This window comes from Chamaea fasciata, unplaced genomic scaffold (assembly GCF_029207755.1).
Source record: "Chamaea fasciata isolate MVZ Bird 193981 ecotype frontalis unplaced genomic scaffold, bChaFas1.0.hap1 SCAF_41, whole genome shotgun sequence".
Classification (NCBI taxonomy): domain Eukaryota; kingdom Metazoa; phylum Chordata; class Aves; order Passeriformes; family Sylviidae; genus Chamaea; species Chamaea fasciata.
In genome coordinates this window covers 1,084,882-1,154,628 of record NW_027094126.1, presented here as the reverse complement: position 1 = coordinate 1,154,628, position 69,747 = coordinate 1,084,882, and the positions used below count along the sequence as shown (strand labels likewise).

Here is a 69,747-nt window from a genome sequence, read left to right as displayed (position 1 = left end):
CCTCTGTAGCTGCCCAGGCCCCCGAAGCTCGCACAGTTCCCAAAGCCCACGACGGTGCCAAAGCGGCCCCCGCCGTAGGCGACGCCGCAGCGCCCGACGCCGGCATTGCCATAGACGCCACTGCGGCAGCTCCCACCGAAGGAAATCCTTTGCCCTCTGCCCAGGTCACAGACACTGCGGCTGCTGAAGCCACCGATCCCACACCTCCGTCCCACGGTCTGGCACACGGAGGCTGAGCTGCTGTTGGCCCTGCCTAGGCCGCAGACAGCAGATGCCGAGGAAAAGCCTCGTCTTCCCAGGATGGAGCCAGAGGTGTAGCACTGTCGGCTCATGGTGGCTGGGGTGGGCGGGCGGTGATGGCGACGCGGAGGAGCAAGACAGGAGCAGAAACTGGAAGAAGGAGATCTCCTTTAGCTCCTCTGAGGCAGAGCCCTTCTCCTTATATACATTTCAGGAGGTGCCTCAGATGCAAAAATTTAATTTATCCACTGGGTTTGGCCTGCCTGGCAGCAAGGAATGGCTTCCAACATTTTAAACCCACAGCAAACACTTCTATCTCATATGAAATAATGTGGAAATTAAAATAAACTGCTTTGCTTGCAAGCTTCAGTTTCAGGACTTATATTTTACTTAATTAATCTGCTTCCTTATTGTGTAATTATAGTTTAGCAAAATAATTCAAGGGGTTTTTATTCATGGCTTGTTTACGGTTTGGTTTCACCACAGCGTTTAATTACGTTTCAGGACCTCCTGCAAAATGTCATGGGGATGCCGCCCCTTTCAGGGTCCGTGGCAAGCTCCGGGCGGGCTCTTGAGCAACGACCACTGGTGACAGGGAAAGGGAAGGCGGATCCATCCCAGCTCAGCACTGACGTTATTGGGAGTGTTCTCGTAAGCATTTATTCCTTCCTCCTGTGGGCATGGCTGTGGCTCTTGGAGAGAATTTGGGTGCTGACCAGCAGGATGGGGTTGGTGGCTTCTGTATTCGTGGAGCAGGAACCACGTGAGGTGGTACTGAGGATGAGTTTGGTCATGGGGAGGGGTGCTCTGGGAAACTGGGGATTCACAGAATCTTGGAGTCATGGAATGATGGCTCGGAAGGGACCTTAAGGCTTATCTCATTCCACCCTCTGCTGTGAGCAGGGACACCTGCCTCTATGCCAGGTTGTTGTAAGCCTCATCCAACCTGGCCTTGCTCACTTCCAGGGAAGGGGCAGCCACAGCTTCTCTGGACAACCCAAGGCTTTCACTGGGCCTTAGAATACCTGAAATTGAAGTTAAGGGGCTTCTGGGATATGACAGTGATTTATTACTCAGTTATGTGCCCAGGGAAGAGGCTAAATTTCAAACAAGGGTGTGATGGGACGAGGACACACAGCAGATTCACCTGAATGGGAGAAGTAACAAAGACGAGAAGTGTTACAAGCAGGTTGAGAAATGTCGGCTGGAGTGAAGGTTTTGCCTGGTCATTCCTTGACACACCTTTTTGACATTAAATCCCTCCAGTAGTATCTGGTAATGAGAAGGCATTGTCCCCTCTTAATTGAAATTCTTAAGAAGATTTTTCAATTTTCTTGGAAACAAATGAAGTTCCTTTTTTGCCTTAAAAAGGGGGTCTAATCACAGAAACACAAAGGACTGCAGAACTTGCCCTGAGAAATCTTTACATCTTTGCTGGGGCAAAATTAACGGGTTCTGGGAGGACTCAGTGCCGCTGTCAGTGTGAAATGCAGTTAAAATTAAAAGCCAGGAAAAAGAATCAGGATATTTAGAATATTTCCTGGAAGGGTCTTTCCTTTTAATGGACTGAAATGAAAAAAATACTATATTTAATTATAACCATGTAGTAGTTCCATTATAGTTATGTTGGTCTGAGTATATTGGAATGCACATCTTGCAATGAGATGTACTTTCATAGAATCATGGAACGGTTTGGGTTGGAAGGGACCATAACACTCAGCTCATTCCAACCCTGTGTTGTGGCCAGGAACACTTTTCACTATCCCAGATTACTCTCATTCACAGATAGTTGAAGAAATCAAATGAGCTTTTGGGCATCACATCCTTCGTGTTGCTTCAAGGTAACCCAAGCACTAGGACCTCTTGCATGCAAGTGAAAAAAGAAGAAATATTTTAGAAATTAGTTCTATTTTGAGCCAAAGTGTTGATGCAATCCCTAGAGAAGACACTGGGTGTGTGGTCTGAAGCCAAACATGGAGCACTGCCTGAGGACAGGGCGTTCATGGATAGGACAAAACATCACTGAGCCCTTAGGGAGGTCCAGACATGACCTTCATGAACTTTTTTAGGCTGGCACAACCACGGGCAAGCTGCAAACAGGGAGAAGCCAGGCTCTAGTCCTGCTTTCCATGTGGCTCAGCCCTTCACGGCTGCGGGATTGGGAGCAGCTGCTGCTCCGAGCTCTGCTGCCCAGCAGGACCACAGAGACACTGCATCTCCTCTTCATGGCAAGAAGGACACGGCCCTTTTCCCCTGAGGACGACAACTTTCCAGTTTTTCCAGCTGTGAGAAATCTGCATCTGGCTGGGGTTAGGTCCCAGTTATTCCCTGTATCTCTGCTCAGCCACTGTGGAGTGCCTTGTGCCACATGAGTGACACACGTTTCAGGGCTGTAGACCCTCCAAACCCCTGGTTTTGTTGGAAAACAGGAAAAATGCTGCTCATGGGACAACCACCCTCCACCAGCTGCAAGCCCTGCTATCCCTTCGGGTGTATGAAGAGTTCTCGGGCTGTTCCTCCACAACAAACCTGATATTCAACCTCTGGCTCCTGCTCCTGTCCCTATGAAGTGGCTTTTCCAGGTGCCCAGCCTTGCACATCAGAGGAAGTCAGTCCAGGGCAGTGCCTGTGGTTTGCAGCTGCTGAGCTTTCACAAAGCTGGTTCGGAGTCACATGGTGGAGGTTCCACCAACTTCAAAGCAGGAAGGATTCCGATGGGATTTGGGCTTCCTGGGAGAAGGGCTGCAATGGCTTTCATGCACAGGTCATCTTCCTTGAGACCTTTTCATGTGTCCTCACTTTGTCCTGGCTGGTTGGGGGTGAGATGGTGTTGGCAGAGAGGGATGAACCTTCCTCTTTCCAAGGAGGATATGAAACTGCTTCTCTCAGGGATTCATGTTTGATTTAAACTTGCAGCTTCCACCCAGGTTTACAGGGGAAAACCCTGAGCTGCTTGGCCCTAAACATTCCTTGAGCTGTGGTGGCTTTCATGAGACTTTAAGACCTTTGAGATTTACAGGTACCCAGATAAATTCATTCTGCTTAAGCACCTACTAAACTGGGACCTGCTAAGCCAACCCTGCAGACAGGGAGAGCCTGGGGGTGTTTCCAACCTCTTGTTGGGATTCTGGCTGGGAAAACCACCCAACAGCCTCCCGAGTCTGCTTTGTCCTAGTGAGAAAAGCACTTTTTAAGACCCTCTCCTCAAAAAACAGAGCTGTCAGGGCCTGGTGGTGGTGGTGCGCTCCCTCCCTCCCTGCAGGCTGGGCAGTTTTTGTGGCTCCCTGCGGAAGGGGCACAAAGTCACCATTAAAAGGGTTAATGAGGCCCCCGGGACACCTCCCACTGGTTTTGCTAGTCCTGCTCTCCAAAGGTGGCTGTTCCCAATCTCTTAAATGCAGCTTGATTCGTCTCCCACATCAAAGCAGACAGGGATTAGTGGGGACTGGGGTAGAGATGATGGTCTGAAAATGGGAACCAGTAACCTTGCTCCACAGCCGCTCCTCACCCTCAGCCTGGATCGTCCCAGTCCATTTATGCTGCTTTGGGGCAAAGAGATGGAAAAGATAATTCCTGAGGTTCCTTCCAGGCTGTTCCATTATTCCTGCCCATATGTACTGCTTGCATTTGAGGTGCTTCCAGGTATGACCTTCCCAAAACTACTCCCTTCCTTCTGCTGGACTGTGGGTGAACCATGTGGTCCCATCACCAGTGGGGTGTTGTGACAGTCTGTTCAGAGAGCAAAATGAGCAAATGGGACCCAACTGTGTTCCCTGGAAGCCAGGAGGGACAACACCTCCTCGGGGCACCAGGGCAGGCCAGCCAGCCTGCTTTGCTCTGGGCTGAGGCAGCCTCACCTCCATTTGGGGGACAGATTCGGGTGCCACAACATAAGGAAGACCTAAAGATGTTGGAGAGGGTCCAAAGGAGGGACAAGGGGATGGGGAAAGGTCTGGAGGGGCCACACAAAGTCAGTCTGGAGGAGACTGAGGGAAGACTCATCAGGGGCTGCATCTTCATCTCAAGGAGCAGCTCCAATCTCTGCTCTCTGTGGGACAGGACCCAGGGAACAGCTGTGTCAGGAGGGTTAGGTTGGATATTGGGAAAAGGTTCTGCCTACAGAGGGTGGTCAGGCACTGAACAAGTTCCCTAGGGAATGCTCACAGGCCCAAGAGCTCCAGGAGCCTTTGGACAGTGCTCTCAGGCACATGATTTTTGGGATTTTCGGCATGTCTTGTACAGATGATTTGGGTGTGTCCTTTCCAACTCAGACTATTCCATGTTTCTATAAAATATCCCTCCTCAAGGTGACGTCTTATGTGAGGAACACACGGAGCCATCTTTTGCAAGAGACAAAGTGGTTTTGTGCCAACCACCACAAGTGTCCACCCCTTTTTTTTGTAATGTTCCTCTTTTGCATAGGAATTTGTGAGGCGTTTTGACATCATCCACAGGCAACCTGGTGCCAGTGCTCAGGGCTAAGGGACCCCAAGGGTTCTAAGTAATGGGGTGGGATCAGAGTGGTGGTGTCAGGATGAAAGCAGAGCAGCCGGGAAGGAGCACTGGAGGGAGTCACCCTGTGGAGACAGAGCCCCCCAAGGGCACAAGGTGTCCACTGGAAGAGTTTTTTGTGGAGTGGTTAGCAAAAAATCTCCCATGGGGAGTGCATCAGATTTGGAGGTGGGAAATAGGGCTGTGCTGTTTCACAGGATAGTTGTCTCGTCTCTTCTATGGTACAGATGGTTTTACTGAAAACGTGTTCCTTCATGCACAGAGTGCACTGGGGACTCTGGAGATGCCTTCCAGCAGCTGAGTGAAAGGGGAGAGTGTGGGAGGAGGGAAATTCAGCCTCAGAATTTCAACTAGTTCCCATCGATATGTCTGGAAATCTGTCTGTGTGTCACACCAGTATCTGCAGTACCATAGGGAGGAGCTGCTCAGTGAGCAAGTGCTTGATATAACAGAGTTAATTTTGCAAACTTTTATTTTAGAGTTTTCTTTAAAGCAAAAGTGAAGTGGAGATGATGCACAAAGATTTCATGCTGTTTGCTGGCAGCAGAGCAGAGAACACTGAGATTTTATCAGCCAAACGATCTCTGTGTTGAATTTAAAAGTGAAGAAGGACAAGGAGAGGAGAGACATTGGTTAGACAGCAAAGCCTCCCACAAGCCATGTAAAAACAACTTGGCAGGTGAGATCACCAGTAAATAAAAACACTTTTTGCACAGGAGTCGTTTACCTAAATTCAGCTGCCCAAAAACCAGATATCATGTTGAAGAGACAGACCCTGAATAGCCAATGAGAGAACTTGGAATCATCAAGGAAAAGATTGTTTTCTAAAGCTACCATTGCAGGAGAACCTGGAGACAGGAGTCAGCAGGGCCCGGGGAGGGTGATCCCAGAGCAGAAGTTCTTATCTGTCCACAGCTGCCCCAGCAAAATAAAGGAACAAATTCGAAGCAGGAGAAATACCAATGGTGTGGTGAGCACCTATTCATTAAACTTCCCAGATGGACACTCAGATTAAGGAGATGACAGAAGGCTGAGCTTCTGGAGGCTGTACCTATTACCCTAATGAAAGGCTGAAGTCACTTTTGTGATTCGTTTTGTCACCAGCAGGCAGAAAACCTTGGTGTGTCACCCCAGCGGTGGCAGCTCACTGTTTGTGCTGTGTATGATGGTTTCTCCACTGAAATAGGTGGAGATAAAGGCAGGGTTTGTCCTGGAGGAGTTGGCAAGCACCTCCATTGCAGACCTAATGCTCAGGAACACCTGCTCCAACGTCCCCTAAAGCCCCAGTGCCTCGGAGCAGCCAGATGGAACGTTGGGCTTCACGCTCTTTATTTCCCTGGCTCAGCAAAGCCTGCAGGGTTGGAACCTTCATTTCCAGAGATTAACACCCTGAATTGCCACAAAACCACATGTTCCTGGAGATAGAGCAAAGCAGCAGTCAGGGCACCTGTGGAGTGATGAGAAAGGTCATCATAGAACCACGGGATGGTTTGGGCTGGAAGGAACCTTAAAACTCATCTCATTCTGCTGCGTGCCATGGGCAGGGACACGTTCCACTATCCCAGGTTCCTCTAAGCCTCGTCCAGCTTGGCCTTGGACACTTCCAGGGAAGGGCCAGCCACCCCTTCCTTCGAAGGTGCAACATCATGCTTTGATTTCGTTGTTTGTGATGGTGATTCCTTCACCGCTTGACCTAAATCTCCTGTTGTGGAAACTCTTCTTTCATGGCCAGAGATGTGTCCATAGTATCTTTGAAATCCACCTGGGCCCCTCTCAACATCCATTGGCACCAGGCTTGGGAACTTGGGCTGCAAGAAAACCCAGCACTGAGTGACTGGGGAAGAAAGCCAAGAAACAGCACAGAGCAATGGGAATGGAAAATCCTCCCGTGAATCGTGTCCTGGGCTGAGATCCCAGAGTGGGCAGCAGGTGAGGGGGGGCTCTGCCACTGTGCCCTGCTCAGGTGAGACCCCACCTGCAGAGCTACTCCAGCTCTGGGGCCCAGCACAGACAGGACATGGAGCTGCTGGAGGCAGTCCAGGGGAGGCCATGGAGATGATTAAAGGGTTGGAGCAGCTGCTGTGAGGAAAGGCTGAAAGAATTGGGATTGTTCAGCCTGGGGAAGAGAAGGCTCTAGGGTGACCTAATTGTGGTCATTCAGTGCCTGAAGGATACACCAAGAAACATATGGAGAGACATTCCAAAGGCCTGGAGTGCCAGGACAAGGGGGAATGGCTTCCCACTGGCAGAGGCGAGGGTTTGAGAAGAAATTCCTCCCTGTGAGGGTCCAAGGCCAGGCTGGATGGGGCTTGGAGCAGCCTGGGATAGTGGAAAGTGTCCCTGCCCATGGCAGGGGTGGCATTAGATGATCTTTCAGGTTCCTTCCAACTCACCCCATTCCATGAATCTCTATTTCCTGCCAACAGGACTCTATGGCCATGCTCTGTTGGAGGATCAAAGAAAGCACATTAGGTAAACCTACACTTTTCTGGGCAAACTGTGCTGAGCGGGATCTTAGAAATTCACATTTTCATTTCCAGCTCAGCACCTGGGTGATCCCAAGTGATTCGGGCTCCCTCTTCCCCCTCGGCTTGGCAGGACAGACACACTGAGGACACTCTCTGAGGGAACTCCAGGGCAATTTCTCAGGGCAACAAACACACATCGATGTTTGGCCTTGTTATTCCCTTTGTTCTTGTTATTTTGTGGTTGAATTTTCTCCCTTAATATCCCATGGGGAAATCCACCTGCTGGGCACTGCGTGTGATCCCAGGGAGTGTGAAGCACCTGCGTCTCTTGTTCCCTATGCGGAATGGTTTGCATGTGGAAATCTCAATGATCCAATGCCAGCTTGGTGTTCAAGGCATCCCAATAATTGCACCCCTGGTATTCCAAGCTCCTCCTTGGCTTCACCTGGAGATCATTTCATGTTGTTTTTTTTTTCCCTCCCAGGCATTTTTGCAATGCTGTCACTGCTCAGCTCAGCCTTCCTGATCCTGTCTGCAGCCAGGCTGCTCCCAAAGCATAGACAGGAGGCTTTACTTTCCCTTTAATTACTGAGCATGACAACTGTGCCTTCCTCAGCCTCATTTCATTAAGAGCTGACAAACACCCTGGGCTGTCCCCAAAACGTCACTGCCTCTTTGAGCAACTCCTTTCAAGTCACTCCAAGAGTTCATGATAAAGGGGACTAGTCGCTTCTGAGATTGCCATTGGGTTTGGGAAAAGTGCCTGTCACCCCGCGGGGTTTAGCACCTCCTTCCCACCCAAACCCTCATCACTGTCACACACAGAGCTCTGCAGGGCAGGCTGTTGGCCCCCACTCTGAATCCAGAGGTCTTGGATGCAGAGTTCACTCCTTTGCCCTGAATCCTCATTCTTTGACCCTAAAACTGAACAAGAACCTTAAAATCTGAAAGGTTTTTATCTTTTCCCTTCTTTTCCTTACTTTATTCACATAGTATCTGCCAATTAAAATTTTGTCATACAAAACAGCCCATTTCAAGGCAGCTGACAGAGCTCCTGTTTAATTCCTTATTCCAGGTCAACATCTGGGCTCCTCCAGAGCTGGAAGTGCTCTTGTGCAATAATATTCAGTAGCTGATTCCTCCTTCCTTTATGGTTCAAAGCTTTGTAGCCTGCTCTGGGCTGTGCTCTGGGATTTCTGACAGGGCCTGTATCCCAAAAAAAAGTCCATTTTTACAGCAATGGAGGCGTCACAAACCTTGTTCCTAAAGGTTGTAGAAAAACTGCTGTCCGGAGTTAATCACCCTCATTTGCATCACTTTTGGGGAAATGCAGAGCTAATTATCTAATGGGAGTGTCCATCCTGCAGCTACAGCCCAGACTAGGGTCATTCACCACAGAAGAAAACACCAAAGCTTCCTTTAATCCTGGAAATGAATAAATCCCCCTAATGAGCTGGGCCATGGCCAGGGAGTGCTGGGTGGAGACAGAGGATTCCCCACCTGAACCCCGAAGAATATTGGTGATTTTTTGTTCCCATATAGAACCAGCCCATAAACCTGGGTGCTCAACACAGCCCAGCTCTTTCACCACCGAACTAGGCTGTGCTGAACACAAGGGAGTTTCAAGGAAAAAAGCAAATCCAACCTGCATTTCCCTGTAGACAGAAAAGGAGGGATTTCTGGTCTTCAAACACATCTCAGCAATCCCAGTTCCTGTCTCCCTCAGCCCACCCTGCCCCACGGCGCTCTTGCGGCACCATCCAGCTCCCAGAGATGGTGCAGGACCAGTGACACTGGTTCACACCTGGCTGCTTTGCATAGCTGGTTGGGGCTTGGGTTCCTTTCTTTTCTTCTGAGCAGATTTGTGGAGGGTGTTGTCTGTGGTCAGGAGCTTCCTCAAACCACCTCAATGACACAGACCTGGAAAAAGTGGAGAGGAACAATCACAGAATCACAGAATATTCTCAGTTGGAAGGGATTTGAGGATCACCAAGTCCAGCTTTTACAGAGATAAATCTGCTTGTCTGTCTTCTAGGAAGAGCAAATCTCCTGAGAAGGTTTCATGGTTGTAGTAAAGAAACCTTGAACCCCTTAAAATTAGGTCAGAATTTACCCAGATGTTTGGTTTGGACACCAAAGAAATAGGTCCAGTGTTCCCCATTTTCCAAGGCTGAAGAATCCAAGAAAAATTGGAATTCCCACTAAAACCAGCTTAAAAGGGAAGCTGTGTTAAGAAGAGAAAAAACCCAGCATGATCTCACTTTGCTTTATCCAAGGAGGTGGAGAATCTGCCACACATGCTAAGCCTGGACCACAGACCTGGAACATCTTTGTCCTGCCCTGATCCACCCCTTCACAACTCAGATCTCTAACCAAAGCCTTCCCCCTCCCTCCCGTTAGTAACACTGACCACATCACAGGGAACAACTTACTTTGGAATAAAGCGTGGATTGTGGAGCCATCTGACTGCAAGGAGTGAGTGCTGGCAGGAGGAACTAATTAGGGACTAATTTCTTACCTGTCTTTATCTACAATCTGCTCTGTTGCAGGTTCTTTGGATCTTGTTTGTTCCCACCCTCCTGGGGCTGCAGGGCTGAAAATCCAACCTTGGATTTCCCATCAGCGCAGCTACAAGTCCCCCATGAGGGAGCAATGGATGTAGTAAATGGTGCGTTCGGTAAGTAATAGAAAGCAATGCCTCAGGAGAAGAGACATCTCATTTGGGGTCAGAAAGGGGAAATAAAACCACTGGACTTCCCAGGAGCTGGATACAGACTGACAATTGAATAGCTGAAAACAAAGAAGCCCAGATTCTTCCTGATAATCATTCCCTGGGTAAAAGACGCCATAAATCTGCATCTGCTTCACAGAATCCCGGAATCACTGAGGCTGGAAAAGCCTTCCAGGACCATCGAGTCCAATCTGTGACCAATCCCCACCTGGTCACCCACACCAGGGCTAGGAATGCCATGTCCAGTCATTCCTTGGACACCTCCAGGGATGGGAACTCACCAGTCAGCTTCTGTCCTCCAGGAACTTCTGAGGCATTTAAATCTTTTGGCTAACACTAAAATCAAAAGCTGAAATGGCACAAGTTGTTTTGGTTTAAAGTGGGATATTCCAAGTCAAATCACTGCGATGTGACTGGGGACTTCCCAGTTTTACTCTGTAAGGAATCAACCATGGAGTAAAACAAAAATCCCACTCCTACCTTGTCAGCAAAGGAGGCAGATTTGCTCCTGAGATTTCTATCTCTCTCTCATCGTCCCAGGTGACTCATCCCCAGACCTCTGCTCATGCTCTGGCTATTTCATTGTTCACAGAGTGAGAGCAAATAGGATCACCATGACCAGTATTCATCCTCCAACTCCTTTGCTGCCAGAACCCCAAATCTCTGCACTCCTCAGATTCTGAGATTGTTAAAGCCAAGCCTAAGGCACAAACGTCCTCCCCTCATGTCCCTCTCCCCTCCTCCTGATGTGCTCCACCACTACCATCTCCACAGAGGCCAAAGAGGGTTCTTGTTCCAGTAAATTTGATCCAATTTTTGCTGTTGCTGTTGATTCAAAGGCTGGACAACTTTGGTTTTCCCTTTTCTGCTGCTCCTGAGCTAAAAGGCTTGAAAAACTCCTCATTCAATGCCAAAGTGCAGAGGTTCAGCATCTTTATCTTATTCCAGGTCAGTAGAGAAGGAAGGGACAGAGAGGCCAGGGGAAGAGCCTATCTAGTGGCAGAGTTAAGAAAATATTCCTTGTCTTGGATTCCTTATCCAGGTTGGATGGAAGAAATGTCTCTTGAACCTGCCTGGTTTTGTTTGGCTTGTGGTGGTTGGTGTCAGCTTTTGACATAAAAAAACTTTTTGGTAACTCTTACACACGGGGAATAATGAACAAGTGGAAAAGCTTAAATGACAGCCTTGGCTTGGAGAACATTTCCTTGTTCCATTCATTCTGCCAGGATTAATTACCAGCTCAAATATTTACTGGGATGGGTGTTCTCCCTGCTGTGGCTGCGGTTGTGCTGCTGTTCCTGCCTTGTGCTGCAGGGACACGCTGTGGCCAGGACATCTGAGATGATTTTCTGGGAGATGATTTTGGGAGATGATTTTCTGGGAGATGACTTTCCCTCTGTTACTGTCAGAATCCCACCTCTTCCTGCATTCTGGTCTTGGTGCATTCAGTGCAGAGAGATGGTGTAGGAGAAGAAGAATCCCATTGAAGGATCTTAAAGCCCGTCCCATTCCAGGTTGCTCCAAGCCCTGTCCAACCTGGCCTTGGAACTCCCAGGGATGGGGCAGCCACAGCTTCTCTCAGCAATCTGTGCCAGGCCCAGCCGTCACCTTTCTAATCTATAAATGAAGCTCAGGTTGGGTGGGTTGGTGCCGTAAATCTCTCCTATTTTAAAGCTGAATTTATGGCAGAATTGTCCCACCTTGCTCAGGATGGTTGAACTGGAAGATGCTTGTTAGGAAGGGTGGGGAGGTGTCTGATGCAGGAGCAGAGTCTCCCCTCTCCTCATGCTGCTCTTCTGGCAGCACACATTTGGTTTTTGGAGGGGGAACCTTCTGAGTGGTCTGTGTGTCCCCTGGATGACGGCAGAGACCTGCACAGTGCACTCAGCCTGGATGGCTTTGCTTCTTCCCATTCTCTTCTTCATCTCCTCAACTATGGTAGGCTTTGGTTTGGTGTCCTGGGTTTGGTTGGGATGATGTTAATTTTATTCAATTAGTCAACCAAACCCATGACATTTAATAGAACAAAATTCCTGGAATGGTATTTCTAATTTTTTTTTTCTCCCAGAAGAACTTCATGGAGACATTGCTCCAGTATCAAAATGTTTTCTTTGATTATTTTTAATTGACAGAAATCCCAGTTCCCCAATTTGTAACGATTGTTTGAACTTGTTGCTATTGGAAAGAAGGGGGGAAATAGTCAAAACAATCCTTAAGACTGAAAAGGAAATAAAAATAATAAAGTCAAAACAATCCCCAAGATTAAAACACAAAATAAATACTGGGAAGACAGGTAGCAATCCCTTTCCAGGAGAGGATTTTGAGCTTGTTTTACAGCTTTAATGAATGGTTTAAAAACCATTTCAGATGAACCTTTTCCCTTTGCTCCTGTGATAAAATTTTTAAGAGCTGTAGCCAGAGAGAGAAAAATAAATGCAGCCTTCATTTCCCTCTTTGGTTTGCTAATATTATAGCTCAGAAAATTTTGGGTGTTGGCTCCAGGAGGAGGAGGAGGAAAGGAGCTGCCCTTGTTTTGGGTGAGGCAGGATCATCTCCCTGTCTTCTCTCTATTATTCAGGCCAGTAAAAGTTAATTATTCCTCTGAAATTAGGCAGTCACCTCCCACTTCCTCAGTCAGGAATGGGAGGAGTCACCCTTGGTAATGCTCAGAGTATTTCAGGCTCCTGTCTGAGCTCAGCCTAGGGCCCCGCAGGGGCAGCCCAGGCTCGAGTCCTCTCTCACCTGGGGCTGCTTCAGTGTCTGACTTTTATGGTCGGGGGGGAAAGCTCTGGAAATCCTAGGGCTCGCCAGGCCCCAGCCCCTCTGAGCTGGGAATGCCATGCAAAGCCAGTTCCTGTTTTTCCAGGCCATAACGGCAGAGAAGGTGGGGGAAGAGCAATGGGTCAGGTCAGCCAAGTGAGGACCAAACCGCAGCCCCAAAGCAGGGCTTCCTCACCCTCCTCTTCCTCAAGAAACCATCTTTTTAGCAAAACACAACAGAAAGGGACCTTGGCACATGGCCGAATCATGCCAGGTATGTATTGTGAAGGCATGTTAAATGCCAGACCTCCTCACAGACACAAGATCCAAATTCGGAGCAGCAGAGTTTGCTGTACACTTGGCCAAGGCTGAGTGACATCTGGACACCACACGAGGAATCCATGATGTTCACACAATTAACAGAAGCTGCCTGATGTGAGGGACTCCTATTTCCAAATTCCATTTGCAAGTGGTGAATGAAGCAATCTCAGATGGAGAATTCCCCACTGAGGTGGGCTCCATCCCATCTGCTTGGAGCCAATTAAAAATGAAACTGCTGAACTGGGATTCCTCACTGGAGAGAGGGCACAGGTGGAGGAAAAGTATCCACCTCACCCCACCATGGTCTGACACACAGCTGGTCAGAGCTGGATGAAGCATTTTCCATTCTCAGCATAGAAATGACGTCCCCTGCCCTTCCCCAAAGGTGCTGATCTTCTTCCCTGCCTCACCCTTTAATTGTCCCCTTTTTTCAGGCTGCAATTAGAATTTTGCCCTGTGAGAGTGGGGAGATTACTGGGGCTGTGTGACCTGTAATTCTTCCTGGGCTGGAGACAGGAAGAAATCCTCTGTGATAATAACGTCTGCAAGTCGGTGGGGAGAGGCAGGGAGGATTCCTGGGAACGTGCAGGCGCCTGGCATGGGACACCCATGTTTGGGTTAATCCCCCTGCCTGGGGCTGCCTCCAGAGCTAGGAGAGATCCCATTGGTGCAGATGGCCTCAAGCTCAATGTATTTTATGCTAAATTAGACACCTGTGTTTGGCCAGATGAATCACTCTGTGGAAATGTCATTTTTTCCATAAAATAAAACCCCAGCAAACCTGCTGAGCTCAACATGGGAGACTCCAAAACCGGGGCAAAGTCAATCCCACCCCATTATGGCCAAGAGATCTCAGTGCCTTTTTAAGTCACACAGTTCAAATAACGCTTTGTCATCCCCAAAGCCACTAAAGCCAAATTTTTGTGTCTGAAGCACAACTCTGATCCTGCAGCCCTGATCACCAGAAGGGCAGTGCTGAATTCATCTTTACTCAACTGCTGTGACATGGAAGGATCAAACAAATACTTTGGAGGTTGCATCAGGCTGGAAAACACCAATGTGTGGTGCTCAGGGTTATTTTGGAGGTTTCTGAAAATCTTTGACATCGATTGTTAGTTGGTCTATAAATACATTACGTGATATGCTCTGAGGAGATAAATAAACCAGAGATAAATAAACCTGAGCCCCACCATGTCCCAAACTGCCTGTAGAGAATCCAAAGGTCTTTTTGGTTCTTATTTCTCCCCAGAGTATTTTTTTTTCACCTATTTTGTAGTTTCTTTAAATACCATCTATGGAAAAATTGAGAGACAAAATATGTCCTTTCAAAGCAGTTTATTGAGGACACAGTGAGAAGCTGGGAAGTTTGAGCAGTCAATGGGAACAGCTCCATTTGTGCTGTACAAGGTGTCAGCGTGGACAATTTATGCACCAGTAACTTCCCTTGGCATTTTGGGGGGATGGAAAAGGAAAAGGGATGATGTCTTCTAAAAATCAGCACACCTTGAGCCAGCCACCCCAACATGCAGAAGCAAACAAAAATATTGCGTGTTCATCCATAAGCAAATTCCACACACACACAAAAGAAAAAAAAAAAAAAGCTGATGGCTGTGGAGTAACCAACAGGTGCTTTGAAAATTGCTTTGTTTCAGATTAAAGCATAAATTTGCAGCGCGGGGTTTTCTTGGACCATAAAAAGATAGGATAAAAATAAAGGGAGTCTGCTGTTTGCAGCATGTCCTGGGAAAGTTAAGCAGTTAAATCCTCACTCTCTTTTCTGAAATGCTTTGGGAGGAGCTGGAAGAAAAAAGGGGGATCTTGGAGGGGGGAATTTTGTTAATTAATGTGCTCGTTATGGGAAAAGACAGAGGGGGAAGCAGCGCAACAAACAGACCCTTAAAGCTGTGATAACCTAAAGTAAGGATTCAGAAATCACACTGTGCTGAGCACCTGCAGTAGAAGTTTCTAGCGGGGTCTTTAGGCTTGGGGACGCCGAAAACACAGCTCGGGGGGATACATCTGGGCCTAATAAATGTGGGAATGAGTTTGGTGACAAATGTTGCTACTAAGGGGCAGAGGAATCACCCTGCATCCTCTGGGCACAGGGCTGGTGCGTCCGAGCGCTGCTGTCCCTACGGGACCACACAGGGGTCTCTGACAACCCCGAAATTCCCCACCACGCCGTTGTTGCACCCCACGACCTCAGGGCTGGACACAACCACGGGGGGCCCCGCTAGCTGCCGGATGACGCAGCCCTGGTTGCCAAAGCTGAGCACTCCTCCAGCCTGGCAGGGCCCCATCCTGGCGTTCAGCCCTGCGCTCCCAGCGCTGACCACGGTGCGGGCTGGGTACCCCCCGCTGCGGGAGCTGAACCCCCCGGCTTTGCAGCTGACCCCTCCAGCCTGGCAGAACACCTCTGGGATGCACTGCTTGGCCACGGAGCTGAGGACTCTCTTGGGATGGATCCCGGCGCTCCGGGAGCTGAAGCCGCCGGTCTGGGAGCTGTGTCTCCCGGCCCGTCTGCCCAGGGAGCCGTAGCCGCACGCGGCCCCGTTGGCCATCATCCCGCAGTCATCGGGGATGTTGTAGCCGCTGCTGACCACAGCTGCAACAGAGCCCACGGGAGTCAGCAGTTAGGGAGGAAAACTGGAAGGCTTTCACAAGGCAGGTTGTTTCCTGAGTGACAGAACCAACCAAACCTGATTTCCTCCAGATTTGTCCAACGTGTCTGAGCCCCTGCTCCTTCCTACTCCTTCCCCGTGTCCCAACACATCCCTCATGGATCCTCCCCCTTCCCGTGTCGCTGGTGCCTCCCAGGTTCAGTACATATCCCATGATCCCCAGGACATCTCCCTGTTGCCTCCAAGAGTAGAAACTAAAAAAGGGAGAGCAAAAGGGTCTTGAGTTTGACCTCCGCTCACTCCAAAATATGATTTTTTAAAAATTCAAAGGTATTTGAGATTTATGGGGCTAAACTTTCCAGAACTGGAAAAGGGAGGCAGAGGGACCTGGAACTGACAGATAATGCTGTTCCCAAAGGTGTCTTTCATAAAACAAGAAATCTTAATTGCTGAAAATGTGCAGTTACTTACACACGCTCACAGGGTTCCCCACACATATCCTGTGGGGAGAAAAGAGAAACTCACGTTACTCACAACTTCCAGCCACAATCCAGACCACTTAGTCCCTTGTTGTAACACGCCTCACTATCCCTAGGACAGGAACTGTTTTTGCAGGCACCCATGTGGCCTCCATGGCCTCCAGGCATCTCTCCAGGTCCAGTTTCTGTGAGCCTGGGGAGATCTTGGAGGTGTAGAATTCACTTGGGAGCAGGAACTGCCATGGCCTCAGATACACAGGAGGGAAATGTGTCACCCACCTGCTCTCTTCACCCTCCAGCAGAGTCTTGTAGGTAGCAATCTCGATGTCCAGGGCCAGCTTGATGTTGAGCAGCTCCTGATAGTCCCGCAGCATGCAGGCCAGCTCATCCTTGGCCTTTTGCAGAGCGTTCTGCAGCTCAATGTGCTTTTCCCGGGCATCTTTGAGGGCACAGTCCCCACGCTGCTCAACGTCACAAATGGAGGTTTGCAGGCAGGAGACCTGTCAGGGGAGGACAACAGTGCAGGTGTCTGCAAAGCTTCTTATACCAGTTCTTGGACACACTGAGTTTGGATAAATCTGCTCTTCCATTTGCAAACAGGGAAAACCCACCAGCATCCCATCCCTCTCCACCCACTTTTCACATTCCAGCCAGGACCAAGGGCAGATCTCAAGTCTTCTAAAGATCAATGCATCACCTTGTCCTGTGTCTGAGCTGTCCTACTTCTCTGGAAACATCTCCTACCTGCTTCTTGACACTTTCCAGCTCACACTGCAGCTTCTGGATCATCCGGGTCAGCTCTGAAATCTCACACTTGTTGCTCTGCAGGTCATGGCAGAACTTCCCTCTCTTGTCCTGCAGCTCCTGAAACTGGAACCAAGAAACAGGACAATCATCACCTTTGGCCTGTGACATTGCAAGGCACAGACCCAGCTGGACTCTTACTTACCCTGGTCTGGTAGAAAGCATCGACTTCTTCTTTGCTCTTCTGGGCGATCTCCTGGTACCAGCACTCAACGTTCTTGATGATGCTTTCCATGTCCAGGTCTCGGTTGTTGTCCATCTTGACGATGACCGAGGTGTCACAGAGCTGGCGATCAACCTGGGCCCTTTCCTGTGGGTTGGGAAGGGCTTAGTCAGCTCTTTTCACCTCTCAGGCTCTGCAGAGAGGGAAGGGCTGGCACACACAGTGGTTGAGGGATAGAACAAGTCAAGAAATGTCCCTCGGGATGGCTCAGCAGAAAATCCTGAGGCGGAGTGAGTTGCCATCTGTGACTGCTGACCTACATGCTGACCTGCAGCAATTCTGTCCACATCAAGGGCAAGGAATTGGGGTGACTTAACCCTTGGTATCCTCTCATCTTCTGCTGCCTGAGTGATTTAATGACAGGACTGAGCTGGGAGTTGCTTCAGCTCTAATCAGACAGCTGCAATCCGGAGGAGCAAGACGGACGCATCTTTTCTCCAGGGTAGAGTTAGGACACAGCCAATTTCAACCTGGAGCTGCATGAAGGAAGGGGGAACCACCCTATCTCCAGCATAATCATGTTAATTTTATATCAACCTTGTACTTCCAAGCTTTTAATTATTCAGGGATTTGTATGAGACACATCTCAGAGGAGTTTCAAGCAGTAGTTTGGAGCCCCTGAAGGATGAGATAGGACCACCAAAGTCTCGGGGTGTACCAGAGGAACTCACCTCCTCAAACACACATTTCAGCAGCTCCAGCTGCCTCCTTAACAGATCCACCTTCACCTCCAGTTCTTCCTTGTTCAAGAAGATGCAGTCTGCATCCTGCAAGAGGAGAGACACAAATTCCAGCCCAAACCTGGCTGTGAATGTTGGAGAAACACACAGAGGCAACACCAACAAGACAGAAATGTGTCTCAACAAGATTTCAAGAGAAAAAAGGTGTGAGAGGGTGAGTCAGGATATCCTGGTGCCTCCTGAAGGAAAATGAAACCATTCCAACAACTTACAGGAATTAGTTGATTTATCACTTAGGACGCAGCTACAAAACCACAATTGACTAATGAGTATTTAAACACAATTTTTTAATATTCTTCAAATGATTCCTGCTTTTCTGATGTCCAAGAATAAAGGATATGGAGAGACAGCCAGAAATAACTTGGTGTTCTGGTGTGACCTGTCCTGCTCTGTCCCCCTCCCACACTTCAGGAATGCTTTTGAGGCAACAAAACTGGTGCTGTAGTGCTGATGATGTAAACTTCGAGGAGACATTATTTTTACTTTCTACGTGCCTTTTTTCCCAACCCTGTGCCTCTTTCTAAGTCTCCCTCTAACTCAGCATAACACTTTTGTGAGCTTTGTTAATAATTAACTATTTCAGCCAGGTTTGCTCCGAATAAACCTGCTGCAGGTGTAACGATTCATGTCATTTGAGCTTCTCACCTTTTTGAGTGCCACAAACTCATTCTCCACAGTTGTGCGCCTGTTGATTTCCTCTTCGTACCTGTTGGAAAAGGAGGAGAAAAGGGCTGAGGAAGGAAAAATGCTCAGACACTCAGACTTCAACCATCAGGCATAAATGACAATAACCATCAGGTATAAATGACAACTCTCTCTTGATGGGACTGCCACAGGGCACTGCCAGATCACTGTCTAGAGACATTAAGCCATCCCAAGATCAGAAGCTTCTTCATGAGCAACAACAACATTACCAATGCAAAGAGCTTACCAGTGAAACACAAGAATGTGGCACTCCCAGAGGGGACATGCCACAAATCTGGGAGAAGTTGCCCGAGATGAACCAGAAAAGCAAAACGCCACCAGCTAGAGGAGTCCAGAAGGTTCTTACTTGCACTTGAACTCCTCCACCAGCTGGCTTGTGGCACATTCCTCACTGCCCAGTTTCTGCTTTTCACACAGCAAACAGTCCAGGCGCTTCCGCAGGTCACAGATGTAATTCTCGAAGTACAGTTCCAGGTTTTTCCCTTTTTTTGGCAGCACATATTGCTGCAGGAGGCCCCACTTGGTCTCCAGCACTTTGTTCTGCTGTTCCAGGAATCGGACCTAAAGGCAAAAGATAGCAATTATTCAAGTAAAGAGGTGAAGGCAGGGACTCAACACCTGTTTAAGTCTCTGCTCTTAAACACAGGTACAGGAGTGGGATTTTCAGGAAGTTATCTGAAAGTTGTCCACCCTTATTAAGAAATATTTATGCTGTGAGTCTGAATTATTTCAAAATCTGGAATTCAGACATCTAAATTATTTAGAAATCTAAATGTTGTGTCTGCATTATTTAAAAATCAAAGAGTCCCATGTCTACATTATTTAAAAATGCAGGAGCCTGGTGTCTAAATCTGCATTTCTTAAGAAGTATTACGATCAAAACTCCTCCAGATAGTACCTCTGATGTATTTTAGAATAAAATTGAGTCCCCAGATAGTGAAATTGCTTTGTCTCTGTTTTTTCTACAAAGGGATCCTTGGGTGACAGATCAGATTTGATCTCTAACCTTTACATGTCTGGATCAAGATTAACCACCTTTGCCTTCAGGAAAGTTTTTGGAGCTGTCGCTATATTTAAAGTCAGAGAGAGGAGGGAATTGTTGGAATTATTTAACACAGGACAGAAAAATGAACCTTGTCAGGGCTGTAGCTTCCACCTCAGCTGCAGCAAGAAATCCAATCTGAACTGAGACTGTCCAAGAGAAGACACCTTCAAGAAAGGTGCAACCAGTGCAACCATGGCCATGGTTCAAAGGCCATGGAATGCCAGAACAAGAACAGGATTGAAATGAGCCCCATTAAAAAAGATCTCTTAAATTAGCTCTTAAAATTATTACTAGTTATTAAAAAATATTAGAATTATCTTAAAATTCTCTGTGGAAGGCTGGACCCCTGTGTGGACCCAGCTCAAGGATTCATGTCTGAGCTTGACTGGGGCTTTGGTCGACGGACTCAAGGCACAAGGTGGGTTTGGGAGTGGGTTGGTCAGGTTTAGTTTTCCTCGAGGAATAACAATACTGGAGCAGGTCTGGACTCACCTTGTCGATGAAACAGGCAAACTGCGTGTTGAGGGTCTTGATCTGCTCCTTCTCCTGGCAGCGAATCTCATGTTCCAGCGGGTCCACTCCAACGCAGAGGGGCTTCAGCAGCCGCTCATCGATGCAGATCCCTTGGATGCCGTCGGCCTTGCGCTCGGGGTACCCCCGCACGATGCTGTATCCCCGGGGGCCACACAGGCCAATCCTTCCTCCTCCAACGTTCCCGTAGCCCATGCCTGCGAACCCCATCTCCCCAAGGCAGCCGGTGCCGCAGCCCCCGTTGACGTAGGAGATCCTCCTGCTCCCACCCAGGTTGCAAACGCTCCTGCTGCTGTAGGCGCCGCACCGCACGGGCTGGCTGGCGGACGCGGCGTAGCTGCGACCACAGATCTCCGAGGCTGAACTGAAGCCTCTTCGTCCCAGGACAGATCTCACCGTTGGTGCCTGCCTGCTCATCGTGGCTTATTTGAAGGTGGAATAGCCAAGTTATGGAGCTGCTCTGGTGCAGGATAGGAGCAGGGATCCCACTGAAGCGACGCAGGGATGCTGTCCCTTATATATATTTTGGGAAGCTGGCCTTGATAGGATCAGGACATTAATTTAGGTACTTAAGGGTTTGGTTTGCCTGGCAGCAATAAATGCTCCTCAAAATGCAAACCAGCCCGGCAAATAGTAACTACTGAGGAAATAAAAAGGAATCTAAAAGTGCTCTGTTTGCAAGTTGCCTTCGAATACATTACGGTTTGAAGTGCTCCCCTAACTTAGTGCTAATTATAGTTTAGGAACATTTTTGAAGGAACTCTTTGTGATTTGTTTGCAGTGTGTCGTTTGGGGTTTTGTGTCTCATAGGGCTGTGTGTGATGGGATGTTTTGCGGACTTGCACTTTGTGGGGGTAATTTCGCAATTTTGGGTGCGGAAAAGTAACTCAAAGGAAAAATAAAAGAAGAAATTTAACCATAGAACAAGAAGCACTGTTGCAGTTGTGTTGTAATGGGTCGTTTCTGTATCTGAAACGCCAGTGAAACACTGAGTTTAAGGTCTGGATTTGTATGCAAGGACTCAAAGTATCTCCAAGCTACATGCACAGAATCATAGAATTCTGAGGATTCTGGAAATGCACAGAATCCTGGGAATGTGTGGTATTTCAAGATTACCTTCCCTGAAACACCGGTGAAGCAGATTTCATCTGGGATCTGTGACCTATTTCTGTTTGCTCACAGATGCATGTTCTGTGACATCAGTGACAGTTTTTTTTCCAGAATCATCCTTCAAGTTCTTATTTCTCACAGTTAATTTTCTTGGCTTTCACTATTCTGGAGCTTCTCCCAAGGGCAGGTGTCAGAGCCCTTTCAGATTCACCTCCTGGAAGTCTCCATGGGGAACAAAAAAGGAACAATAATCTGTTCCAGTTTGGTGTGATCCACCCCATTCACCAAGTGATGGCTGAATTTGGATGACTTTGCCAGACATGTCCTTGAGACTCCACAGGGAGACAGCTCCAAGGCAGGGAGTCCCTGGAGCCATGCTCAGGGGAATGGGGGTAATTTGCTCTCCGCAGGGGCTGGGCTTTCTGCACCAACAGAGGAAGTCCTAATGAGTGGATTTGGCTGGACAGCAGGGAAGGCTCTGACTCACACCAGGGAGATGAATCCCTCTCTCTCCTAATCACCAGCCCAAGGAGGTGAGGCAGGAAACCTCTCCAGGCCTTCTCCAAACTGGCAGTTGGAAAGTCAAAACAAAAGGGCTCTTTCAGCTCTTTGTGGATGAAGTGTTTGGGAGAAAAAAAGGACACTGTAGTTCAAGCAACTGAACACCCTTGGTCCTCCCTTTTGAAGGGAGCAATGCTTGGAGGAATCTCCAAATTTTACAGTGGGATGGCAGCTGGAGACACCAGGTTCTATGTTCCCTCATCCTCATTAACCTTCTCCAAAAACATTTTCCAAGTGTCACGATTGTAAAAATTATGCCAAACCTCCTCCAAACACACAACTTTCTAGCATCAAGTGCTTGAAAAGAAGATGCACATGGAAACCGCGGGATGTGACTGCAGCTCCAGGATCCTCAAAACCATTAATTGAACTTGTAATTGCAACTTCTGCAAGTTTGAGGGGCTGGTGGTATAAATTAGTTGTGTAAACTGCTACTTTTGCTGTCTCCAAAAGGGATAATTCCAGATATTTAGAATGTTAAGATTACACCTTTGTTTGTAGTAGTTCAGGCTTACAGTGTAAACTGGGCTGCCAGCACAATTGGGAATATCAGATTAAACAAACATGAGAGTCTTCAGGCTGAAGTTTGGAACTTCCATGGTCCTTGACCTTCTAAACAGATTTATCAGAAGCAAAATGCAGATCTGACTCCAAAGAAGAGCAGTTGTTCCCTGTGGAGGAAATCGGGCTCATCAGTCAGACTGAAGGTGTTCCTGCTCTGCACCCCATTATCCCAGTCAGATGTGTGGGAGACTCTTGGAATGCAGCATAGGCTGCAATTAAACAACTGTGAAACAGCTGTGCTGCAGCAGCCCTGGTTCCCAAACTCACCAGACCTCACTGGGCTCCTGAGAGGAAAGAGATTTTGGGTAAAGTTGCTCAGCATTGGGTAAAATTTGTGTTGGCCAAATTCCTGTTGTTTCTTCTGGATCCCTGTGGGAAGGCAGCTTCATTTAATGTCTTCTAGGTCTTTCCAAGGAATAATAAGTGCTGCATAAGACCTCAAGAATAACCAATTTGTTTTTGTGAATATGGACGTGGGAAAGAGGAGAGCACTCTGAAGAAAATCCTGCAGCTTTTTGACTCGAAGAAAGGGAAAAAGAAAAAAAAAAGAAAAAAGAAAGAAAAAAAAAAAGGGACAGAGTGAGGAAACCAAAAAGGAAAATATTTTGATGAGGGGTTGGATGAGCCATTTTGACAACTTGCAATCGCTTCCTTTGTCAGCATTTCACTCCCTGAATGTGCTGCCGAAAAGGGAATTCATTAGAGGAACAGTGGCATTCTCTAATTTGTTTGTTGCCTCTGGAGATGAATCCGGACGAGCTCTCAGAAGGTGTTTTATGCGATAGTCTCAAAGGGCTCTGTTATTATCCTTAGCCATTGAGAGCTCCTCACAGTCAGGTTGGACCATGGCTGGAACCTGCCAGTGCCACCAACATTTGAAGCATTTCTTGGACTGTGTAGACTCTTGTCCAAGTCATTCATGACATGGATGATGTCCATGATGGAGGATTGATTTGATTAGTGCAGCCTCTTGTATCCTAAAGCCAAAGTTATCCAAGGCAATTCAGTCTGGTCACGTGTTTTTGCCTCTCATTGACATCCCCCTAATCCATGTGAGTAGTCAAAGCTGAGATTTTCAAGGGATAGTCCTCATGAAATTCATCAAACACTGGGCTCGAGCGCACTTTCCTCCTTTCTTCAGCCATCAAACTGGCCATGGATTCTAATTTCCTCTTTGAGACTCCCTCTCTGGCTTATGGAAGGAGATCTGGCATCTCCAGACGGTGATTCATCACCTCCCAAAATAGGCAATGGAGGCAAGTGGGAGGAATACACCTCTACAGCTCTTTCCCTCTGTTCTTCCTGGAGACCAGAGGCCGTCTAGACAACCAGACACCGGCCCCAGCGCCTGCTTGGGAAGGTTGAGGGAGGTGAAATGGGTTCCACCCTTTGGGCACTAAATTTCTTCAGCACCTTTGAAGTCCTAATGAGAGCCCCAACATCCCACGCTCTGGATCCTCTCGGCTCCCGGTGCTGCATCGCCCGATCCTGCGATTGGAGGCATCAGAGCTGAGGCTCCCAACAAAGCAAAGGCTTGGTTTGATCTTCCTCCTGTTGTTTTCTTCCTCCCGCAGTGGAAATGAATGCAGGATGTATGGGAATCCTGGATCAGGATGGTGTCCCACAGCCTGGCACAGCAAAAGTGGTAGAAAAGGTGAGAAAAATGTCTCACTTGTTAAAAGGCTACAGAAATGTCCCTGTAAATCCAAAAGATCACTGATCTCTTCCAGTTGAAGTGGTTTTCCAGTTGAAGAGATTCCCTGAGCTATCCCAAGGAAGGAACTGCCTGTGGAAAGTGGGAAGAGTATTCAGCCAGAAGGAGAAAAGCTCTTCCTTTTGTTATGCCAAAAGTCCAGTGCCTAAGTAAAGGATTGGCTAGGATTGGCTAGGTTTGGATTGGATTGGATTGGATTGGATTGGATTGGATTGGATTGGATTGGATTGGATTGGATTTGGGAGCTTTGGGCGGTGTTGCAGAATGTCTGATGTTCAGGGAGGCCAGGCTGAAGTTCAACACTTGCCAAATTAGCTTATCACATCTTGAAATGGTGATAGGGGAGTTTGGAGGCAAGGAAATAACCCTAATTCCATGTCATTGCCCTGATTTATTCTCCTCTTGCATAAAAAGTGGGAGGATGGTCTGTTTCCAATGGGAAAGCTTTGGAGATCAGAGCCCTCCTAATGAATATTTATACCTATTTGATTGCTCTTTTCTTGTCAAATCTTTCTTGTGGTTTACGTCATTAAAGATTGAGACTGACTTATTTTGTGCTTCTCGTATTTGATTGGGAAATATCTTCTTATCACATGAGAGTGTGGGGGGCAGGAAGCTCTTCCTGTTCTGAATCCTGATAATTTTGCGAGGAAAGACTTTACTCTGAATTTCGCCTTTGGTAAAATGTGTCTGCCCAACCTCAGGTTCATTTCTTTGTTGTGCTCTTTCATCAGTTTAATCACGAAACACTTTAGTTCCTTTTTGATTATTGATTTTATGTTGATTTATGTTACTCACTTCTGGTTTCTTTTTTAATCTGCTCAAATGTACAATGGAAGAAGATCTCCCTTTGATCTTTTTGAAAGCCTGACTCATTTTCATAGAACCTCAAAAATGATGTTGAAAAACCAACCAAGCACATTATGGGGCTTCCCCCCCCACCCCCCAACACCCTCTTCCAGCAGATTTTGAAGAGATATAAAAAAATGTGTTTTGTCATCACATGTCTGTGGCAGACACAATATAAAAATACAAAGACTGAGATGATTTCGTTCTGTATTTTAAAACACCCATTGAATTCAGGTAGGAGTGAAATTTGGAGCAAATCATCTTAAAAGAGCTTAAATTTACACCAACCAAAGACTGGATCGATGTCATTGGATCCACATTGCCCCACCCCTGGAAGTCTCCAAGGCCAGGCTGGAAGGGGCTTGGAGCCACCTGGTCTAGTGGAAGTTGTCCCTCCCCATGGCAGGGTGTGGAACTGGATGGGCTTTAAATTCCTCCCATCCCAAACCATTCCATGATTCAATGACTCTCTCCAGACCGCTCTGCCTCCTCTGTTTAATTAAGACTTCTAATGATTAGATTAGATTAGATTAGATTAGTCGTGTGCAATTAAGGAATGGACATTTCTGTGCTTTTGGTAAACACCTAAAAGCAAATGGTAACATCTTCGTTCTCCATTAATTTTACTGGAAAAGGAGCAAAAGGTTTAAAGCCATTGAGTCATCCCAGGAGAAGTGAGGGTGGTGTAATTTATGTGTGTCTAAGTAGCACAAGTGGAGTAATTAATCTTTGCTGACTCCAGCAGGTGGAATTCTGAATTAAGATTTCCTTTATGGCTTCCTTGCCTGCGCATGGATGACCAACCATTCCCAAGACATCACTAAAATCCTTCCTTCCTCTCCGTGATCTCTTGTGTCCCACCACAAAGCTCCACTAAGTCTCCTAAAGCTACATCAGAGAGACTTTGATGAGCTCCTTTCCAGAAACACTTCCCAGAACACTTTAGGGAAAAGATTCTGGATTAAATCTCACGGTTTGGCACAGAGTCAGCAAAGGTTTAATGAGGAAAAATAAAAGGGAAACAGGAATTGAGTGATAAGAGGATAAGTGCCCCAACACAACCAACAAACCTTTAAAGAAAGAGTGGAAATCAAAAGGATTTGGGTTTTTTTAATGTTCCAAGTGTCCCTTTTTGATGTGATCCCAGTGGTGAAGCTTCTCTGATGTGGTTTCCTGATGCTCCAGTGTTCTCACACCCAATCTGCCTCTCCCTCACGTTGAGGTGGAGTTGAGGTTATTTTTAGCACTAAAAGTGGAGCAGGACTTTCATTTTTCTACTTTATCCCCTAAATCCTGCTTGTCATCACCCTCACAGTGAAGTTCTGATCTGGCTGTTCCTGGGACAAGGAGGTCCAGTTGAAATCCTCACCCCTGGCCCACATATCCCTCATGGCTGAGTGGAGATTCCCATGCTCTTGGCAGACCTGCAGCTCTTCCCACACCTTCCAAGTGCCCCAGTGTCTGGAAAGACTGAGCCTCCAGCTCTAGCCCTAAATTCTTCTCTCATGGGGATGCAGCCAGGAGCACCAGGGATAAATTTCCTCACTATGGGGCCAGCCACGCTTTTGGAGGTGTATCCTTCATGAGAGGCACAAATGTTGCAGGGTCAGGATGCAGCACTGCAGGAGGACTTGAATCTTCTGGGCTGTCCAGACCCACACCCCAGGTCAGTCCCAGAGCCCATGGAAATCACTGTTGTGGGAAAACATAACGGAAGTCACTCATGGGGAGGACGCAGCCTCCCTTCTCCTCCTCTTCCTTCTTCTCCTCCCCCTCTAAGCCACAGTGAGATTTAATTTAACTGGTTCAGTTTTGTAAGGAAAATTAGAAACCTTTATATTACTTGCATACTTCAACAGGGCGGAGAAGGTCACAAAGCTGTCCATGATAGAACAAGCATTTCTAGCACTTTCCTCCTTCCTGGGGCTCTGGAGGAGCCCCAAGGACTGAGCGCTGCCTGCACATGGCTGTGGTGGAACCCACCTGCTCTCGTCACCCTCCAGCAGAGTCTTTGTTGTACTCTCAATATCCAGGGCCATCTTGCCATTTCACAGCTCCTGGGAATCCTGCAGCATCCATGCCAGCTCATCCTTGGCCTTCTGGAGCTCATCTTGCAGCTCATTGTGCCTCCCCCAGGCATCTCTGAGAGCACGACCCCCACCCCACACTCTCAATGTCACCAGGCGATGTTTGCAAAGACAACACCTTCTGGGAGACAGGAGACATCCTGCCTTTTCCTGTCTTCTTTCTCATCATTCCCTCCTCTAAAAGAGAAAACCCTGCCTATTTTGAGAATCCTAAACTGGGGGGTATCGGGGCTTTTTTTAGGAAAGCCAAATGTTTCCAAAATCAGTAATCAATATAAAATACTCCAGGAAGTCTGAATATGTCTCTGCACTGCCAGACTGGGTTTGAGTTTTGTTTGGAGGACACCAATACTCTGCCCTAACTGGAACTAATAATTAAGGTTTCCCATTGCTTCCCGTTATAAACTATATAATGAATTAGATGGTCTGGAAATTATACCAGTTTCTATGGGTGCTGAATTACCGGTGAGTCATAATTCTACCCATTCATTGGATGCTTTAAACCCATGTCAGAAGCCAGAATTCCTGCTGAAGCAATTTCAGCAATTTTCTGAGAGCTGTAACTAGTCCCATGATCTAATTTGGTGCAATTAGTTCATTGCAATAATCAAAAGGATCCAACAGAAAATAGGCTGGGAGATAATCCTTCTCTCGTGCTCAGCTCTGGGAAGAGCTTCCCTAGACTGATGGAGCCAGTGTGAGGTAACTCTCTTTGATAAAGATGAAAGAAATTGTGGGATCATGGAATGGTTTGGGTGGGAAAGGGCAGTAAACTCATCCAGTCCCACCCCTACCATGGGCAGGGACACCTCCCACTGTTCCAGGCTGCTCCAAGCGCCATCCAGCCTGGCCTTGGACACTTCCAGGGGTGGGGCAACCACAGCTGCTCTGGGAAATCCATTCCAGGGCCTCATCACTCTCACAGGGAAGAATTTCTTCCTCAAATCTAATCTAAACCCACCCTCCTCCAGTTTAAAACTATCACCCCTTGTCCTATTGCCACAGGCCCTGCTAAAAAATTTGTCCCCATTTTTTTATAGATGCCACAAAGGTGTAAAAAACACAACTTGGCATGTGGCACGTAGGATCCAGACAGTAAATCCTATCCACCCCACCTGTTCCTTCATGTTTTCCAGGTCACGTTGCCTCCTCTGGATCACAAAACTCAGCTTTTTCATCTCTTGTTGGTGGGACTTCAGTGTCTTGAAGTGCCTGCAGTTTTCTTCCTCAAGCTCTTGGAACTGTTGGTAAGGAAGGAGAGAGCTGGGAGTTGATACTTGTGGTTTACACAGGAGCCTTGAGTCTCTTTCCAGAGTGAATGAAACTCAGTTTAGAAGAAAAGATGTGTGGATCCTGAGACTGTCAGCAGAAAATGGAACTTCCCTCCACTGGTCAACCTACCTACAACTCCCCATTCCCAGCATATCCCACCACCTCTGTTCCAGGGCTGTTCTCCTGGCTTTGAGACTCACAGAATTTATCAGAATGGAAAATTAGATCCAGAAATTACTTATTGAAGACAGGAACCAAATCCCACCACTTTTGCACTGTTATTTCTGACAGTCAGAGGCTTAAGAAGCTGTCACCAGACTTACCCTGGCTCAGCACAATGCTTCCAACTAGGATTTTCTTTTTCAAGGTGTACCCTCATGCCAGTGCTCCATGCCCCTGAAGTTGCCCCCCATGTCCAGGGCTCAGCTGTTGTCCATTTTCACAATGACAGAGGCATCACAGAGACTTCTTTCCAGCTCAAACTTTTCCTAGAAGCAGCCACAAGTCACCAGTGCATCCCTGTTCCTGGCTTTCTCATCTCACATCCCAGTGGAAGTAACACCACCATGGAGAATCTGACCTGAGTGACAGCCCAGGAGTTGAAACTGGGTTTGGTTTACTTTTTTTCAGATCTCAAAATCTTCCTGATCTAGTATTCCCCAAAAGAGCCTGATCGGTTAATCTGGCCCAAATTCAAATAGACAACAAGCAGATGGGAGGAAGAGCTGCCATGAAGAACGGTTGGGAAAGGAGCATCTCTACCTGAGCAGAAATACATTTCAGGAATTGCATCTCCTGCTTTAGGGTTTCCACCTTGGCTTCCAGCTCTGCCTTGGTCAGATAGACACACTCATGTCCTAAAAGAGTTTCCAGACATGTCAGAGTCAAAATTATGCCCACACAAGGATCTAAGGCAATTCCATTCTATTTTTGGAGTAAGAAATTTTGTTTGAGAAACTCAGTTACCTTCTGACCAGCAACAGCTAAGGGGTTCCCAAGAATATATCCAGTAGTGAAGAGCTCTCGCTGAAAAACCATCAGAATTCAAGCACAAGGAGCAGAAAACCACCAGTTTAGAATGAAGTGTTCTCTTGGTGGTCACACCTGTCCAAGGACTTCTGAGATTCTCTAGATCTGCCCCTTGCCTTGCAAGGAATGGATCAGAGGAAACTCCTCAGGTCGCTGCACCCGAACCTTCCATTCATCCTAATTCCTTACCCTCTTCAGCAACATTAAGTCGCTCTCAGCAGTGGTGCATCTGTTCACTTCCTGCTCATATCTGGTGGGGGAAAGAGGAGATCAGTGAAGGGGTCATTCCAAGACTGGAGACCTTGTTTGAGTGGATATTTAGGGCTCAGAGTTCTTTTGATCTCCTCCTTTTGGATCTTAACCTTTTGATCTCAACCTTTTGGATCTCAGCTTTTTGTGTCTCACCTTTTGGATCCCAGCCTTTTGGATCCCAGCCTTTTGGATCCCAGATTTTCACACATCACCCTTTTGGATCTCAGCTCTTTGAGTCTTAGCCCTTTGAATTGCAGCCTTTGTAATCTCAGTTTTTTGGAAGTCTATTGATACGGCCCAAGCCAGGAGTCCCATTTGTGCAGCTGTTGGAGCTCCTGCCCCAAGGGTAAGTTCTCCTCACTCACTGGCACCTGAACTCCTGCACGAACTTCTCAGAGTTGTTCAGCTCGGGCTCCACCTGGTCCTGTTCCCACCGCAGTGAGTCTAGCCACTGCCACCAGCCACAGGCAAAGCTGCCCAGGACATTCCTGATGTCCCTCTGGGCTGGCAGCACCTGCTTCCACGGGACATCTCATTAGGCTGCCAACGCCCTGTTCTGCTGCCCCAGAAGTTGCACCTGCACTCGGAGAGCAAGGCCACCTGTTCAGGTGTGTGTTGGAATGGCTCCTGGGACCACAGTAGTGTAAGGGACACAAGGAATCTGCTCTTCGGGGTCAGCAGTCCCCAGGCTAGATGTACCAGATGAGAGGAAAAAAGGTGGCAATGTGACCTTCCTAAGCCTAGAATCAAGTGGGTGATGTCCCTGCCATGGAAAGGGGTTGGAACTGGATGATCCTTGGGGTCCATCCCAACCCAAGCCATACATGGTGGGATTCTTGGGGTGTCCTGCATGGGACCAGGAGCTGGACTCGATGACCCTGGTGAGTCCCTTGCAACTTAGCACTTACTGTAATTCCATGATTCCATGAATCCGTTAATCCTACAGCAGAGCGAGCTTGCTGCTCATCCCTTCTCCAAGGAAGCCCTGGACAGGACAGCCTTTGTGGCAGCTACAGAAACACCAAATGTTTAAATAAATCTGCATCAATGGGCTGAAAGAGGAAACTCTCATTCCTGGATACGAGACCATGGAAAAAAGTCTGACTACAGAAAGAAGCCAACAGTGCCAAATCCCTGCCAGACACTTTGAGGAACAGATCCCTCCCACTATTAATAATAAAACCAGATGCAGTTCATCGAAGTATTTAAGAGCATAAATCAGTTTAAAAAAACATAACAGGCTTGACCTGTGCTCATGGCATCGTGTCACACACGCCAAAACCAACTCAAGGCTCATGAACTGCAGTGGAGAAGAGAAACCAAAGTCTGGAACACCAAAGTTTTCTCTCAACTCTGACCTTGTCAGTCAAAGAGGCAAATCGGCTGTGGAGGCTCTTCAGCTGCTCCCTCTCCTGCTTTCGGATCCAGGGGCTGGATTCCAGGGTTGACTTTCCTATCCAGGGACTGCAGGAGGTCCCTGTTGACCTTGCACCAGGTGAGCGCCTCCACATTTGTTGACCAACTCAGTGGTGCCCCAGCACCCCCGACCTCCCCAGAGCCTGGAACAAACCCATTTCCATCCCTTTGTGTTTTGGAGTCTCTGGACATGGCTCCAGGCTCCATAGCCTCTCCCAAACAATGCCAGGAGGGGCAAGTGCTGCTTCACCCCAGTGTCAACCCACTGGGAGCAGAGGATGGTGAGAAGAATCTTCTCCCATGGGAAGCTCACCTAGCTGCTGGCTCATGCTGGAAGACACAATGGACGAGAGGACACAACCCAGAAGGACCCCTCTACTGCGACACCTTTGTACTCCTCCTTTATACACATCTCAGAAGTGGGACTTGGTTGATGAAAAGGAATAATTTGGGTTTTTCCTGGGGTTTGCCATACCCAGCAGAAATTGGGAGGTTTAAATATACGATACGAGTGAACATTTGTGAAATCCAATGGAATTTCTCTAGGTGTAAATCATGCAGTCAGCTCAGATTCTTTTATTGGGTTTGTTTGTCCTCCTTCCTTACAGTAAATACAGCTTATTTACTGTAATAAATACAGTATTTATTGTATTTATTATGGAGACTGTTTCTTTCTTCCAAGGACAGTTTCCTCTGCCATGGAGACAAGGTAGGAGAGCTGAGGGTGTTAGCCTGGAGAACAGAAGGCTCCAGGGAGACCTTTCCCTTCCAGTCGTAAAGGGAGCTCCTTCCAGTGCCTAAAGGGGCTCCAGGAGAGCTGGAGAGTGACTTGGGACAAGGGATGGAGGGACAGGACAAGGGGGAATGGTTTCACACTGCCAGAGGGCAGGGACAGATGGGGTATTGGGCAGGAATTCCTCCCAGAGCAGGTGGTCAGGTCCTGGAATGGATTTCCCAGAGCAGCTGTGGCTGCCTCATTCCTGAAAGTGTCCCAGGCCAGGTTGGATGGGGCCTGGAGCACTCTGGAAGTGAAAGGTGTCCCTGCCCATGGCAGAGGTGAAACTGGACAAGTTTAAGTTCCCTTCCAACCCAATCCATGATTCTGTCATTCTTGCTAAGTCTTTGGCTTTGATTGTGTAGAACACCTCAGGAAAAACAAAACAAAACAAAACAACCCAAACAAACCAAACCAAACAAACAAAAAACCCCCAAACAAACAACTCACCTGGAGAAGACAATAAAGAGCTTTGAAACTAGGAGGCTCTGTCCCAAGGTGTTAGTTGGACACTGGTTAATCATTTAATTGAGAGCAGCGGTAAGTTGGCTGTGGAGGGCAGAGCATAAAGGAACCAGCAACCTGTATCCTGCAAAATTCCTTGTTAATCCATCCACTCCTTGACACTATCCTTTATATGGAAACTTGTAATTAAAATCCTCGGGATAGCTCAAGGCAAACAAAAAGGGATTTATTGGAGTGTCTTGACAGATGGAGAAGAAAAGGCTGAGAAGTTTCCCAGAGTTGCTGAGAGCTGGAGAGGTGGAGCCAAGATTCCATCTCTCTTCTCATGGCTTCCTGCCAAAGTCTCTCTCAAAACAAACAATAGTGGTTTAATTTCAGATCAGTCAGAAGAAATAATCTTCCTGTGCTACTCCACCAGATTAATCCTGAACTTTTTCCATAAGCTCAAACCTCAGCCAGTGTTTTTGTGGCCATTAAACATTTAAGCATTTCAAATCACCAAGAAATGGGATAATATTTCCCCTGCTCATTTCTCTCCTTGGTTTTTCAGGGATTTTTAAATTTTTTAATTTTTTTTCAGTTCCTGGGCTCATCAAAGCAGTTTTCACCACCTTCCACAAGAAACCTGAGAAAAACAAATCTAGTTACCAGGAACCTTGCTGGGATTCTGTTTCCAAGAGCAGCTGATGCCGAAGGTTTCCTTGTACCTCATTATTTGCAAATGTTCTGCTCTGGAACACTTTGCCCTCGGCCCAGCAAGGGAGATAATTGATAGGATGAGGCAGCTGGAAAGACAAGCAGCTTAATTAGGGGTTCTTGACAGCGCTATCAATTACACCCACACAGGGCAGCAATTGAAGTCTGGATGTTTCATTTAAACAGAGGCAGCGTCCATGGCATTCCTAGCTGGAAGAGCAGGATTGGAGCCCAGGGGAGGACACTTGGCCTGGAGCTGCTCTGACTCAGCTTCATTCTGTGCCTCCAGTTTGTCTCTCCTTGGGTTCTGCTAAATCCCCCTCCTGGTACTCCTGAGGTACCCCAAGGGCCCTGAGCAGGGTTCTCACAGCATCTGCCTTGAAAATGTGGAGCTATTCAGGCAAAGAAAGAGTTCACATAGAGTTTTTATTTCCTTCCTGTGGCCAGAGCCAAGAGGGTCATGGCTGGGTCCAGGTCATCCTCCCAGAATTAATTGCAAAATATTGTGGATGATTTAATTGAGTTTTCTTCCACTTCTCTAAACCAAACTTCTGAATTTGGGTTTTCACAGCCCTGGATGTCACAAAAGGTTCATCCATCAGATCACCATCTCTTCTGGCTCCCAGCCCACTTCGCCCTTGACAACCCTGAGTCCCCAAAACGTACCTGAGGCCACCTGATGCCACCCTTGGGCAGTAGCTTACAGGGCCACAACATCAGCTCTGCCTCCCTCTCCCAATTCCACCCCATCCCACAAAAATTGCTGTAGGAGACAAAATATTTATGCCTCATTTGACAGCAGAAGGTCCCCAAATTTGAAGCACACCAGGTCTCCACTTCTCCCACCCAGCTGGTGGAACTCGGTGTATCTGTGTCACAGCAGTCACCTTTCTGCAGCTCCCTCGCAGGACAGGGAGGGTTGGATGTCGCCTGTATACCAGGGTAATCACAGCTCACTAACGCTCTTCTAATCACCAGGAAATTTGGAAAGAGGCCCAGCAATGAGCCCCACAATTTTCATGGTGCTACAATACAGCCATGACTAATTTCACGGCTTTTTGCCAAAGTGAATCAGGAGGGAACATCTTGTTCTGGTCACATCTGCACAGCAAATATGCAAAAACTCCACCAGTCAGACTGGGAGAACTGGGGCAAAGACCAGCTCCATGCTAGCACAGCAAAACCTTTTCCTCCCACTAGATGGGGGTATCTAGTGCACTTGGGCCCGTGGTTGGGTTCCTGGGAGTGCCAGGGGCATCCTGGAGAATCCTGGAGCACCCAAAGGAGCGCTGTGACGATGGGGAAGGGTCTGGAGGGAACACATAAGGAGCAGCTGAGGGTTGGTTTGTACAGCTGGAAGAGTCTGAGGGGAGACTCATTGGGGGCTGCAGTTTTGTCCTGAGGGGCAGCTCTGATCTCTGCTCTGGGGACTAGGGACAGGACCCAGGGAGTGGCTGGAGCTGTACCAGGGGAGATTTAGGTTGGATATCAGGAAAAGGTTCTTCCCCCGAGGGTGGTCAGACACTGAACAGGCTCCCTAGGGAATGGTCATGGCCCAGAGGCTACCAGGGCTTCAGGAACATTCAGAAAATGCTCACAGGACGCGGGATTTTGTGATCAGTGGGATTTTTGGGGTATCTGTGCAGGGCCAGGAGTTGGACTCAAAGATCCCTGTGTGTGCCTTCCAGTTCAGGATATTCCATAGTTCTGCGATTCCATGGCATGAGCCAGTTCACACCTGGAAACCCTCAGGAACCTCCCAGGATGCCACAAGCAAGAGGTTGTTACAGCAGTGGGAGATAATATTTAGGACAGCATTTGGACAATGAGGTGCTCAATCCATGGAAGCTGATGCTCCCCATGGACTCATGCTCCGAGGCTGACTCAGCCTGGGATGTTCTGTAAAACACGTGTGAACCTCTGGCATAAAACCAGCAATGAGACAGAGTCAACACCAGCTCCAAAGAGAACTGACCTTCTGCCAGCTCCTCCCTTCTCCCTGTCCACCCCCCATTCCCGAGATCCTGCTCATCCACCAGCACTCCCAGAGGCTCCTGCTCTGCCTGGGCACAGGGTGTCAGCAAACTCCTTCTCTCAGCGTTCACAGCCCAGTGCTAATGGAAGACATCATCCGAGGGCCCCCTCTTTTGATCCTCTTCTTCTCATGGCTCCAGCTCAGCCCCTAAACACCAAATCTCGAAATGTCTGCAGCCTTATGGAGTCAATCTAGTGACATTTTCCATCAAAAAATTTGTGGGTGATCTCAAATTGAGATCAGAGGCTGGACTTGGATGATCCTTGTGGGTCCCACACAGCTCAGGATATTCAATAATTCTGTTGTTCTCTAAACTTGGGGATGAGCCATAAGGAACCAGCAGTGGACACGGCCTTGAAAACATCAACGTTGCATCTTTTTTTTAATGCTTTCCACACATTTTTCAATGTGCTTTGGCGCTGGAAAGAAAATCATCTGCTTGATCACCCCAGGTCAAATCTGAATGGTTCAAAGAACAAAATCCCAGCCTTTGACCTAAATTTCTGTGGTCCAAAGACCTGAATGTTGGTGTTGGTCTTAGATTTCTGTGGTCTGAAAACCTGGAATTTGTGCTTGGTCTTAGATCTCTGTTGTCCAAACCCCTGGAATTTAGCCTTGATCTTTAATTTTTGTGGTCCAAACACCTTAAAATTGACCTTGATCTCAAAGTTGTGTGGTCCAAAGATCTGAATGTTGGTGTTGGTCTTAATTTTTTGTGGTCTCAAGACCTAAAACTTTATCTTGAACTTAAATTTGGTCTTGTTCTTAAATCCATGTGGTCCACAGTCCTAAACTGGGCCAGACCCTCTCCTTGCAAAACCAGCAGGAGCCAGATCAAAAGCTGCTGGAGGAAAGGAACCACTATAAATATTAAAAATATGGTATTTTTAAGCAACTCAAATAAGAGATGAGATTTTCCCCTCCTACCCCAAGAGGGATAATTGGATATGGAAGGAGGTGCTGGAATGCATGTCTCCAGAAACCAGGCAGCCCTTGATGGCTCCGCTGATGAGCAGAACAGGTCGGGATATTCCCTTCCAAGCCTCCCCTGCGGTACCTGGGATCCTCCAAGAGTGTAAACAGCACTGAACGCCCTCGGGGGTTCCCAGCTGCAGCAATCAGTTCCCCTTGGAAACTTAAAAGTCTGGCTTCACCTGGAGCAGATGCTGTGTCTGATCCCCAGCAGGTGACTCATCCCCTCCAAGGGAGAGGAATTAATGGGATGCTGGAACTGCCTCCAGAAGTGCTCATTTCTTACCAATTTTCTTCCTTTTTGTCATTTGTGCTAAAAAAGGATTGGTAAAAAACACTCAGGCCTGACCACAGCATTCATATTTTTTTATTAGTAAAATATTTTTAGTATTAATCATATCATTCTGCCATAAATCCAGTTTCTCTTACTAAACAGATATTATTTGCTAGTAATCCAATATTCTAATTATTACTCTGATAAATGTATTATTAGTTTAATACTAATCAAATATTTAATCCATAAGCTAATATTTTCAATTATAATTTCAATTATAATCAGATAATTATTGATGAAATAATTATATTAGTAAAATATTTTTCTATTAAATACTTATATTATATTATATTATATTATATTATATTATATTATATTATATTATATTATATTATATTATATTATATTATATTATATTATATTATATTATATTATATTATATTATATTATATTATATTATATTATATTATATTATATTATATTATATTACATTATATTTTTGTCATCATACATTTTACTATTAATAGTGCTTTATCAATAATCATTTTATTGTTAATATAATAATTTATTATGAATCAGATTATTAATATTAATTATATACTTGTATTATTAATCATTTTTATTAATAATTCGATATTTTTATTATTTATGACATTTTATTCCTTCTGATTAGAGATTAGAAACATCCTGGCTGCACAATTAATTGATCAGTGAAACCAAAGCCCTGTGACTCTCCATAATGTGCAGAACTACTCCACTTTTTATCGTAAAAGACAAGATTTTGCCTGAAATAAAGCCTAATCCCATTGATAAAAACAGGATTGTGATGATGCAGAGTGGTTTTCATTTGGATCCTGACGTTTCACCTGGATCCTGAAGCCTCTTGAAAGCCATGAAGCTGAGCCCAGGTGAAACCCAGTTTTGACTGCACTATGACGTCTGGAGCTCCCTCCATGCAGAGATTCCAAAGCGCTTCCAGACTTTGCTGTGAGGGTTTGTTTCAGCCCTTTGTGGCTCTTCATGGAGTCATGGAATGCATTGGGATGGGAGGGACCTTAAAGCTCATCCTGTTCCACCCACTGTCCTGGGCAGGGAAATCTTCCACTATCCCAGGCTGCTCCAAGCCCCATCCGGCTTGGCCCTGGACACTTCCAGGGATGGGGAATCCTCTGAGAAATCCATTCCAGGGCCTCACCACCCTCACAGGGAAGAACTTCTTCCCAATGTTTTGCCTAACCCTTCCCTCTTCCATCCCCTAACCCACTCCTTGTCCCATCACTTCTTTCCAAGCCCCTCTCCAGCTCTCTTGGATCCACCAATGAAGGAAAATTACCATTAAAGATCACTTCCAATCAAAATAGTTCCATAATTCCATCGACATTCTGTGGTTGTTTTTGTGGGACTACAGCCCTTTGCAAAAGGGTCTCCACAGTGGATTTCCCAGAAATCTGAGTCCCTCCCCATCACCCTCCTGCCCCTCCCAGGATTCTTCACGATTGGAATTCTTTCCAGAAGAGAGGATCCTCCTTCCCTCCAGCTGGGGAAAGGACATGAAATATTCCCAATGGGATTGGGATACTCCAGTTATCTCAGTGGAGTTTTGCTAAACAAGGGTTACATTATTAAAGTGAGCCTCTTGAACAAACTTTTGATGTAAAATCAGCTGCTCTGTGCTTTGTTAGAGCTTTTAATTGGACTTTAAGGAGGTTCTGGGAGAAATTTAGGGAATGTCTTGCTTCCTGTGATAAAAATCACCACTGAATGAGATCATAGAATTATGGAGTATCCTGAGTTGGAAGTGACAGACAACAATCATTGAGTCCAACTCATGATCCTGCACAAAACAACTCCAAAATCAGATGCTGGCCAAGAAATGTTTCCTCAGGTACACCCCATCTCACCTTAACTTGGGACTCCAGAGGGAAAACTGAACCAAAGGTGGGATGAGACTTTCTTACTCCCAGACTTTCTGCTCCTTTCTTCATCTGCAGCTGCAGCGCCAAACAAAAGCTACACAGAGGATCTGCCCACAGGTTATTTAATGAGTTACTCCTCGAGGGAATGATGGATCTGAGGTCTAACCATGTCCTGCTGACTGGTCAGACCAGACCTAAAGGACTTGGCCCTAAACCCCATTTTTACAGCAGACAATCTGCATTTGTCATTCTTTTCCAGCCACCTTCTTCCGCTTTTTCACTTTTTCCAGGAGCTTTTTCTTGTGGTTGGATCAGATTTCCATGAATTCGTTTATATGGAAAAGTTCTATCAAACATCTCATCAGAGACATCAGAGTCGTGCCCTCCCCCAGACCAAAACAAACACACCAGACAGCGTTTCAAGCTTTTAGTTGCCAAAGATAAAGGTTCCACACAGGCTGAGATTAAAAGCTCTGAGAAAGCCCAGGGAAGGGACACCTTCACAATATCAGCATCCAGCAGAGGAGTGGGATGAGGAGTCCAGGGATGGTTGTGCAGGGAGAGCTCAGAATGATGCACAGTCCATCCAGACCAGTGGTGACAGTAGGAAAGTCCCATTGCCCCCAACAATGAGGGAATGGCTTCATCCCGTTCCACTGGTGAGATTCTGCATCCAAGTTTCACTTGTGGGCAGCATCTCCAAAGGAACCTGAGCCACTTCCATAGGCAGAGGAGTAACTGGGGCTTGGAGAAGACCATTCTCCTCCTGACCTGTATTCCTCAGTCTCCTCTCTGCAGGTGGGTGTTGCATCTCCACAGGTCCCTCCACCGTAACAACCTCCTTCCCCACCACTGCCAGGGCTCCAGGTGCCAGCAGAGCTCGAACCCCAAACTCCTGAGATGGAGTTTCCTCCTCCTCCAGAGATTGAGCCGCTCCTGCCTGAGATTACTTCTCCATAGCCTGAACCTCCCCCATATCCAGAGTTTCCTACATACCCTGAGCCTCCTCCATATCCTGAACCTCCTCCACACCCTGAATCTCCTCCATACCCTGAACCCCCTTCTCCACCACCAATGCAGCCAGAGCTTGATCCTCCATATCCTGAGCTTCCTCCATATCCAGAGCTGATTCCTCCTCCAGAACTGCTCCCACCACTGCCAGAGCCAGATCCATAACCACCAGAGCTGTGACCACCTCCAGACATGGAGCCTCTCCTGCTGGAGCTTCCTCCTCCATATCCTGAGCTCCCTCCGTACCCTGAGCCTCCTTCCCCTCCACCAATGCACCCACCGCTGCCATAACTGGATCCTCCATGACCTGAGCTTCCTCCTCCTCCAGAGATGGAGCCTCTCCTGCTGGAGCTGCTTCCACCTCCAGAGCTTATTCCTCCACTGTGGGGGCTGCAACTGCCAGAGCCTGATCCATAACCACCAGAGCTGTGACCAGCACCAGAGATGGAGCCTCTCCTACCAGAGCTTCCTCCATACCCTGAACCTCCTTCTCCACCACCAATGCAGCCAGAGCTTGATCCTCCATATCCTGAGCTTCCTCCATATCCAGAGCTGATTCCTCCTCCAGAACTGCTCCCACCACTGCCAGAGCCACACCCATACCCACCAGAGCTGTGTCCACCTCCAGAGATGGAGCCTCTCCTGCTGGAGCTTCCTCCTCCATATCCTGAGCTCCCTCCATACCCTGAGCCTCCTTCTCCTCCACAGATGGACCCTCCGCTGCCATAACTGGATCCTCCATGACCCGAGCGTCCTCCACCTCCAGAGATGGAGCCTCTCCTGCCAGAGCCTCCTCCATATCCTGAACCTCCTCCATACGCTGAACCCCCTTCTCCACCACCAATGCAGCCAGAGCTTGATCCTCCATATCCTGAGCTTCCTCCATATCCAGAGCTGATTCCTCCTCCAGAACTGCTCCCACCACTGCCAGAGCCAGATCCGTAACCACCAGAGCTGTGACCACCTCCAGACATGGAGCCTCTCCTATTAGAGCTTCCTCCTCCATATCCTGAGCTCCCTTCATACCCTGAGCCTCCTTCTCCTCCACCAATGCACCCACCGCTGCCATAAGTGGATCCTCCATGACCTGAGATTCCTCCACCTCCAGAGATGGAGCCTCTCCTGCCAGAGCTTCCTCCATACCCTGAACCCCCTTCTCCACCACCAATGCAGCCAGAGCTTGATCCTCCATACCCTGAGCTTCCTCCATATCCAGAGCTGATTCCTCCTCCAGAACTGCTCCCACCACTGCCAGAGCCAGATCCATACCCACCAGAGCTGTGTCCACCTCCAGAAATGGAGCCTCTCCTGCTGGAGCTTCCTCCTCCATATCCTGAGCTCCCTCCATACCCTGAGCCTCCTCCTCCACCAATGCACCCACCGCTGCCATAAGTGGATCCTCCATGACCTGAGCTTCCTCCTCCTCCAGAGATGGAGCCTCTCCTATTAGAGCTTCCTCCTCCATATCCTGAGCTTCCTCCATACCCTGAGCCTCCTTCTCCTCCACCAATGCACCCACCGCTGCCATAACTGGATCCTCCAAGGCCTGAGCTTCCTCCACCTCCAGAGATGGAGCCTCTCCTACCAGAGCTTCCTCCATACCCTGAACCCCCTTCTCCACCACCAATGCAGCCAGAGCTTGATCCTCCATATCCTGAGCTTCCTCCATATCCAGAGCTGATACCTCCTCCAGAACTGCTCCCACCACTGCCAGAGCCAGATCCATACCCACCAGAGCTGTGACCACCTCCAGACATGGAGCCTCTCCTGCTGGAACTTCCTCCTCCATATCCTGAGCTCCCTCCATACCCTGAGCCTCCTTCTCCTCCACCAATGCACCCACCGCTACCATAAGTGGATCCTCCATGACCTGAGCTTCCTCCACCTCCAGAGATGGAGCCTCTCCTACCAGAGCTTCCTCCATACCCTGAACCCCCTTCTCCACCACCAATGCAGCCAGAGCTTGATCCTCCATATCCTGAGCTTCCTCCATATCCAGAGCTGATTCCTCCTCCAGAACTGCTCCCACCACTGCCAGAGCCAGATCCATACCCACCAGAGCTGTGACCACCTCCAGACATGGAGCCTCTCCTGCTGGAGCTTCCTCCTCCATATCCTGAGCTCCCTCCATACCCTGAGCCTCCTTCTCCTCCACCAATGCACCCACCGCTGCCATAACTGGATCCTCCATGACCAGAGCTTCCTCCTCCTCCAGAGATGGAGCCTCTCCTGCTGGAGCTGCTTCCACCTCCAGAACTTATTCCTCCACTATGGGGGCTGCAACTGCCAGAGCCTGATCCATAACCACCAGAGCTGTGACCAGCACCAGAGATGGAGCCTCTCCTACCAGAGCTTCCTCCATACCCTGAACCCCCTTCTCCACCACCAATGCAGCCAGAGCTTGATCCTCCCCCGCCTGAGCTTCCTCCATACCCAGAGCTGATTCCTCCTCCAGAACTGCTCCCACCACTGCCAGAGCCACACCCATATCCACCAGAGCTGTGTCCACCTTCAGAGATGGAGCCTCTCCTGCTGGAGCTTCCTCCTCCATATCCTGAGCTTCCTCCATACCCTGAACCCCCTTCTCCACCACCAATGCAGCCAGAGCTTGATCCTCCATATCCTGAGCTTCCTCCATATCCAGAGCTGATTCCTCCTCCAGAACTGCTCCCACCACTGCCAGAGCCAGATCCATACCCACCAGAGCTGTGACCACCTCCAGACATGGAGCCTCTCCTGCTGGAACTTCCTCCTCCATATCCTGAGCTCCCTCCATACCCTGAGCCTCCTTCTCCTCCACCAATGCACCCACCGCTGCCATAACTGGATCCTCCATGACCTGAGCTTCCTCCACCTCCAGAGATGGAGCCTCTCCTGCCAGAGCCTCCTCCATACCCTGAACCCCCTTCTCCACCGCCAATGCAGCCAGAGCTTGATCCTCCATATCCTGAGCTTCCTCCATATCCAGAGCTGATTCCTCCTCCAGAACTGCTCCCACCACTGCCAGAGCCACACCCATACCCACCAGAGCTGTGTCCACCTCCAGACATGGAGCCTCTCCTGCTGGAGCTTCCTCCTCCATATCCTGAGCTCCCTCCATACCCTGAGCCTCCTTCTCCTCCACCAATGCACCCACCGCTGCCATAACTGGATCCTCCATGACTTGAGCTTCCTCCACCTCCAGAGATGGAGCTTCTCCTGCCAGAGCTACTCCCACCTCCAGAGCTCATCCCCCCACTCTGGGGGCTGCAACTGCCACTTCCAGAGCCAGATCCATACCCACCAGAGCTCTGGCCACCTCCAGACATGGAGCCTCCACTGCCAGAGCTTCCCTGTCCTCCTCCTCCAGAGATGGAGCCTCTTCTGCCAGAGCTGCTTCCACCTCCAGAGCTCATCCCTCCACTGTGGGGGCTGCAACTGCCAGAGCTGGATCCATACCCACCAGAGCTCTGGCCACCTCCAGACATGGAACCTCTTCTGCAAGAGCTGCTTCCACCTCCAGAGCTCATCCCTCCACTGTGGGGGCTGCAACTGCCACTGCCAGAGCCAGTTCCGTAACCACCAGAGCTCTGGCCACCTCCAGACATGGAGCCTCCACTGCCAGAGCTTCCCTGTCCACCTCCAGAGATGGAGCCTCTCCTGCAAGAGCTGCTCCCACTCCCAGAGCTCATCCCTCCACTGTGGGGGCTGCAACTGCCAGAGCTGGATCCATACCCACCAGAGCTCTGGCCACCTCCAGACATGGAGCCTCCACTGCCAGAGCTTCCCTGTCCACCTCCAGATATGGAGCCTCTCCTGCAAGAGCTGCTCCCACCTCCAGAGCTCATCCCTCCACTCTGGGGGCTGCATCTCCCACTGCCAGAGCCAGATCCATACCCACCAGAGCTCTGGCCACCTCCAGACATGGAGCCTCCACTGCCAGAGCTTCCCTGTCCTCCTCCTCCAGAGATGGAGCCTCTTCTGCCAGAGCTGCTTCCACCTCCAGAGCTCATCCCTCCACTGTGGGGGCTGCAACTGCCAGAGCTGGATCCATACCCACCAGAGCTCTGGCCACCTCCAGACATGGAGCTTCCACTGCCAGAGCTTCCCTGTCCACCTCCAGATATGGAGCCTCTCCTGCCAGAGCTGCTTCCACTTCCAGAGGTCATCCCTCCACTTTGGGGGCTGCACCTCCCAGAGCTGGACCCCCATCCTCCAGAGCTCTGGCCACCTCCAGACATGGAACCGCTATGACATGAACTTCCCTGTCCTCCACCTCCAGATATGGACCCCCTCCTTCCGGAACTGCTCCCACTGCTGGAGCTCATGCCCCCACTTTGGGGGCTGCATCTGCCACTTCTGGAGCCAGATCCATAACCACCAGAGCCCTGGCTACCTCCAGACATGGAACCTCCATGACATGAACTTCCTCCACCAGATCCTGATCCTTTCCCTCCTCCGTAACTTGACCCACCACCACCAGAGCTGGATCCTCCATATCTTGAGCCTTTTCCACCTCCATAACTTGACCCACCACCACCAGAGCTGGATCCTCCACCACCAGAGCTGATACTGCTGCCCTTGGATATGGAGCCTCCACTACCTGAACTGGATCCACCCCCACCAGATCCTGAACCTTTTCCTCCTCCTGAAATGGATCCACCTCCACAAGAGCTGGATCCTCCACCTCCAGAGATGCTGCTACCCTTGGATATGGAGCCTCCACTACCTGAACTGGATCCACCCCCTCCAGATCCTGAACCTTTCCCTCCTCCTGAAATGGATCCACCTCCACAAGAGCTGGATCCTCCACCACCAGAGATGCTACTACTGCCCTTGGACATGGAGCCTCCACTGCCAGAGCTGGATCCTCCTCCACAGATGGACCCTCCACTGCCAGAGCTGGATCCTCCTCCATATCCTGAGCCTTTTCCACCTCCATAACTTGACCCACCTCCACCAGAGCTGGATCCTCCACCACCAGAGCTGATACTGCTGCCCTTGGATATGGAGCCTCCACTACCTGAACTGGATCCACCCCCACCAGATCCCAAACCTTTCCCCCCTCCTGAAATGGATCCACCTCCACAAGAGCTGGAACCTCCACCTCCAGAGATGCTGCTGCTGCTGCCCTTGGACATGGAGCCTCCACTGCCAGAGCTGGATCCTCCTCCACAGATGGACCCTCCACTGCCAGAGCTGGATCCTCCTCCATATCCTGAGCCTTTTCCACCTCCATAACTTGACCCACCTCCACAAGAGCTGGAACCTCCACCTCCAGAGATGCTGCTGCTGCCCTTGGACATGGAGCCTCCACTGCCAGAGCTGGATCCTCCTCCACAGATGGACCCTCCACTGCCAGAGCTGGATCCTCCTCCATATCCTGAGCCTTTTCCACCTCCATAACTTGACCCACCTCCACAAGAGCTGGAACCTCCACCTCCAGAGATGCTGCTGCTGCCCTTGGACATGGAGCCTCCACTGCCAGAGCTGGATCCTCCTCCACAGATGGAGCCACCACTGCCAGAGCTGGATCCTCCTCCATATCCTGAGCCTTTTCCACCTCCATAACTTGACCCACCTCCACAAGAGCTGGAACCTCCACCTCCAGAGATGCTGCTGCTGCTGCCCTTGGACATGGAGCCTCCACTGCCAGAGCTGGATCCTCCTCCATATCCTGAGCCTTTTCCACCTCCATAACTTGACCCACCTCCACAAGAGCTGGAACCTCCACCTCCAGAGATGCTGCTGCTGCCCTTGGACATGGAGCCTCCACTGCCAGAGCTGGATCCTCCTCCACAGATGGACCCTCCACTGCCAGAGCTGGATCCTCCTCCATATCCTGAGCCTTTTCCACCTCCATAACTTGACCCACCTCCACAAGAGCTGGAACCTCCACCTCCAGAGATGCTGCTGCTGCCCTTGGACATGGAGCCTCCACTGCCAGAGCTGGATCCTCCTCCATATCCTGAGCCTTTTCCACCTCCATAACTTGACCCACCACCACAAGAGCTGGAACCTCCACCTCCAGAGATGCTGCTGCTGCTGCCCTTGGACATGGAGCCTCCACTGCCAGAGCTGGATCCTCCTCCATATCCTGAGCCTTTTCCACCTCCATAACTTGACCCACCTCCACAAGAGCTGGATCCTCCACCTCCAGAGATGCTGCTGCTGCCCTTGGACATGGAGCCTCCACTGCCAGAGCTGGATCCTCCTCCACAGATGGACCCTCCCCTGCCAGAGCTTCCTCCTCCATATCCTGAACCTTTCCCTCCTCCAGAACTGGATCCACCACCACCAGAGCTGGACCCCCACCCTCCGGAGCTGCCACCCTTTGTCATCGAGCCTCCACCACCTGAACTTCCTCCTCCTCCATATCCTTTTCCACCTCCAGAGATGGACCCACCCCCACCAGAACTGGATCCTCCCCCTCCAGAGCTTCCACCTTTTCCACCTCCAATGATCGGCCCTTTCATTCTGTTCCCACTGGTACCATCAGAGCTCATTCTCCCCTTTACACTTTTTGTGCTTCCAAAGACTCCAGTAACTCTGGCATTGTGGTCAATGACACCTGCAAGAAATGGAAATAACGTTCAATTTATTCTTTTTACCCCAAGAAATTCACTGCAGGGCTGGTTTAAGCATCATCCTTCCTACCCTGGTCATCATGGACTTATCTTTGAAGGCGCCAACAAGAATCTCCCTTAGTGGAGATCAACCTATGAAATACTCTCTCATTTTCTGGGGTTTTTAGCTTTTTTTTAAAACATAATTTATGTCTTATTCCACCCATGAACACTCAGTGCAGCCCATACTTTACAAAGACCGATACCCTATGTTTCCTTCAGCTTCCTCAACTTTTCCACAGATTTTAGGACTAGTTTTTATTTCCTTCCCTTCTGCTGTGCATCAAGCAGACCTATGTGTTAAATGTGGTGTTTCCTATTTCCTCCAAATCTATTAGGAATTAGCAATAATTCTAAAGCCACTTGTCATATTAATGTATGTTTATAAACTCCCCTTCACATCCTTTCCTGAATTAAGATGGGAACTGGAATAGTTTGCTCCAATGATGTCAAGATGATGAAGTAGGAACAGTTTTGTTTTAAAAACCCTGAGCAAATCCTTGGGATACTCACAGATCGTGGCCGGTGATCCTTCCTGGATCCTGTGGAGGAAAAGTGACACTAAAGTAAGGCAGCCAATAAAATCAGAATTAAAATTCAGGTTAGGCTTTATCAATGATCTGGATAAAGGTGACTCCTCCCAGCCCCAGTCCATCCCAGAGATCCCAGTGACAGATCCATGGACACTCTGCTTTGTCTGGGTGTTCCACCCAGGATGGATTTTGCGCCCACCTGTTCTCCTCCTCATCGAGGAGTGATCGATACATAGCGATCTCAATGTCCAGGCCCAGCTTCACGTTCAGGAGCTCCTGGTAATCACGGACAAGCTGAGAAAGGTCATCCTTGGCCTGTTGGAGGGCGTTTTCCAGCTCCTGGAGCTTTTCCTGGCCATCCCTCATGGCCAAGCTCCCACGGTGCTCAGCATCTTTAATGGAGTCCTGGAGGCTGGAATTCTGCAGAGGGAACAAAGGGAGTATGACCATATCCCATCTGTGGAAGGATTTTATCATAGAGTGATGGAATATCCATAGTCAGGAGGAAACCACAGGAATCTTCAAGTCCAGCTCCTAGTCCAGCACAGAAAAACCCCCAAATCCCATAATTTTCATAACCTCCTATCATTCCTTGGAAATCAAAAGGTTTTCCTCAGTGACAGAACACTGAAAATACATTAGACTGGGTAAATTAACACATTTAAACCTCAATATACCTCCCCAAAATCTAAATCTGCTTCATTTGGAAGAAAAAACTTCATCCCTAAGTTTGCCTCCAAATGACTGGAGGCATACTGCACTGACATCCCATGGAAAAGGGGCTTAAACCATTTAGTCCTGCTGGAAAATATCAGCTTTACCCTTTTCCTTGCGATTTCAACTTCTGGTTGGAGTCTTTGGATCTGCCTGGCAAGTTCCTGGATTTCCTGGTGACTGTTCCGTAGCTGCTCTCGTTGATTCACCCACATGTTCTGCAGGTCCTGGTACTGAACGGAAGAGACACAACACATTTTTGGTTTCTTTTCCAATGAGGAGATCTGTGTTCCTGTTTCTGTGGTGTCCACTCACCCTGCCCCGGTACATGGCATCCACTTCAGCTGTGCTCCTGTGAGCAATCCCCTCATATTCCTGTCTGACCTCCTCGATGATTCCATCCATGTTCAGGTCCCTGTGGTTGTCCATGGACAGAATAACATCAGTGTTCCCAACAACCGTTTGCAGCTGGGACAGCTCCTGCATGGAAAATCAGGGAAGAGATTTTAACAGTCCTTGTGGTCAGTTCAGGCCTTTGTGAGGGAAAAATGGGACCTTGTGGTCAATTTCCCACTGAAATTTCTCCACCTGCAGCCCCCCCCCGGACCACTGTACCCCCACCACTTGTAATTTTCAAGGTCACACCAGACCCCTTTTCACTCACAAAAGGTGAAGGATAATTAATTCTCCAAGCCAAAAAATCCCAGCCAAGCAAAATTTCTGGAAATCTCCAGAAGGTATGTCCTTCAAGACCTGAGGGTAAGACTTTAACCACTCACAGCTTCATATAAACACCGGAGGAACTCCAGCTCCTGCCTCAGGATATCCAGTCGGACATCAAACTCCATTTTTCCCATGTAGGCGCTGTCTAGTTCCTGTAAAAAAAAACAAAAACCATTGGAATATTTGCATTTTGTTGATCTAAATGCTCCATTGAAGTGCAATTCTTGGGATATTTTCATGAAGCCTTCATTCTTGGGATCAAATAATGGCCTAGAGATCTCAGATGTCATTTGAAAAGCAATGGGAACAAAGAGAAAGCGTTTAAGATGAAAAATTGGCTGGGAAATGAGTACCAAAAATGCGGCAATAAATCTGTTCCTGGGGAATATGGGAAATGGGAAAACACCATTTTATTCATACTTCTAGTAAAAAGTTGCCTACATTTTCTCTTCTCAGATAGTTTTATTCTTCTAAGCCATCTACAGACATTATTTAAATTAATAACAATATTCCACCTGGATTTGGGTTGAGTGAATAGGGAAAATCCATCACTTTTTAGATATTTGTCCTACAAAGGACCAGCTTACTCTCTAGAGGAAATAATCCCTCCTCGGTCTTGTTGTGGTTTTCAGATATATTGGTATAAATTAGACAAAGCTCAGAAAATATTTCAGCTGTTGAGAACCTTGGAAACCACCCAGATATTGTTTTATTTCCAAGGCTTTGATTTTGCTCAGGGTATTGAGTTAATTCACCTTTTTAAGCTCCACAAACTCCTCCTCCTTGGATGTACGTTTGTTGATCTCATCCTCGAATCTGGGGGACAGAAGGAAGTAGATTATTATCTATTATCTATTATTAATTTATCTATTTAATTAATCTATCCATTATCTTTAATTATTGATCTTAATTTTTAAACCAATGGACCAGTAAACAACAGAATCACTCAAAGACTGAATGTGCTGAGTTTTCATTTTACTTTAATTGCAATTTCTGGCAAGTGCAAATCCTCTGCAAAACAATGGGGTCAATACAGATCAGTCCTAAATTTAATTATTCTGAACTAAACTTTCAATTTTTTTAGAGTTGTGGGTGAACATAAAATTATCTAAGCCAGAAAAGGTGACAATTCTTCTCAACTTGACTGCAAGCTCAGCCCTGTCCCTTCCCAAAGGGCCCCACAAGGGGAAGCCCAGGTCACTCATTTCTAGTGGGGAGAAAGAAGTGGGGGAGTTTGGGAAAGAAAGATGATGGGAGAGATCATCACAAACTTAGATTTTTCTCTCACTTTTGGGAGTTCAACCCTTACCAAACTCTTCCAGCATCAAAGTCAAGCCCCATAATGCACCTGCAGCAGAGCAGAGCTAAGAAACTCCAAACTCCTGCAGATGCAAAGCTGATCTTTGCCATCCAAGGGCACAATGAGCATCACCTGGGAAAATCCCAGCACCTATTTTCCCAGATTTGTGACTATTCACCTGTTTTTATAATCCTCAACAAGCTGGAGCATGTTGTAGGCTTCGGGATCCAGCTGCTCCTTCTGGCTCTGGAGTGTCTCGAGCTGCCGCTGCAGGTTGGTGACGTAGGACTGGAAGAAGTTGTTGATGTTCCTGCTCTCCTCGGGGCCAGAGCTTTGCTGCTGCAGAAGTTCCCACTTGGCCAGGAGTGCCTGATTCTGCCGCTCCAGACATTGAACCTGGAAAGAAAAGCAGATTCAGAGGGGCAGCATGTCTCCAGTCAGCATCTCTGCCAAGGAGCCAGGCTGGGAGAGCTGGGGATGTTCACCTGGAGAGAAGGGAAAGGAGATACTGAAGCCCTTTCCAGGGCCTAAAGGGGCTCCAGGAGAGCTGGAGAGGGGCTTGGGACAAGAGCCCGGAGGGAAAAAGCAAGAGGGAATGGCTTCCAACTTCCAGAGTGTAGGGACAGATGGGATATTGGAAAGGAATTCCTCCAGGAGCAGGTGGTGAGGCCCTGAAATGGATTTCCCAGGGGATGCTTCATTCCTGGAGGTGTCCAAGGCCAGGCTGGATGGGGCTTGGAGCAGAGTGGTCTAGTAGGTGTCCTTGCCCATGGCAGGAAATGGAGGAGCTTTAAGGTCCCTTCCAATCCAAATCACTCCATGATTTCTGTAACACTGACCAGGTGATAACCTGGACACCCAAAAGTTTTGGAGGCAAAGAAGAATCACAGACATGCTAGTTTTTCAGGACTATGGAATCTTAAACCTCCTCAGTGTAACCAACACCTCCTGTCTGGTGAAACAGGAAACACTGAAGTCTCCACATGTAACAGAGAGAAGCAGAGACACCTCCCAGATACCACTGGGGTAGAAGAGCTTTTGTGGCTGGTTTGAGTAGAAGCAGAAAAGAAGACAAAACTGGAGAGACGGAAAGTCATTAAAGAGCTGGAGATGGACCACCTAGTAGAGGGCAGGGCTTCCAAACCAAGAAGGGATTTATTTAACAATTCAGAGAAATTGAATTCACTTGCAATTTCTGTCAAGAGCAACCCCCTGCAAGAAGAGGCACTAAAATAGCCTGTTCTTACAAGGTTTGGCTTTGCTTGAGAAAAAAATACTAAAAATCATCAAGATGTCCAAGTCCATCACCCTAACCCATCACCCATTTTTCTTGCTGGCATCAACAACCTCCAAGCACTGGAATATAGGAATATATATTCCCAGAAACCCCTTTCCTCAAAAGAGGAATGAGTCTACATGCCAGTGACATCCTGGCAGTTTATTGTCTGGCCACAAAAGATGACTCCAAGATCTTTATCCCAAGGCAAAAAGTGATTCACACAGCGGCGTTTACAGTGACCCATTGTGAGCTCCGCAGCAGCCTGTGGGAATTCAGCCAATGCTGGGATTTTTGTGGGAGAAGATGGAACATGAAAGTGTCCCTGTGACTCACCTTACACCTCCCCCTTCCCAGATAACAGCACAGAGACCAGGGCTCACCTTCTCGATGAATGATGCGAATTTGTTGTTGAGAGCTTTGATCTGCTCCCTCTCATCTGAGCGCACTCGCTGGAACTCAGGGTCCACCTGGAGCTGTATTGGCCTCAGCAGGTTGGTGTTGACATGGACCTCCTCAATGCCTCGGAGAACTCCAGCCTGTCCCAATCCCTGTCCAACCCCTTGTTCCCCTACTCCAAGGCCTCCTCTGAGCACCTCCCTGCCTGAGCCTCCTCTGTAGGTGCCACCAAACCCTGTTGCACCACTTTGAAAACCTCCCACGAAATATCCTCTTCCACCAAAGCCCCTCTCAGGTTGTCTCCAGCCACCAAACCCAAGGCATCTCCCATATCTTACTCCTTCTCCTCCATAGCTTCCACCAGTATAGACATTCCTGAACCCTCCAAGGTTGTGGAGGCTCCTGCTGCCATACCCATGCCCAAACCCTCCGAATCTCCCGTCTCCACCACCCAAGGTCCCGCAGTGAGCGGAAGAAGAGCTGAAATTCCTGTCCCCATATCCTGAGAAATATCGTCTCATGGCAGCACTTCCAGGAGGGAGAGCTGGTGTAGGAGGTGGTGAAACAGGAGGAGAAATGAGAATGAAGGATCCTCAGCTACTCCGGAGGAGTATGGTAGTTCTCCTTTATACGTTCTGGAGGAGCTTGTCTCCATTCCGTGTTAATTAGCAGGTCTCTAATGTTATTGGGTTTGGTTCATCAGGCAGCAATTAATGGCTGCTCGGAGAGGTCAGATAAACACCAACACCAGTGGGGCAGTTGTGAAATTCCCCAAATCCTGCCTGACTCATGAGCTTTGCTGACGGATCTCCTTATCTCATTAGCCTCCATCCGTAATTACAGTTACCCCTGCTCATCCCCAGAGCTCATTCTCTCCCGTATTTCTCCACCTCTTTTGATATTTCAAGGGGCACAAGATCTTGATGGTCCTTGGGCGTGTCTGGCCTTCCTTCACCACATCATCAGGAGCCCCTACTGCACCCTTTGCTTCCCATTCCTGTTCTTCTCTCATTCCCAGAATAGCCCAGGAGCAACTTTTGCTTCTTATGGGGAGGATCCATCTCTCTCCCATCTCTGTGCCAGACTCCAGCTTTCCAGCGTTCAGTGGCCATGGACATAAGGAAAAGCATTTGAGAGCCAAACCCTACTGCTGGCAGCACCACTTGGAGGCTCCAGCCTGGATTGATTTCTCGAGAAGTCACCAAGATGTGGTTCCTCCAAAACCACCTCTGGAATCACTTCCCCATGGGAAGAACCTCCTCTTTGTCCCTTACATGACCTTAGGAGGAGCTGGACTTCACCTGGCAGGATCATCTTCCTCCCAAAGGAGCTGGATGAAGCCAGGCTGAGAATCCATCTGTTACATAGAGGTTCTGTGGTCAGGGCTGTGCAATCCTGTCTTCATTTGGAAAATGCCTCATAAATTCCCTAAATTAGGGGTTTGTAGCTAGAGATTAGTAAAACAGCTGGAATATCTCAAGGTGGACAAGACTTTGGATTCTCAGTGAGGCTTTTCTCACTTGGAAACACAGTGTTTTCCAGGAAAACAGTTGAGAAATCGGCTTTTTCCTACCAAAATCCCCTACTTCAGCTTACACCAGGAACAGCCAAACTGGTATCTCCGACCTTCCTTCTGTGCTAACCTTGTAATTAAATTTTACTCATTATCTACCTTTCCTGAAGAAATTCAACCAAATTTCCAGCTGATTTCCCCATTTTTATAAACCTGTATAAAAATCTGACTTGGATTGAGAATTCTGTCTCCTGCAGGAATTTATTATGGTGAGCATTTTAAAATGGTGCAATTACCAAGATTTTAAAAGCCAGGGAGAGGGGAGGGAATTCTTGAAGGAGACTGGAAAGGTTTGAGCCAGGTGGGGTCTGACTCTTCTCCCTGGTTATGAGTGACAGAATGAGAGGAAATGGCCTCAAATTGTGCCAGGTTTAGGTTGGAAACTGGGGGAAATTCCTTCCTGGAAAGGGTTGTCCATCCCTGGCACAGCTCCCCAGGGCAGGGGTGGAGTCCCCATCCCTGGAAGTGTCCAAGAAATGTGTGGATGTGGCACTTGGGGACACGGTCCATGGTGGCCTTGGATAGTGCCAAGGGAATCATTGGACTTGATGATCCCAAACAAAATGATTCTATGATTCTGAAGGGCTGGTAGTGGCTGCAGTGCAATTCCCCTCTCCACGCCTCCTCACTTTGTCAGTGGCTCATTCTGGAGCTGTGCTGGGCAACACTCCAGGTAATCCCCCTGGATCATGGAAGGGGTGTTGTGACCCCAGAGACTGAGCAGCCACAGGTCCCTGTGGAACACTAGTGAGAGAAGTGTCCATCCCAAAATCCTGCCCTGTGCAGCAGCTGAAGTGAACCGAGCATGAATTCTGAGCTTTCCATGGCAGCTGGAGCCCAGAGCTGGAGCGAGGAGAGCAGCCACGCACCCCACGTGCTGTAACCTGGAGCGTAGGCAGCTGTTGTGATCGGAGCTGGCACCAGATCAGCCTTGGCAGCACATCCCAACCACACCTGGACCTGTTGAGCTGGCTCCAGAAACAGGGATGCATCCCTAGGGGTGTCCATGCATCCTGCGGATGAAGGGGGAGCTTCCTGTCATTCTCTCCTCTTTCTGAAACAGCTGGACAAAGGAATCAAAGGTTCATCTGTCATCTTTCCCAGGCAGATGGATTTTCATGGCATCAGGGTGTTCAAACCACAGGGTCAACCTGGCTCTTTGTCTTGGGATTTTAAGAATAAATGTAATTTGCATCCCAAAACTTGATCCATTAAAATTGTCCACCCTGGCCACTTGTTCAGCTGTTGGAGCAGGGACTGAGGGCCCTCATGTTGTTCTGCCCATCCCAAGCAGTCCCTGGGGCAGGCGGTGAAGGTGAGAAAGGTAGGAAAGTTCCTCCCACCTGGAAAAACCTCTGAGAAAGTGACATGAGTGTGACTTTTTGTGGACAATGAGGGAACTAGGAGAGCACTGGGATGGACATTTTGGAAACACCCAGAAATTTAGAGACAGACCCAAACTGGAGCTTTTTAAGCACAACTGGGGCAGGAACCTACTGAACTCCACCACCCTCATTCACCTCTGTCCACCTTCAAATCAAACCCTAAATGGGACTAAGAAATCCCAGTTCTCAGGCTGATACTCAAGGAGACGCCTCAACATTCCCACAGGATCATCTAAATCAGCTCAAAGTAAGGTCATGGAATGGTCTGGGTTGGGAGGGACCTTAAAGCTCATCCGGTTCCTGCCATGGGCAGGAACAACTTCCACCATGCTGGGGTGCTCCAAGCCCTGTCCAACCTGGCCTTGGACTCCTCCAGGAATGGAGCATCTCCTGGGAAATCCATTTCAGGGCCTCACCACCTGCTCCTGGAGGAATTCCTTTCCAATATCCCACCTATCCCTGCCCAGTGGCAGTGGCAAGCCATTCCCCTTTGTTTTTTCCCTCCAGGCTTTTGTCCCCAGCCCCTCTCCAGCTCTCCTGGAGCCCCTTTAGGCACTGGAAGGGGCTCCAAGGTCTCCCTTCCACCAGAGCAGGTGGAAGTTCCATCCAACCTGTCCTTGAGCACCTTCAGAGATGAGGCAGCCATAAACTCTTTAGAAAACAGAAATAAAAAGAGCTAAAAGAAAAGGGGGGAAAAAAAAGAACTACAGAAAACACAAACCCTAAAACTACTAAAATCATGAGGGTGTCTGTCTGTGGTGGTTTAGCACAGATGTGAGGCTGGGAATGGACTCTGGCTGACCAGTAGGAGTGTTGTCCACACCTCTGGACAGCCCAGGCTTAAATCAGAGATCCCAGGTGACTCGGGCCTTTTCCTTTTCTGTTCTGGCTGCCAGCGCTGCTGGCCCAGGTAAGGATGAATCGGATCCTCCTTCCCCCGACCTCGGCAGGGCTTTGAAATCTTTGGGCTGCCGTGGCAGAGAGAACATGACCACTGCAGGCCTGTGCAAGCTTTAACTCTTCCCTGACAAAGATTGAGACTTTCTTGAACTCTAACCCTTCTCAGAGATGAGAGAAAAGGCCAGATTAAAAATATGTAAAGAGACAATATGAAGATATCTGAGTCAGTAAACAAAGAGTGACTTCTTGAGTGGGAGAGATGACATGTTGCCTGAGTCCTAGGCTGAAATTTCCTGGGAGTTTTTAGTAACAGACTGTAACGTGAATATGCCAAAATATTACTTTAAATCGTGGACAATACAAATTGGGGAGATGATCTGTGGATTTGAGCAAAGGTATTTGTGATGGACTGAGTGAATATTGAATTAGTAACTGTGATCCTGTGAACCCATGAGAGGTTTGAACAGAGAGATGAGAAGAAGCCCCATGCCAGTGAAGAAGTGAGAAGACATCTCTGTTCCCTGAATTGAAGAATCCCTTGCCTTTGAAGATGCTCATTTTTAAAAGGTGACATGCCAATATCTGTAAGTCTATGACCCATCTGTGTGGTCATGGGAAAGGCTACGTGAATATGGGAGGTTCCACAATTGCAGAATTTCTTGGGTGGGCTGCTTTTGTGTGAGTTAGAAGCCACAAACAGACTGTTTTCTCTTGTGGAAAGCTACCAAAACAACAGGAGAGACTTCTCTCTCAAAGACTGAATGAATGAATGACTCTTTTATAAGTGGTACTGACCTGGAGTTCTGAGTTTTGCCTCTTTACATTTTTTGTAGAAAATGAACAGTTTGTGGTGGGAGAAAGGGTTGGTTTAGAAATCCATTTGTTTGGGGTTTTTTTGGTTTTTTTTTTCTTTTCCTTTGCTTGTCTTAGTGTGTGTTAATAAAATCTGTTTACCTTTAAGTTGGGGCGTTTTGCCTTTTTCTCCCAAAAATCCTATCTCCCAGCTGGCAAACAAAATTCAGTGAACGTGAAACCACCACGTAAGTGGTGCCGTGACTCAGATAAGCGAACCAAAACCCCTACTGTGTCTCAGAAAACCAGATCCTAAATATAAATGAAGAATATTTACAAGCCCCACTTGTAAAGTGGGCAGAAGAGCGTAAATAAATAAACATATCAATGTATTTCTGACTATTCACGAAGTACTGCCAGAGCCATACAGTAGCACATGAAGAAATCTAGTAGTTAAATTTAATAACTGTCCCAATGAAGGAGATAAATGAGCACTGAAAGAGATCTTGATCTCTAGCTGCCAAAGTTCCTGCATAATTAGGGCCTTCAGTCACTTGGAACTGGGGCTGGGATGACACAGACATAGTCATAAAAATGCCTTTAGCCCACAAACTTTCCTTTTCTCCCCCCCTCCTTCCCTGGAATAACCACAACCTCTCCGTGTGGTCAGTGAAGGCAACAAGGAGACTTGGAGAAGAGGAAAAAAAAAGGAGAGAAATGTCAAAATCCTTGGGGTTTTTTTTCAGAGCAAGAGGTAAAATGTTGGCACTCTGCCAAAGTTTATCCTATTTTAAGCCTGAGGTTTCCCAGTTGCAAGAATATATTGTCCTAATAATCCAGATATTCCAAAGTGGAACCCACATTGATCATTTAGGGGCAGGGAGACCAGATGGAATTTCCCTCACACAGACCTAGAGCTGGGCGAGACTGGAAGTTGCTATTAAACCACAGGAAAAAATCCCTCTATCAGGGAACATTTTGAATTCCATGAATTCTCAACACTTTGTGGTAGATTGTGACATTTCCTGGTGAGAAAGCTGTAACTGGAGGGGGTCTGGGAAGGCCCTAAAGATGAGGGATTTTTCCTGTGCAGACAGACAGAGCTCAGGTGGTTGGGAATGATTTTGGTGGGGAGATATCTTCTTTTGCCTTTGTCAAAGAGGAATTTTTTATGGAGACACTCTGTTGGAATTGATGGTATCCAGGGCAGGGGGCGGAGGGAGGGGAAGGGGCAGTGCTGGACGCTCCAAACAGGGCAGGTAAGGAGAGACAGGACCCATCACTGGGTCACTCCACCAGGAGCTGCTCCCAAACACAAATGGGAGGAAGCAGCCGATGGACCATGGAATTCCAGAGCAGGAGGAACTGCTGAACCGTAGCTCTGCTGCCACAGAGGAATTTTATTTGGAGGGGAAGGAGGACAAGAGTAGATGAAGTGGAGATCAGGATCTCTGGCGCAGCATGGAACAACATGGTTGAGGTTGGAATCAAGTCCAAGCTCCAATGAGAGCAAGGGAAGCAAAAGAGATCAGCGTGGGAAGGGCTGGCAAGCCCTCAAAGAGCAGGAAGAGTTTCCCCAGAGCCAGAAACATCTGTGCACGGAATGGCCCCAGTCTTTCCCTCTGATCAGCAAAGGCAGGAAGATTCTGAAAGGATGAAGGAAGGGAAATGTCAAAAATGTGGTTGTTTGTGCAGAAAAAAAAAAGGTGAAATGCCCTGGTGATGGCTTCAGACTGGAATTTTGAGTTTGAGAAGGCCAGCGGGAACTTCCAAGGTGGATTCCACCCAGAGTGGGGAGGGAGGTCAGCTCCAGGGTCAGACGGTCCTGGTGTTGTGTCCTGAGGGAGGGGGTCTCTGGTGAGGCTCATTTAGGGACCAACAACCCGAAATCTGACTTTGAGATCCCGTTAACAAGGGACTGATGGCTCTTTTAATCTCTTAATAAGTGGTTGGTGATTTGGGGCTGACAGGAAGGTAAACAAGCCAATAACATCCTCAACAACACCCTTGACATTAAATCATCAATTCAGAAAATAACAACATAATTACAATATTGGTTAATCTCCTCTTTCCCTGACAATAATGTGAAAGTTTATTAATTAAATTGAATATGATTTGTGAATACGCTGAAGTCATTTTTCTATTGCTGTTATTATTAAAAGTAGTGGCGAGTGGACGAAGGAGAAGCTCATTAATTTTTCTGCTTAATTGGCTAATGCCAAGTATCAGCCTCTGATCCCTGAGATCTCTGACAGGCTGAGCGTGTCCCAGTGCCTCCACACACAGCTGATGCCCTCGGGCTCAGGCGAGGTGCTCGAACAAGGCAGAGATAAAATCTCCAAAGGGTTTCAGAAGGAGCAGGTGGAGGAGGAAAGGCAAGACCTGCAGAAAAAAAAAATTAAAATAAGGAAAAAAAATCCAAGGAGGATGAGGAGGAAACTGGATTGAACTCCAGGTTAAAAGCACTAGGAGACAGGAGACTTTTTCTTTTTTTGCTGTGTGCATGTTTCGCAGCAGAAAAATGGTCAATAGATGTGGCAGTCATGATATAAATTGATTTTTGTTTCTATTAGGGCAGAATTTTGATCTCCAGTTGGCCCAACAATCAGAGGTCTCAGGAATGACCCCTCCGGGGGTTTGGAACCTCAGGAACCTCTTCACTTGGTCCCCCAAGATAAAGAAGAGACTGAGAGTGTTCAGCAGCTCCAAAAGCTGCTGTGTGAGTTGAGGATGATTTTAATCACATCCTGTCCCACAGGAAGCTGAAGCAGCTGGAGTTAATTCTGGCAGATATTACAAATCCAGTAAACAAGGTGATTACTGACTTCCCAGGAAGTGGGTCCGGTGCTGCCTTCCGGGGGTAGCGTCAGCAACAGGAGGGTGACCCCACCCAGCAGCTCCACCTGGGCTGGACTCCGAGCTCATAATTAGCCCAATCAAGGTCAGACTTTGCGATCAATTGAGTAAATCACTCTATTGATGGATCCGAAATGCTGTGGTTGCCTCTGCAACAACAGAAGGAACAGCCACAGGACAAGGAGGCTGGCACAGAAAAGGTAAAGCTGCACAAAAAGCCCCAAAACCGTGATGGTTCCAGTGTAAATCTCCTGCCTGGGGAGGGAGAGATCTGAGAATGGGGTGGGGAAGGCCAGTTTAAGGGCTTTGATGGGTATAGAATCCTGGAATATCTGGAGTTCTGGAAGGGACAGACAGGGATCATCAAGTCCGACTCCTGGCCTTGATCAGAAGAATCCCAACAATTCCAGGCCTGAGAGCATTGTTCAACATAGGGAGGATTTGGAGCTGCTGGAGAGAGTCCAGGGTAGGCCATGGAGCTGTTCCCAGGGCAGGAGCCCCTCTGGAGCCAGGCTGGGAGAGCTGGGGGTGTTCACTTGGAAAGGAGAAGGATCCAGAGAGACCTTGGAGCGCCTTCCAGGGCCTAAAGGGACTCCAGGAGAGCTGGAGAGGGACTGGGGACAAGGGATGGAGGGACAGGACACAGGGAATGGCTTCCCACTGCCAGAGGGCAGAGTTAGGTGGGACGTTGGGAAGAAATTCCTCCCTGTGAGGGCGGTGAGGCCCTGGAATGGATTTCCCAGAGGATGCCCAATGGAAAGCAATCCAGGCAAAGGGCTTGACTCCTTGGCTGTCGGGCCATCCTTTACTCCAGGGGGTCACAAACACCTGCAGAGCCCCTGCCCCCAAAATGGGAGAACTCATTCAGGGAGAAGTTTTGCTGGGGAGGAGGGAGGGAGGCAGCTCCAAGGCCCCCCAGGACCAGCAGGAGGTCCTTGTCCAAGGCTGACACACAGAGCAGTTCCCATTTCAGCTGATTCTGGCTCCAAATGAAATCCTGAATGGATCAGACTCAGCAGAGAACCCCCAGCAGAGAGAGACCCACCACAAACATGGGCACAACCCACCTCTTCTCCTGTCACCTTCCCCCTGATTGTCAGCTGGATTTATGACCTGTAACAGTGGTGGGTTTGTACCCAACCCAAACTTCCCATCTCAGCCTGACCCCTAACTTATAGGAAAGTCAATTTGTCATTGACCTGGAGGACAGTGACACGTTCTGGTGTCAGAGCAGCACCTGGAGGTCACTGGCAGGTTCAGTTGTCAGAGCAGGTTGTGGAGGACAGTGACAGATTCAGGCATGTCAGAAGGTCTGGAGGACAAAGACAGGTTCAGATGTTTCACAGCGGCACCTGGAGGACCGTGACAGGTTCAGGTGTCACAGCAGCACCTTGAGGACAGTGACAGTTTCAGGTGTCACAGCAGCACCTGGTGCTCACCAGCAGGTTTGGCTGTGTCAGAGAACTTTCCCTTGCACAGGCCCCAAACCTTCCAGTGTCATTTTGTGGCATTTTGTGGCTGTGTTCACCCCCCAGACCAGGTGAGTCCCCAGGCCATGGGAGAGGTATAATTGTTTCAACCCATGCTCCAACAGCATTGTTGGAGCAGATAATGCAGTCAGATAATGCAGGTTTTGGGGTCATGCCTGTAAACCCTATGAAACATTATTCCACTCCAAGGACAGGACTTGGGAGTGTGGAAGGAGGATGAAGCTCAGGGAACCACCACCATCCCAACAGAAATGGGTTGGGAGGGGGAAGAAGAGGAGTGGTCTCTGTTAGCACCAGGTGCGGATGATGCTGTTGCTGTAAATTGTGCAAATCCAGCTCTACCTGTCCCAGCTGGAGCTGAGGCAGCCCTGGATGGAACAGGGCTGGGAGGGAGCAGGAGGCACCACATTCCCAGGCATCCAGGTCATGGGGGTGGGTGGGAGCAGCTGTTTTGTTCAGAGGAGCAGGGTCAGCATCCAACAGGGGCCAAGTCCAGCGGGAAAAGTGCTCAGATGTCAGCTCAAGCTGTCCAAGCAAATCTGGGGTGAGTATTAATTAGATGAAGGGCCCAAATTTTTCTGCACAGCCACAGTTGATGCTCTGCAACACAGATTCCTCTGGATCTCGGCACAGGTCACCCCTGGAGGCTGGCAGTGGATTCACTCACAAGGAACCCAAGGCAGGGTCCAAAGAGCAGGAAAGGAGGTGATGGAGTATCCAGGATTAAACATCAGGAGCCCAGCGTGGAAAGCACAGGGAAGAGCTCCTCTTAGCTAAATTTCTTTGGAAGTTGCACAGCTTTAGGTACCTTTGTCAATGTACTTGCCCACTGGAGTTTTAAAACTCATCCCGTTGTGGTCACTGCTTCCATGAGCTGCTGATTTTGGTCTCTCTTGAGAAGGTCAGAGGGTTTTCTAGTGCCTATTTGAGCTGGTTTTTTAGACCAGTTGAGTTGAAGGTAAGAGAACTGGGGTATTTCTGATTGAAGTGCAGAGAGGGGCCCAAAGGATGCTGACCCCCACTTTTAAACTCCTTTTACCTCTCTGCTCCTCAATTCCTTCCCCTGAACATCCCATCCTCAAGATTCCAAAGGACTCCAGTTGCTCAGAACTGTGCAAGGTGAACCCCAGCCTGGAGGATGCAGAGGGAGGTCAGCTCCCAGGTGACAAACCAGTGCTTCTCATAAAAGCAAACATTTTCTGCTCCCCAGGTCTCCACCACCATCCCCGTGCAAGCCCAAACTGGGGGAATCTCCTCCTTGTTTGCACAATGACCCACCCAGCAGAAAAACCATGGTGGCTCCCAAGGCCCTCCCACCATAAACATGATTAGTAACAATTAAAAACTCATTACAGCCCTAATTACAGCCAATAAAATGCCACTTGGGTTAATTTCCCGAGGAGCTCTTAAAACATGGCACAGATTCGGTTTCTTCTCATGTTCTAGTGCAAAAGATCCTTCTCAGCCCATGCCCTGACCCCAGTGGAGCAATGGCATTTCCCTGCCCTCCAACCCCCACCTGGCTGCACCCTCCTGCCAGGGAGTTCTGGAGAGTGAGAAAGTCCCCCCAAGCCCCATTTTCTGCAGACTGAGCCCCCCAGCTCCCTCAGTGGTTCCTCAGGAGTTCTCCAGATCCTTCTCCTTGTGCTCCAGCCCTTCCCCAGCTCTGTTCCTGTCTCTGGACATGCTCCAGCCCCTCAGTGTCTTTCTTGGCCTCCCTGGATGGGATCCAGCAGCTCTCACAGTGCCCCACAGAGCAGGCAAAGGGGATCCAAATCCTTTCATCCCAGCGTGATGCACTTGAGCTGTTTCCTTCCACTCCCTTTTTCATAAGTGCATCAGATGGGAATGATAAACCCTGGCGTCTCTTGGCTTCTCTCCAGGAAAAACTCAGGGAACTCAGAAAAATCCTGTGGTTTTTGGCAGGATGTCATCAGCACCTTTGGCTTCCTGGGCTTCAGCAGGCTGGAGATCTCTGTCCTCTCTGCCTGCTTCCTGAGGGTGTCCTCAGGACACTCCTGGGCTTTGAACCACCTGGGTCCAAACCTGTCCCTTGACTCTTCCCTGGGATGAGGAAGAGGACCATGACTTTTTGTTCTTTCCCATCCCAACCTATGGATTTTAGAATCAGAAATGTCATTTTTTGACTCAAACAGGAGGATAAGACACATTGCAGCCTGGTGTAAACATCATTCGGAAGTCAGGAGGGTGAACTGGAAGGAAGTTTGGGGGTAAATAAGAAAAACAGCAGGAAAGTAACAATTGTTCAAATTAAACCAATAATTTCTTCCTTATTTTGCTCATTTAGATGACAAGGACTTGACAATGTTGATCTCCATTTCCATATTTTATCTGCACTGGATCAATCATAGAATCATGGAATGGTTGAAGTTGGAAAAGACCTTAAATCCCATCTGTTCCCACCCCCCATAACAAACGCACTGCAGAGAAATCAGGGCTGATTCACCTCTTGATCCTCCCAGAGCTACAGAAGAATCCAGTCAAACGTTAATCAAATTAATTTGGTTGCAATGGCATGTAATTTGGAGAGGGCTAATGACTAATCTGGCTGGGCAACCTGGAGCTCTGATGGCAGGTTCTGGGCTCTGGCTTATTCTTTCAGGCTGGTTTGGTTTGTTTTCTTTTTTTCCTTTGTGAGTAATTTGTGTCCACTCAGAGTTGTCAGACCTTCCCACCGCTCACAGATGAGGAGCCAATGTAAGAGCCCAGCCAGACAGGCAGAGGGTGCTGCTCATCCTTGTGCCAGCCCCTGGAAGGTTTCAGCCTCCTCACCCTGGCTCCAGCTACCCGCTGGAGACTCCTCCATGGCAGGAGTTGGAATGAGATGAACACAGAGTGTGGGAAGGGATCCTAAAGCCCATCCAGTTCCACCCCCTGCCATGGGCAGGGCACCTTCCATTAAACCAGGTTGCTCCAAGCTCCTGCCCACCTCCAGCCAGCCCAAACACTAAATGGGAATAATGAATCCCAGTTCTCAGGGTGATGCTCAAGGAAACACCTTGAGCATCAAGATCATCTAAAAACGATCTCGTCTTGAGACAAGATCGTCTAAATCAGCTCAAAATAGGATCATGGAAGAGTTTGGGTTGGACAGGATCTTAAAGCTCATCCCATTCCACCCTCTTCTCTGGGCAGAAACACCTTCCACTATCCCAGGTTGCTCCAAGCCCCATCCAGCCTGGCCTTGGACACTTCCAGGGAAGGGACAATCTCAAGAAAATCCATTCCAGTGCCTCACCACTTGCACAGGGAGGAATCCCTTCCCAACATCCCGTCTAACTCTCCTCTTTTCCAGTTTGAAGCCATCACCTCTTGTCCCTTCTCTCCCTTTCCAAGTCCCTCTCCAGCTCCCATGGAGCCCCTCGGAAGGAGCTCAAAAGTCTCCTTTCCCTTCTCCCCAGGTGAGCACCCCCAGCTCTCCCAGCCTGGCCCCAGAGGAGCTCCAGCCCTTGGAGCAGCTCCATGGCCTCCCCTGGACTCTCTCCAGCAGTTCCATATCCTCCCTGTGCTGGGCCCCAGGGCTGGAGCAGCTCTGCAGGTGGGATCTCACCTGAGCAGGGCAGAACACCCCCTCCCCTGCTGCTCCTGTTGAGGGCTCAGCCCAGGCTCAGGGGTCTCTGGGCTGGGACAGGTTCAGTGCTCACCCACCAGCACCCCCAAGTCCTTCTCCCTGGGCTGCTCTCAATTCTTTCCCTGTTCAGTCTGTGTTTGTCCTGGGATCACACTGATCCAGGGCAAACCCACGTTTCCCCTCCCCTGGGGAGCATCGAGTGATGAGACAACACAAAAATATCTTCATCTCTCTGCAGTTTATTGGTATACTGAAGGACCCTGGGGCCATGGCACTGGCAGGAAGCAGCTGATTCACATGACAGAGGGGGGCAACAGGGCCACACACTCCAGGCAGGAAGGAGAGGAGGGAAAAAGATCCATAAAACATTAAAGCTGCCAAATTACTCCACCTGGGGAAGGTGGACAACTCCAGAGACCTGTTTCTCACTCCTAAATCTGACTGTGGGACATCATCTCCTTCCTTCTGTTCATGTGGGCTCCTGACACAGCTGAAGCAGGGTGTGGGGGACCCATGGGGGGTGTGGGGGCAACACGGGCCTTAAAAAGTGACAGGGAAGTGCAGTTTTCCACAGGCTCCTCCTCAGCTGGTGCAGCAGCCCTGGGGAGCTCTGCAGTGCTGGGGAGCCACGAGGGAGATGTTCCACTCCAGTGGGGCTCAGCGAGGGCCAGCCTGGGCCAGAGGCATGTGTCTCGTTTTCAATCTCACTTTGGGGATATTTCCCCCAGAAACAGTTTGTTTCCTCCTGAATACTGATGGGGATGGAAGGGGCTGTGCTGCTGATGGGAGGAAGAGGAAGGTGCTGCTTTCCCTGGGAGGATAGAGGTGAAGGCTCAGTATTTGACCCCAGAGGATTTGACTGTCGTGGTGGTGACACATCTTCGCACAGAGGAGGAGCTCCCCCCGGCCATGAAGTTGCCACCTGCAGTGCTGCACATCCTCCCGCTGCCAGAGGAGAAGCCACCACTGATGATCCCTCCTCCCACACCACAGCTTCCGCCAAGGACGTTCGCACCGCCAACTGTGCACACTCCTCCTCCACCCAGGCCATTGCTGGCTCCAAAGCTGCCAGATCTGCCTCCGCACATGGTGGTTCTGCCCACCACAGCTGGAAAAGAGGGAGAGGCTCATTGAACACCAGGCAACATCCTGGGAATCTTCACAAAACCAAGGATAAAGGTAATTCAGAAGAGAAAACAATGGGCAAATACTTACAGACATTGACGTTGGAGGGGTTCTCTAAGCAGAGCCTGTGTAGGGAGAGGAACATGAGTTGTAGATATAAATAAAGTCAGAAGCAAAATTCTTCCCCAAATGTTCCTTTTATATCCTGTTCCATATAAGATCAATCAGGCCCCCTGAGAAATATTCCCTGCGGGGACCATGTTTCTGTTTTGGGCTTCAGAATTTGGAGGAAGAAAGGAAAGTAATCAGATTTCAATGTTACATGTGTTGCGAGGCATGATTAAAGACGAATCTGAACCAAGGGGGGACAGAACCGTGGCCCAGCCCATGGTGGGAGGTCTCACCTGTTCTCCTCCCCCTCCAGCAGCTTCCTGTACATGGCAATCTCAACATCCAGTGCAATCTTGATGTTCAGCAGCTCCTGGTATTCCTTCAGCAGGCGAGCCAGCTCCTCCTTGTCCTTGTTCAGGGCACATTCCAACTCTTCCAGCTTCCTCCTGGCATCCTTGGTGGCCATCTCTCCCCTCTCCTCAGCCTCAGCGATGGCTGACTGCAGATGATGGTTCTGTGGAGAACAAAATAAATTTCTAAATTCTCTCTGCTCACCTTCTACTGGAGCATCCTCATGGCACAAACTGGAGGGAAAACAGGAGGAACCCGTGAGATACAGGCCAACCCCCACCTGCTTCTTCACGTTCTCAGTCTCTGTCCGCAGCCTCTGGACATTCCTGGACAACTCCTGGATCTCCATCTTGGTGTTGCGGAGGCTGTCCCCATGCCGGCCGGCAGTGTTCTGGAGCTCTTCATACTATGGGTATGGGGACAAAGACTCCCATCAGGGACACAACTGACCAAGAACCCCAGGTGTTTCCCATGCTCCAGGTGGCTTGACCCCCTCCCAACTCACCCGGCTCTGGTACCAGGCCTCGGCCTCAGCCCGGCTGCTCTGGGCGATCTGCTCGTAATGGCGCCGGACCTCCTCAATGATGCTGTCCAGGTCCAGGTGCCGGTTGTTGTCCATGGACACCACCACGGACAGATCCCGGCTGATTGTCTGCATCTGAGACAGCTCCTGCAACCACGACATGAGTCAGAGGCACCATCCCAAGCCTAAATCCACCCAGGCACCCTGTCCAACCTCAGTGTCCTTGGCCACCATGGACACTGGGGAGGAGAGACCTCCTACCTCCTCATAGATGCACCTCAGGAAGTTGATCTCGTCTGTCAAAGCTCCCACCTTGGCTTCCAGCTCAACTTTAGTCATGTAGGCACAGTCCACATCCTAAAGGAAAGATATTGGACCGCGACTTCCTGTCATCGCACAAGAGCTGTTGGCTCTCCCTGTTTGGATCTGCCCCTCTTGGAGATGAGTCTTTCCCATGTCTTTACCTCCTGTCCCCCCTCACCCTATCCCTGCTGGTGTCTCCAGACTCACCTTCTTCAGCACCACAAACTCGTTCTCGGCAGCCGTGCGACGGTTGATCTCCTCCTCATACCTGTGGTGGGGGCAGGACAAGGTGAGACTCTGAGAGCCCTGGTCATTCCACCCGCAGGGTCTCCGCACCAGCCCCACTCCCCCAGCTGGTCCCTCCCTGTCTGTCCCCACACTCACTTGGTTTTGAACTCCTCCACGTACTGCCTCATGTTCTGCAGCTCTGACTCCAGCTGGCTCCGCTGCCCCAGCAGAGACTCCAGCCTCCGCCGCAGGTTCTGGATGTAATTCTCAAAGATCACATCCAGGTTCTTCCTCGGCCCTGATGGCCCTTGCTGCTGGAGCAGCTCCCACTTGGTGGAGAGCACCTTGTTCTGCTGCTCCAGGAATCGGACCTACAACCAACAAAGTGTGTGTGAAACATTCACCAGAGATGCATCCCACTGCTCAAACCTCCTCGGAGCTTTGGGGGCCAGGGGAGTCATTCCCCAAAACCTTAACACGACCATTGTTTCCAAGGGGAAAATTCCTCCCTTTTTTTCCCTATTCTCTTTTAATTTCTCCTCTTTTCTCCTCCTGTATTTCTGCTCTTTTTGGGGGAGGGGAGAGGTGGGGTGTAGCTATTGAAATGCTTCCATTCCAATCTTACAGATTATTTCCAACACTAGTCGGGGTTTTTGATATTAGTTTTCGGAAGCATTGGATCCTTTTTTACCTTCCAGTGAATGAAATCCCATTGGTCTTTACATTCAAGAACATTCCTCTTATCAGACACAGAAATTATTCCGTATACACATCATATATTTAAAAAACATGGAACACTCTTATAACATTCTCCCAGTTCAGATAATTTAAAGGGAACTCATCTGCACTTAAACTGAAATAAGAAACTGTTGCAATTTTTTAAAAATTTCATTTCTAGATTTTAATCTTCTTGAGAAAAAACTTATCCCAGAAAAAGACAGACTTAAAGAAACACTTTGGTCACTGAGTATGTACCCATCCCTTTGGCCTGCACTGGAGAGAAAACAAATGTGCATCCACCAAACCTGAAGAAAGTTGTTCCATTTCTTTGTGGATGCTAAATTTTGACACTTCCTCAGGAGGAAACCAGATGGAACCCAATGGAAACAATCGCACCCCAACACTGAGCTGAGAAGGATATTTCCCTTTCCAGAGCACAAGGAATTTCTGCAGTTTTCCCATTCCCAAGCAAATCCAGCTCCAACCTCTCACCTTGTCGATGAAGGAGGCAAACTGGTTGTTCAGAGTCTTGATCTGCTCCTTCTCCTGGCACTTCACTTGCTGGATCTGAGGGTCAATGTCAACGTGGACTGGCCGCAGGAGGGTCGGGTCCACCTGCACCGGCTGGATGCCTCCAGGGAACCCAGGGCCACATCTGACGGAGCCACCAAAGCCACCCATTCCTCCACCAATGACACCTCCTCCAATGCCACCAAATCCTCCTGGAAATCCTCCACCAAAGCCACCGATTCTACATCCGTAGCCACCGCCATAAGAGCTGCCCATGGAAATCCTTGTGCTGCCTCCCAGGTTGTGGAGGCTCCGGCTGCTGAATCCTCCGCAGTGTCCGCTGCCACCTCCGTACCCCCTGGATGTGGAGAACGAGCTGTAGCTGATCCTGCTCCGGCCGCCGCCTCCAAAGCCACCACCAACAGCAGAGCAGGAGCTGAATCCCCTTTTGCTCCCAACTCCGAAGCTCCTGCAGACAGACTGACGAGACATGGCTGGTTCTCCTCAAAAGAGCCAAGAATGGAGAAGCTGAGGAGATCGACAGAGCTCAGCTGGTGCTGAGGGCAGAGAGAAGTGCTCAGAGTCTTCTCTGGCTCCACAGCTCCAGGCATTCCCTTTTATCTGCTCCTGGAGGTGGGCTGGGACAGCTTGGGCGTGAAGAGGAAACAAATTTACTGTCTTCATCAGCTTGGTGCGGTTAACAGATTTTTGCCAAATTGGTGACTCCACCCAGAAATCCGCTTTGCCGTGCAGAAGGAAAAGCAGGAGCACCGAGGCAGGTCTCTGTGAGTAAGTGGACTCCCATATCTTTATGTCATCTGGAAAAATATGTTTTACAATGATGTTGTCATGTTCTTCCCTCCTCCCTGCCTGCTTCTAACGACTCCACAGGTTGTCTGACTCCAGGTTTTTTGCCTGACACTCCACACCAGGCAAGGATTTGGGTGAAACCCAGATAGAATGAGGCTTTCACAATTCCTCCAAGCACACCCCTAATCTCCTTGTGAAGCAGAAAATTCCCAATGACTTTCCAAGTGGAAAAATGCCGCATCATAAGCATTTATTGGGGGTCAGCATTTCTGTTTTATCTGAAAAGGAGCTGCTTAGTTCCTTCCTAAGAGCATCAAGTGGGATTTTTCCCTCCAAAATGTGTCCCACAAGGTCTGAGACAACGGGGGGGGGGGGGTGATTCTGAGCACCAGAGCAAGAGGAAAGGATGTCCAACTGCTTACTTGTGCATTTACAATGGCCACAGGGATTGTCAAGCCACAGAGGATGGAAAGGACGCTTCAGGCAGTAGATGTTGTAATGATGACCGACAATAATGTTTAATTTTGTGCACCAGCTCCCCAGCAAAGAATTCGGACGCTCACATGAAGGACATCTTACAGGTACATTCCGAACCTCACTAATCAAATAAATGTTTTAGTTGCATTTGTTAATTTTATCGGTAAAAACCACCAATATTTCCTTCATTCTTATTTCCTGAAAATAATGAATAAAAGTCAAGGGAAATATATATTTTAAAACACTTCAGTAGTCAAAAAAATCCTGTTTTTAAGCTTCCAAATTACATGTGTTGAGTTTTCATTGTCACACAGGAGATTTGGGCAGGTAAACATGTTTAAAAGCATCTTTAGGAATCAGCTAGTGGCCATAGACACAGCAAACACTTTGGAAAACCAGCCCAGGAAAACACTTCCAAAAACCACTGGAGGAAACAGAAACATGAATGTCATTGATTGTCACTGGGATGGGGCTTCTGGAGCCACAGACTGTGTGGAATGAGAGGGAGGGGAGGACATTACCCTTGACAGGAATTCACCTGTTTCCCAAGATTATCCCACCCTTAGGGATTCAACAGCTGGCCACAGTTATTTGGCAATTGAAGGATACAACAGTTGGCCAAGGATTATTCCACCATTAATGGACTAAACAGTTGGTGAGGGGCTATCCCACCCTTGAGGGACCAAGTCATGGTTGGCCAAGGATTGTCCCGGTGTGTGTTCCTGCAGCTGGAGAATGGACAGCACCCCCACAGCATGGAGGGGACACCCTCCCTTCCAAAAGCAGCTGCAATCAAGATGGGCTGGTTTCTCCATGGTCATCTCCCAGATGGAGATTTAAGCTCTCCAGACCATTCTGCAGGCCAGCGCACTCACTCATGACGAGCATCCCAGGGGAACTGCAGAGTGGCTTGGGTTAGGTGGAGAAAACAGGTTGTCCCTTCTCCTGGCCTCCCTTTCAACTGCCAAACCCGTGCAATGAAGGCACCAGGACTTCACTGGAACATCCCACGAGGAGATTTCACAATGAGGAGGAAGATCTGCAAAGTCAGCCAGATGCCTGGATGCTGACCACACTCAACTCCTTCAGATAAAACACCCAGATTGAGTCACCCTGACGTCTTCAGACAAGATGTGCAGATTATCCCAAACCTGGAGTTGCCTGAGCCTTCTCCAGGTAAAACTCGACAGGCAGCTGGGCTCCAGCTGTGCCCTCAGATCTCTTGCGCAAGGAGCTGTGCACAGCAGAATCATCGACACCAGGGAAAATGTGA

At 48.7% G+C, this 69,747-nt stretch overlaps 4 protein-coding genes and 1 long non-coding RNA gene across 5 annotated transcripts in view; all 5 read right to left on the bottom strand.

The window, feature by feature from the left end:
• Positions 1-332, bottom strand: part of LOC136303722 (keratin, type II cytoskeletal 4-like) — a 6,853-nt gene extending 6,521 nt beyond the window's left edge. Inside the window, exon 1 of the mRNA XM_066207310.1 lies at positions 1-332. This exon is cut by the window's left edge and continues 214 nt beyond it. Within this exon, the coding sequence (XP_066063407.1) occupies positions 1-332 (332 nt within the window).
• Positions 333-5,663: 5,331 nt separating this feature from the next.
• Positions 5,664-9,716, bottom strand: LOC136303739 (uncharacterized). The gene is made up of 3 exons (XR_010724285.1): positions 9,653-9,716; positions 9,025-9,140; positions 5,664-6,199 (listed from the first exon to the last, which is right to left on the bottom strand). It is a non-coding gene; the product is annotated as an uncharacterized lncRNA (long non-coding RNA).
• Positions 9,717-15,164: 5,448 nt separating this feature from the next.
• Positions 15,165-20,597, bottom strand: LOC136303721 (keratin, type II cytoskeletal 7-like). The gene is made up of 9 exons (XM_066207309.1): positions 20,142-20,597; positions 18,951-19,165; positions 18,545-18,605; positions 17,831-17,926; positions 17,082-17,246; positions 16,877-17,002; positions 16,412-16,632; positions 16,125-16,153; positions 15,165-15,637 (listed from the first exon to the last, which is right to left on the bottom strand). The coding sequence occupies exons 1-9, from the start codon at positions 20,595-20,597 to the stop codon at positions 15,165-15,167; spliced, it is 1,842 nt and encodes a 613-aa protein (XP_066063406.1).
• A 25,121-nt stretch (positions 20,598-45,718) lies between these two features.
• LOC136303703 (keratin, type II cytoskeletal 75-like) lies at positions 45,719-51,080 on the bottom strand. Its single transcript, XM_066207284.1, has 9 exons — positions 51,067-51,080; positions 50,713-50,944; positions 49,232-49,449; positions 48,509-48,569; positions 47,810-47,905; positions 47,415-47,510; positions 47,138-47,263; positions 46,516-46,736; positions 45,719-45,728 (listed from the first exon to the last, which is right to left on the bottom strand). The coding sequence occupies exons 1-9, from the start codon at positions 51,078-51,080 to the stop codon at positions 45,719-45,721; spliced, it is 1,074 nt and encodes a 357-aa protein (XP_066063381.1).
• Positions 51,081-64,149: 13,069 nt separating this feature from the next.
• LOC136303734 (keratin, type II cytoskeletal 6A-like) lies at positions 64,150-67,694 on the bottom strand. Its single transcript, XM_066207335.1, has 9 exons — positions 67,170-67,694; positions 66,114-66,328; positions 65,937-65,997; positions 65,688-65,783; positions 65,409-65,573; positions 65,184-65,309; positions 64,846-65,066; positions 64,532-64,566; positions 64,150-64,424 (listed from the first exon to the last, which is right to left on the bottom strand). The coding sequence occupies exons 1-9, from the start codon at positions 67,677-67,679 to the stop codon at positions 64,150-64,152; spliced, it is 1,704 nt and encodes a 567-aa protein (XP_066063432.1). The 5' UTR covers positions 67,680-67,694.
• Between the last annotated feature and the right edge of the window lie 2,053 nt (positions 67,695-69,747).

Excerpts from the sequence above, each read along its gene's own strand:
- LOC136303721 (XM_066207309.1), bottom strand. The coding sequence starts at position 20,597 with ATGAGCAGGCAGGCACCAACGGTGAGATCTGTCCTGGGACGAAGAGGC. Across the intron at positions 19,166-20,141 it reads TTGCCTGTTTCATCGACAAG|GTCCGATTCCTGGAACAGCA; the intron begins GTGAGTCCAGAC and ends TTTTGCCTTTAG. Across the intron at positions 18,606-18,950 it reads GTGGAGGAGTTCAAGTGCAA|GTACGAAGAGGAAATCAACA; the intron begins GTAAGAACCTTC and ends CTTTTCCAACAG.
- LOC136303703 (XM_066207284.1), bottom strand. Across the intron at positions 49,450-50,712 it reads TCGCATCATTCATCGAGAAG|GTTCAATGTCTGGAGCGGCA; the intron begins GTGAGCCCTGGT and ends TTTTCTTTCCAG. Across the intron at positions 47,906-48,508 it reads AGTTTGTGGAGCTTAAAAAG|GAACTAGACAGCGCCTACAT; the intron begins GTGAATTAACTC and ends TTTTTTTTACAG.
- LOC136303734 (XM_066207335.1), bottom strand. The coding sequence starts at position 67,679 with ATGTCTCGTCAGTCTGTCTGCAGGAGCTTCGGAGTTGGGAGCAAAAGG. Across the intron at positions 65,998-66,113 it reads GTGGAGGAGTTCAAAACCAA|GTATGAGGAGGAGATCAACC; the intron begins GTGAGTGTGGGG and ends CCCCCACCACAG. Across the intron at positions 64,567-64,845 it reads CTGGAGGGGGAGGAGAACAG|GCTCTGCTTAGAGAACCCCT; the intron begins GTGAGACCTCCC and ends CTCCCTACACAG.